At 43.7% G+C, this 72089-nt stretch overlaps 1 protein-coding gene across 1 annotated transcript; it reads left to right on the forward strand.

Annotated features, from left to right (window-relative positions):
- The first annotated feature begins 16721 nt into the window (after positions 1–16721).
- Positions 16722–48411, forward strand: rad1 (RAD1 homolog (S. pombe)). Its single transcript, XM_072280072.1, has 5 exons — positions 16722–16946; positions 29017–29125; positions 44331–44589; positions 48004–48102; positions 48195–48411. Exons 1-5 carry the CDS (start codon positions 16752–16754, stop codon positions 48376–48378), a joined length of 846 nt encoding a protein of 281 aa, XP_072136173.1. The 5' UTR covers positions 16722–16751; the 3' UTR covers positions 48379–48411.
- Positions 48412–72089: the final 23678 nt, after the last annotated feature.

Raw genomic sequence — 72089 nt, forward strand, 5'->3', positions numbered from 1 at the left:
CAAAAGGAAAAAGCTGGAAAGAAGTGACTAGATAAAAGAGAGAAACACAGAAACATAGAGAATAGGTGCAGTAGGCCATTCGGCCCTTCCAGCCTGCACCGCCATTCAGTATGATCATGGCTGATCATCCAACTCAGAACCCTGTACCAGCCTTCCCTCCATACCCCCTGATCCCCTTAGCCAGAAGGGCCATATCTAACTCCCTCTTAAATATAGCCAATGAACTGGCCCCAACTGTTTTCCTGTGGCAGAGAATTCCACAGATTCACCACTCTCTGTGTGAAGAAGTTTTTCCTCATCTCGGTCCTAAAAGGCTTCCCCTTTATCCTTAAACTGTGGCCCCTCATTCTGGACTTCCCCAACATCGGGAACAATCTTCCTGCATCTACCCGGTCCAATCCCTTTAGAATTTTATACGTTTCGATAAAATCCCCCCTCAATCTTCTAAATTCCAGTGAGTATAAGCCCAGTTCATCCAGTTTTTCATCATATGAAAGTCCTGCCATCCCAGGAATCAATCTGGTGAACCTTCTTTGTACTCCCTCTATGGCAAGGATGTCTTTCCTCAGATTAGGGGACCAAAACTGCACACAATACTCCAGGTGTGGTCTCACCAAGGCCTTGTACAACTGCAGTAGTACCTCCCTGCTCCTGTACTCGAATCCTCTCGCTATAAATGCCAGCATACCATTCGCCTTTTTCACCGCCTGCTGTACCTGCATGCCCACTTTCAATGACTGGTGTATAATGACACCCAGGTCTCGTTGCACCTCCCCTTTTCCTAATCGGCCACCATTCAGATAATAATCTGTTTTCCTGTTTTTGCCACCAAAGTGGATAACCTCACATTTATCCACATTCAATTGCATCTGCCATGAATTTGCCCACTCACCTAACCTATCCAAGTCACCCTGCATCCTCTTAGCATCCTCCTCACAGCTAACACTGCCGCCCAGCTTCGTGTCATCCGCAAACTTGGAGATGCTGCATTTAATTCCCTCATCTAAGTCATTAATATATATTCTAAACAACTGGGGTCCTAGCACTGAGCCCTGCGGTACCCCACTATTCACTGCCTGCCATTCTGAAAAGGTCCTGTTTATTCCCACTCTTTGCTTCCTGTCTGCCAATCAATTCTCTATCCACATCAACACCACACCCGCAATACAGTGTGCTTTAAGTTTGCACACTAATCTCCTGTGTGGGACCTTGTCAAAAGCCTTTTGAAAATCCAAATATACCACATCCACTGGTTCTCCCCTATCCACTCTACTAGTTACATACTCAAAAAATTCTGTAAGATTTGTCAGACACGATTTTCCTTTCACAAATCCATGCTGAATTTGTCCGATGATTTCACCGCTTTCCAAATGTGCTGTTATCACATCTTTGATAACTGACTCGAGCATTTTCCCCACCACCGATGTCAGGCTAACCAGTCTATAATTCCCCAGTTTCTCTCTCCCTCCTTTTTTAAAAAGTGGGGTTACATTAGCCACCCTCCAATCCTCAGGAACTAGTCCAGAATCTAAAGAGTTTTGAAAAATTATCACTAATGCATCCACTATTTCCTGGGCTACTTCCTTAAGCACTCTGGGATGCAGACCATCTGGACCTGGGGATTTATCTGCCTTTAATCCCTTCAATTTACCTAACACCACTTCCCTACTAACATGTATTTCACTCAGTTCCTCCATCTCACTGGACCCTCTGTCCCCTACTATTTCCGGAAGATTATTTATGTCCTCCTTAGTGAAGACAGGACCAAAGATGAAGGAAAAAGAGGGGATGAAGGGGTGGTGAGGCTAAGGAATGGGGGAAGGAATAGAGAAACAGGAAGGAAGGGAAGAGAGAGAAGGATGATAATAGTTCATAAAGCAGAATTTCTATTCATAAGTAGTTTTAGATATATTCTTTTGCTGATCTACCTGATTTAGGAAATAAAAACAGTGCCAATTAAACAGAGCTCGGTGAATTATCTTTTGTTCTAAATATATGGGTTACCTGACAGTGGGGAAAGTTGAAAGGATGTCCGGTAAGATGATGAATCCCAGTGCTATTAAAATACTGAATAAATCTAGAAGCTGATGTAGGTTGGGTAGGGAGCTAGTTCTTCCATCTATTGGTCTGAAAAGTAGGCTGTGTCCGGCCACTGACACCGAGCTCAATTCCACCACTGATCTCTGGCATTTACTTTTCTAAACTGTCCAACATGAAAAAGACCAAAACAAACAAATTTCTCAATAATGGTAAAACTTGGTCCAGTAATGTACAGAGCACACTAGTACACCACAACTCTACATCAACCCCCATGAGTGGCTTTGCAAATATTATCTCTGCCTTTAACGTGATTTTTTTGGTCCATGCACAGCTTGTCACTCAGTCCAGAATTTCTCATCTTCCAGTATTAGGTGGTCTGAAGACCATAAGACCTTAAGACATAAGGAGTAGAATTAGGCCATTTGGCCCATCGAGTCTGCTCTGCCATTCAATCATGGATGATCTTTTTTCTTTCTCCTCCTCAATCCCATTTCCCAGCCTTCTCCCCATTCAAAACAGAGATGCGGAGAAATTCCTTTAGCCGGAGGGTAGTGAATTTGTGGAATTTGTTGCCATGTGCAGCTGTGAAGGCCAGGTCATTGGATGTATTTAAGGTAAAGATTAATAGGTTCTTGACTGGACATGGTGTAATCTTTGATGGAGACTCTAGAGTTAGGGGTCAGACAAGGAGATTCTGTGGAATTAGGAAAGAAACGTGGATGGTAGTTTGCCTCCCAGGTGCCAGGGTCTGGGATGTCTCTGATCGCATCCACAATATCTTGAAGTGGGAAGGAGAACAGCCAGAGGCTGTGGCACATATTGGCACCAATGACATAGGTAGGAAAAGGGTTGAGGTCCTGAAAACAGACAACAGGAAGTTAGGAAGGAAGTTGAGAAGCAGGACCTCAAAGGTAGTAATCTCCGGATTACTGCCTGTGCCATGTGATAGTGAGTAAAGCAATAGAATGAGGTGGAGGATAAATGTGTGGCTGAGGGATTGGAGCAGGGGGCAGGGATTCAGATTTCTGGATCATTGGGACTTCTTTTGGGGCAGGTGTGACCTGTACAAAAAGGATGGGTTGCACTTGAATCCCAGGGGGGCCAATATCCTGGGGGAAGGTTTGCTCAGGCTATTGGGGAGAGTTTAAATTAGAATTGCTGGGGGGAAGGGGTGGAATCCTAACTGAAGTGATGGAGGAAAGGGAGGTTGGCTCACAAATAAGGAAAGCTTGGAGATAGTGCGAAAGGGAGGATAGGCAGGTGTCAGAGAAGAGACGCACTCAGACTGATGGTTTGGGATGTGTCTATTTTAATGTGAGGAGTATTATGAACAAAGCAGATGAGCTTAGAGCATGGATCAGCACTTGGAGCTATGATGTTTTGGCCATTACAGAGAACTGGATGGTGCAGGGGCAGGAAGGGCTACTTCTCGTGCCAGGCTTTAGATTTTTCAGAAAGGACAGGGAGGGAGGCAAAAGAGGTGGGGGCGTGGCATTGTTGATCGGGGATAGTGTCATGGCTACAGAAAAGGAGGAAGTCATGGAGGGGTTGTCTATGGAGTCTCTGTGGGTGGAAGTTAGGAATAGGAAGGGGTCAATAATTCTACTGGGTGTTTTTTTTTACAGACCACCAATAGTAACAAGGACATTGAGGATCAGATAGGGAGACAGATTCTGCAAAGGTGTAATAAAAATGAGGTTGTTCTGGTGGGAGATTTTAACTTCCCGATTATTGATTGGCATCTCCCTAGAGTGAGGGGTTTAGATTGGGTGGAGTTTGTTCGGTGTGTTCAGGAAGGTTTCTCGACACAATATGTAGATAAGCCTGCAAGAGGAGAGGCTGTACTTGATCTGGTATTGGGAAATGAACCTAGTCAGGTGTCAGGTCTCTCAGTAGGAGAGCATTTTGGAGATAGTGATCACAATTCTATCTCCTTTACCATAGCATTGGAGAGGGTTAGGAATAGACAAGTTAGGGAAACGTTTAATTGGAGTAAGGAATATGAGGCTATCAGGCAGGAACTTGGAAGCATAAATTGGAAACAGATGTTCTCGGGGGAAACATATGGAAGAAATATGGCAAATGTTTAGGGGATATTTGCGGGAAAGGATGGCAGGGTGCAGGAACAGTGGTGTACAAAGGTTGTAGTAAATCTAGTCAAGAAGAAAAGAAGAGCTTATGGAAGGTTCAGAAACCTAGGTAATGATCTAGAAGATCTAACAGGAAGGAGCTTAAGAAAGAAATTAGGAGAGCAAGAAGGAGCCATGAGAAGGCCTTAGCGAACAGGATTAAGGAAAAACCCAAGGCATTCTACAAGTATGTGAAGAGAAAGAGGATAAGACATGAGAGAATAGGACCAATAAAGTGTGACAGTGGAAAAGTGTGTATGGAACCAGAGGAGGGAGCAGAGGTACTTAATGAATACTCTGCTTCAGTATTCACTACAGTAAAGGATCTTGATGATTGTAGGGATGACTTGCAGCAGACTGAAAAGCTTGCGCATGTAGATATTAAGGAAGAGGATGTGCTGGAGCTTTTGGAAAGCATCAAGTTGAATAAATCACCAGGACCGGACGGGATGTTCCCCAGGCTACTGTGGGAAGCGAGGGAGGGGATTGTTGAGCCTCTGGCGGTGATCTTTGCATCATCAATGAGGACAGGAGTGGTTCTGACGGATTGGAGGGTTGCGGTTGTTGTTCCTTTATTCATGAAAGGGAGTAGAGATAGCCCAGGAAATTATAAACCAGTGAGTCTTACTTCAGTGGTTGGTAAGTTAATCGAGAAGATCCTGAGATGCAGGATTTATGAACATTTGGAAAGGCATAATATGAATAGGAATAGTCAGCATGTCTTTGTCAAAGGCAGGTCATGCCTTATGAGCCTGATTGAATTATTTGAGGATGTGACTATACTCATTGATGAAGGTGGAGCAGTTGATGTAGTGTATATGGATTTCAGCAAGGCATTGGATAAGGTACCTCAGGAAAAGCTTATTGAGAAAGTAAGGAGGAATGGGATCCAAGGGGATATTGCTTTGTGGATCCAGAACTTGTTTGCCCACAGAAGGCAAAGAGTGGTTGTAGATGGGTCATATTCTGCATAGAGGTCGGTGACCAGTGGTGTGCCTCAGAGATCTGTTCTGGAACCCCTGCTCTTCATGATTTTTATTAATGACCTGGATGAGGAAGTGGAGGGATGGGTTAGTAAATTTGCTGATGACACAAAGGTTGGGGGTGTCATGGATAGTGTGGAAGGCTGTCAGAGGTTACAGTGGGACATTGATAGGATGCAAAACTGGGCTGAAAAGTGACAGACGGAGTTTAACCCAGACAAGTGTGAGGTGGTTCATTTGGGTAGGTCAAATATGATGGCAGAATATAGTACTAATGGTAAGACTCTTGGCAGCATGGATGATGAGGGATCTTGGGGTTCTAGTCCATTGGACACTCAAAGCTGCTGCGCAGGTTGACTCTGTGGTTAAAGGCATACGGTGCATTGGCCTTCATCAATCATGGGATTGAGTTTAAGAGCCGAGAGGTAATGTTGCAGCTATATTGGACCCTGGTCAGACCCAACTTGGTGTATTGTGCTCAGTTCTGGTCACCTCACTACAGGAAGGATGTGGAAACCATAGAAAGGGTGCAGAGGAGATTTACCAGGATGTTGCCTGGATTGGGGAGCATGCCTCATGAGAATAGGTTGAGTGAACTCGGCCTTTTCTCCTTGGAGTGACAGAGGATGAGAGGTGACCTGAAAGAGGTGTGTAAGATGATGAGAAGCATTGATCTTTTGGATAGTCAGAGGCTTTCTCCCAGGGCAGAAATGGCTAGCACAAGAAGGTACAGTTTTAAGGTGCTTGGAATCATAGAAAATCTACAGCACAATACAGGCCCTTCGGCCCACAAAGTTGTGCCGAACATGTCCCTACCTTAGAAATTACTAGGGTTACCCATAGACCTCTATTTTTCTAAGCTCCATGTACCTATCCAGGAGTCTCTTAAAAGACCCTTTCGTAATCGCCTCCACCACCATTGCCAGCAGCCCATTCCACACACTCACCACTCTCTGAGTAAAAAACTTACCCCTGACATCTCCTCTGTACCTACTGCCCAGCACCTTAAACCTGTGTCCTGTGGCAGCTATTTCAGCCCTGGGAAAAAACCTCTGACTATCCACACGATTACTGCCTCTTATCAGCTTATACACCTCTATCAGGTCACCTCTCATCCTCCATCACTCCAAGGAGAAAAGGCCGAGTTCACTCAACCTATTCTCATAAGGCATTCTCCCCAATCCAGTAAATCTCCTCTGCATCCTTTCTATAGTTTCCACATCCTTCCTGTAGTGAGGCAACCAGAACTATTCACAGTACTCCAAGTGGGGTCTGACCAGGGTTCTATATAGCTGCAACATTACCTCTCGGCTCCTAAATTCAATTCCACGATTGATGAAGGCCAATACATCTCCATAAATCCTGCCTCTCAGGATCTTCTCCATCAACTTACCAACCACTGAAGTAAGATTCACTGGTCTATAGTTTCCTGGGCTATCTCTGCTCCCTTTCTTGAATAAGGGAACAACATCCGCAACCCTCCAATCCTCCGGAACCTCTCCCGTCCCCATTGATGATGCAAAGATCATCGTCAGAGGCTCAGCATTCTCCTCCCTCGCCTCCCACACTAGCCTGGGGTACATCTCATCCGGTCCCGGCGACTTATCCAACTTGATGCTTTGCAAAAGCTCCAGCACATCCTCTTTCTTAATATCTGCATGCTCAAGCTTTACAGTCTGCTGCAAGTCAGCACTACAATCACCAAGCTCCTTTTCCATAGTGAATACTGAAGTAAAGTATTCATTAAATACCTCTGCTATTTCCTCTGGTTCCATACACACTTTCCCGCTGTCACACTTGATAGGTCGTATTCTTTCACGTCTTATCCTCTAGCTCTTCACATACTTGTAGAATGCCTTGGGGTTTTCCTTAATTCTGCCCACCAAGGCCTTCTCATGGCCCGTTCTGGCTCTCCTAATTTCCTTCTTAAGCTCCTTCCTGTTACCCTTATAATCTTCTAGATCTCTAACATTACCTAGCTCTCTGAACCTTTCGTAAGCTTTTCTTTTCTTCTTGACTAGATTTACTACAGCCTTTGTACACTACGATTCCTGTACCCTACCATAACTTCCCTGTCTCATTACATTCCGTCTGGGTAGCCTCTAACCTGATGGCATGAACATAGATTTCTCAAACTTCTGGTAAAGCCACCACCCCCCCCCCCAACTCCACTTCGCAATTCCCTATCTCCTTTTCCCTCTCTGACCTTATCTCCTTGCCTGCCTACCAACTCCCCCTGGTGCTCCTTCCCCCTTTTCTTTCTTCCATTGCCTTCTGTCCTCTCTTATCAGACTCCCCTTTCTGTAGCCCTTTATCTCTTTCACCAATCAACTTCCCAGCTCTTTATTTCATCCCCTACCACTCCCAGTTTCACCTATCTTTGTTTCTCTCTCCACTCCCCTACCTTTTAAACCTACTCAGCATTTTTTTCTCCAGTCCTGCCGAAGGGTCTGGGCCAGAAATGTCGACTGACCATTTTTGTATAGATGCTGCCTGGCCTGCTGAGTTCCTCCAGCAATTTTTTGTGTGTGTTGCTTGGATATTCATTATTTGCTGATTTTCTCTTGTTTGGGCATGGATAGAGGCAGCGATTGGGAATAAAAGGGGCCTTTTCCGTTTGGCTGCCAGTGACTACTGGTATTCCTCAGGGGTCAGTATTGGGATTGCTATCTTTCACACTGTTTGTCAATGATTTGGATAGTGGAATTGATGGCTTTGTGGGAAAGTTTGTGGATGATATGAAGGTAAGGCGAGGGGTAGGTAGGGCTGAGGAAACAATGTGATTGCAGCAGGACTTAGACAAATTGGAAGAATGGGCAAAAAATTGGCAAGTGGAATACAATGTTGGGAAATGTATGCTAATGCATTTTGGTAAAAGGAACAATAGTGCAAACTATTATCTAAATGGGAGAATGTTCAAACATCAGAGGTGCAGAAGAATTAGGGGCCCTTACGGTAGAGTCTGTGGTAAAGAAGGGAAATGCAATATTGACATTTATTTCAAGGGGAAAAGAATAGAATATAAAAGAAAGGAGAGAATTCTTGGCCTTTATAAGACACTAGTCAGGCCACACTTGGGAGTATTGTCCGCAGTTTTGGGCCCCATATTTCAGAAAGGATGTGTTGTCATTGGAGAGAGTCCAGAAGAGGTTCAGGAGGATGATTCCATGAATGAAGGGGTTAACACAAGGAGTGTTTGGTAGCTTTGGGCCTGTACTCACTGGAATTTTAAAAGCTATAACCTGCTCACCAATTGTGAGTTGGAGAGCTGTGAGAGAGGAGGCAGCACACAGGTCTGGGAGTGAAATTTCAAAGAAAGCTTCGCAGGAACCAGGCTATAACCAGAGCACCAATCATGTGTTGGAGAACAGGGAAGGTTCATGCACAAAAGGGGGATACTGCCTAGCAGAGCAGTCGTTGACAGAGTGGTCTGAGTCAGAGTGGTAGGGCTTTGGCTCATTTGGGCTTCGGTGAGGTAAGTGAATAAATGGACTTCATTTTTTCAGGAATAGACAGCATGTCTGTAGGATTAGTACTTTGCTCTGGGTGTCAGACGTGGGAGTCCTGGGAACCTTCCAGTCTCCCAGCTGGCCACATCTGTTCCAGGTGCACCGAGATGCAGCTCCTCAGAGACCATGTCAGGGATCTGGAGCCGCAGCTTGATGACCTACAGCTTATTAGGGAAAGTGAGCAAAAGATAGATAAGAGCAACAGGGAGTTAGTCACCCTGAGACAAGTAGGTTACTGTCAAGGAAGGGAAGGAAAGAGCTCAGTTAGTAGAGAGCACCCCTGCGGCCATACCCCTCAGTAATCATTATCTCGTTTTGGATGCCGTTGAGGGAGATGACCTGACAGGGGATGACCACGGCGATCGGGTCTCTGAGCCTGGTTCCGTGGCGCAGAAGGCAGAGAAGAAGATGAGGAATGTGGTAGTCATAGGGGATTCCATAGTGAGGTGAACAGAAAGGAGCTTCTGTCAGCCTGATAGAGATACTTGCATGGTGTGTTGCCTCCCAGGTGCGAGGGTACGGGATGTCTTGAATCAGGTGCAGGGTATTCTGAAGGGAGAGGGTGAACAACCAAACGTCTTGCTACACATTGGTATCAATGACATAGGTAGAAAATGGGAAGATTAGATTAGATTATGAGGACACTCAGTCCTTGTTTATTGTCATTTAGAAGTGCATGCATTAAGAAATGATACAATGTTCCTTCAGAGTGATATCACAAAAAAAAGGACAAACCAAAGACTAACACTGACAAGACCACATAATTATAACATATCGTTACAGCAGTGCAAAGCAATACCATAATTTGATAACAAGCAGACCATGGGCATGGAAAAAAAAGTCTCAAAGTTCCGATCAACTCCCAATAGTCCCAATAGCAGGCGGCAAAAGGGAGAAACTCTCCCTGCAATAAACCTCCAGGCGCTGATAACTGCCAATGCATTCGAAGCACCCGACCACAGCTGACTCTGAGTCCGCCCGAAAACTTCGAGCCTCCGACCAGCCCTCCGACACCGAGCACCATCTCTGCTGAGTGCTTCGACCCCACCCCGGCCGCCGAGCAACAAGCAAAGCCAAGGACTCGGGGCCTTCTCCTCCGGAGATTCTGGATCACACAGTAGCAGCGGCAGCGAAGAAGGCATTTCAGAAGTTTCTCCAGATGTTCCTCCGTACTCTCACATCTATCTCCATCAAATCAGGATTGTGCATGGCACCCTACTTGACAGATAACAGACGTCATTTACCGGAGTGGCTGCTGCACGCTGCGTTGCGCTGCCATCTTCTCCTCCTCCTCCTATAGTCGTTCTTGAGGTCCTGAGACGGAATTCAAAGACTATGGGGACTTGCAGGTTGAGTCGGTGGTGAGGAAGGAAAATGCAATGTTAGCATTTATTTCAAGAGGACTAGAATATAAAAGCAAGGACGTAATATTAGAAACATAGAAAACCTACAGCACAATACAGGCCCTTCGGCCCTCAAAGTTGTGCCGAACATGTCCTTACCTTAGAAATTACTAGGCTTACACATAGCCATCTAATTTTCTAAGCTCCATGTACCTATCCAAAAGTCTCTTAAAAGACCCCATCGTATCCGCCTCCACCAACGTTGCCAGCAGCCCATCCCACACACTCACCACTCTCTGAGTAAAAAACTTACCCCTGACTTCTCTTCTGTACCTACTCCCCAGCACCTTAAACCTGTGTCCTCTTGTGGCAACCATTTGAGCCCTGGGAAAAAGCCTCTGACAATCCACACGATCAATGCCTCTCATCATCTAATACACCTCTATCAGGTCACTTTTCATCCTCCTTCGCTCCAAGGAGAAAAGGCAGAGTTCACTCAACCTGCTTTCATAAGGCATGTTCCCCAATCCAGGCAACATCCTTGTAAATCTCCTCTGTACCCTTTCTGTGCTTTCCACACTGTTCCTGTAGTGAGGCGACCAGAACTGAGCACAGTACTCCAAGTGGGGTCTGACCAGGGTCCTATATAGCTGCAACATTACCTCTCGGCCCCTAAACTCAATCCCACGATTAATGAAGGCCAATACACTGTGTGCCTTCTTAACCACAGAGTCAACCTGCGCAGCTGCTTTGAGCATCCTTTGGACTCAGACCCCAAGACCCCTCTGATCCTCCACACTGCCAAGAGTCTAATCATTAATGCTATATTCTGCCATCATTTATGACCTACCAAAATGAACCACTTCACACTTATCTGGGTTGAACTCCATCTGCCACTTCTCAGCCCAGTTTTGCATCCTATCAATGTCCCACTGTAACCTCTGACAGCCCTCCACACTATACACAACACCTCCAACCTTTGTGTCATCAGTAAACTTACTAACCCATCCCTCCACTTCCTCATCCAGATCATTTATAAAAATCACAAAGAGTGAGGGTCCCAGAACAGATCCCTGAGGCACACCACTGGTCACCGACCTCCATGCAGAATATGACTCGTCTACAACCACTCTTTGCCTTCTGTGGGCAAGCCAGTTCTGGATCCACAAAGCAAGGTCCCCTCGGATCCCATGCCTCCTTACTTTCTCAATAAGCCTTGCATGGGGTACCTTATCAAATGCCTTGCTGAAATTCATATACACTACATCTACTGCTCTACCTTTGTCAATGTGTTTCGTCACATCCTCAAAAAATTCAATCAGGCTCGTAAGGCACGACCTGCCCTTGACAAAGCCATGCTGACTATTCCTAATCGTATTATACCTCTCCAAATGTTCATAAATCCTGCCTCTCAGGATCTTCTCCATCAACTTACCAACCACTGAAGTAAGACTCACTGGCCTATAATTTCCTCGGCTAGCTCTACTCCGTTTCTTGAATAAAGGAACAAAATCTGCAACGCTCCAATCCTCCCAACCTTTCCCATCCCCACTGATGATACAAAGATCATCGCCAGAGGCTCAGCAATCTCCCTCACCTCCCACAGTAGCCTGGGGTACATCTCATCTGGTCCCAGCGACTTATCCAACTTGATGCTTTCCAAAAGCTCCAGCACATCCTCTTTCTTAATATCTACATGCTCAAGCATGTATTGAAACTTAATCACTGCAAAGGCCTCATTTGGAGTATTGTGAGTAGGTTTGGGTCCCTTATCTTTGAAAGGATGTGCTAAAACTGGAGAGGGTTCAAAGGAGGTTGACGAAATTGATTCCAGGATTGAATGGCTTGTCATATGAAGAGCGTTTGAGGGCTCTGGGCCTGCATTCATTAGAATTCAGAAGAATGAGGGGTGAACTTATTGAAACCTATTGAATGGTGAAATGCCTTGATAGAGTTGATGTGGAGAGGATGTTTTCCATGGTGGGATAGTCCAAGTACAGGGGACATAGCCTTGGAATAGAAGGGTGTCCATCTTGAATGGAGATGAGGAGGAATTGCTTAAACCATAGAGTGGTGAATCTGTAGAATTCTTTTCCATGGGCAGCTATGGAGGCCGTCTTTATATATATATCCGAGGCAGAGTTTGATAGATTCTTGATTGGTCAGGGCATGAAGAAATATGGGGAGAAGGCAGGAGATTGGGGCTGAGAGGAAAATTGGATCTGCCACGATGAAATGGTGGAGCAGACTCGATGGGCCAAATGGCCTAATTCTGATCCTCTATCTTATGTAGTCTGCATGGATTTTAATAAGTCCTCTGATAATATTCTGTCATGAGAAACATATAAAAGATTAAGACCTATGTATCTAAGTTGAAAAATTGGATCCAAAGTTGGTAATAAGAGGTAGAGGGTGATGGTGGAGGGCTTCAGTTTTCAATTTTAGCAAGCCTGTGACTAGTCATATACAAAGGCACTCTTACAGCTTGTGATAACCCTAATGAGGAGAGTAGTAGGATTCAGGGTGGTAAGGTGGGCAAGGCACTGACAGATGAAATTTAGTTCTGATAAAAGGACGAAATTTAAGAGTAAGATACATATAACGTACAGAAGGATCCTTTGGATTATTAAAGATCAGGGGGACCTTGGTGTATACCTCCAACATGACTAAGGCTTAACATTAGCCAGATCAAAGAATATGAGAGTAGGAATGTTGTGGTTAATGTACAGGATCATAGAAAGGTACGGCCAAACTCATTCATGTCGACTGTTTACACTAATCCCATTTGCCCACTTGGGCCTGTATCCCTCTGTATCTTTTCTATCCAGGTACATGTCCAATTGATTTTTAAATGATATAATTATATCTGCCTTCAACATCTCCTCTGGCAGCTCGTTCCAGATACTACAAACATTTGTGTGAAAACTTATCCTTCAGATCTCCTCTTACTTTCTTCCCTTCCACTTCGAGACTCATCTGCCCTGAAAAAAATTTTTTTTTTTTGAGGAATTCTGTGAGACCCACCCTCAATGCTCCCCCCTCTGTGAATACTACTGCTCCTTGATCATATTCTCACTCAGACTTACCACCATATCCATGTGTCCTTCCTTGGTACTTGTCTTCATCACCAGGTTAACCTCATCACCACTTGTCTAATGCGGCTTCCTGCTCCATTCCAGGCCTCTCAGTGCAACCAGATGAAAATTAACTGTTTATCTTCCTCCTCAAATACTGTCGGATGAGTTCCTCCATGTTCCACCAACATCTTCTTTTCTTTCCTCTATACAATGCCTCAGCCTATGAAAGCAAGTGTAGATCAGTTGGAAAGTTGTCTGGAGCTGTGGCAAATAAATTTTAATCCAGACGAGTGTGAAATAATGCACATCTGTAAGTCAAATTCTGTCACGACATAGGAAGGAAATGGCACGGCCTTAACAAACATTCCAAAATGCCTTCTTTACTATCCTTCACTTTGAGTGCATAATGGACTTTCACTTGAAAATCACTTAATGAATATCAACTGTAACGAAAACCAATTTCCCCCGGGATCAATAAAGTATGACTATGACTATGACTTTATTCAGCAAGGCTCCTGGGGTTCTAATCAGAAAAAAATACTCATCTATCAGTAAACAACAGGAATTCTGCAGATGCTGGAAATTCAAGCAACACACATCAAAGTTGCTGGTGAACGCAGCAGGCCGGGCAGCATCTCTAGGAAGAGGTGCAGTCGACGTTTCAGGCCGAGACCCTTCGTCAGGTCCCAGAACAGATCCTTGCGGGACACCACTAGTCACAATCCTCCAATCTGAATGTACTCCCTCCACCACCACCTTCTGCCTTCTGCAGGCAAGCCAATTCTGAATCCACCTGGCTAAACTTCCCTGGATCCCATGCCTTCTGACTTTCTGAATAAGCCTACTGTGTGGAACCTTGTCAAATGCCTTACTAAAATCCATATAGATCCCATCCACTGCACTACCCTCATATATATGCCTGGTCACCTCCTCAAAGAACTCTATCAGGCTTGTTAGACACGATCTGCCCTTCACAAAGCCATGCTGACTGTCCCTGATCAGACCATGATTCTCTAAATGCCCAGAGATCCCATCTCTAAGAATCTTTTCCAACAGCTTTCCCACCACAGACGTAAGGCTCACTGGTCTATAATTACCCCGACTATCCCTACTACCTTTTTTGAACAAGGGGACAACATTCGCCTCCCTCCAATCCTCCGGTACCATTCCCGTGGACAACGAGGACATAAAGATCCTAGCCAGAGGCTCAGCAATCTCTTCCCTCGCCTCGTGAAGCAGCCTGGGGAATATTCCGTCAGGCCCTGGGGACTTATCCATTTTAATGTATTTTAAAAACCCCAACACCTCCTCTCCCTTAATATCAACATGCTCCAGAACATCAACCTCACTCATATTGTCCTCACCATCAAGTTCCCTCTCAGTGGTGAATACCAAAGAGAAGTATTCATTGAGGACCTCGCTCACTTCCACAGCCTCCAGGCATATCTTGCCACCTTTATCGCTAATCGGTCCTACCTTCACTCCTGTCATCCTTTTTTTCTTCACATAATTGAAGAATGCCTTGGGGTTTTCCTTTACCCTACTCACCAAGGCCTTCTCATGCCTCCTTCTTGCTCTTCTCAGCCCCTTCTTAAGCTCCTTTCTTGCTTCCCTATATTCCTCAATAAACCCATCTGATCCTTGCTTCCTAAACCTCATGTATGCTGCCTTCTTCCACTTGACTAGATTTTCCACCTCACTTGTCACCCATGGTTCCTTCACCCTACCATTCTTTATCTTCCTCACCAGGACAAATTTATCCCTAACATCCTGCAAGTTAGTGAGAAACTTTCCCTCACTGCAGAGAAATCTGCTAGAGGGCATAGGGTAAAGGGTAAGAGATCTAGAGTGGAGTTGAGGAAGATTTTGCATCATGTGTGGTCTAATGTCAGTGTTGGACAAACAAACAGAGAGGATCCTTAGGGTTAGAGTGCTAGTAACTGAAATTAGTGAGATGGGGGATTGATGGTTAGCAAAGACATAGCCAGCTGAATGGCCTGTTCTTAACTCTACGATCTAAATAGGCATTGAAGAAGCTCTGATTGATATGGTATAGAAAGAACATGCAAAGCAAGAAGGATTAAAGGGTTTTAGTTATGAGGAGAGATTTTATGGGCCGTGTTTCTTTTCCCTGGAAGGAGGTGACCTAGCAGAACTACTTAAGATTATAAAGGACTGTAAAGGTGTATAGTTAAAATCCTTTTTCCAGAGAAAGGGAATCAAAACAAGAAAGCACAGGATTAAGGTGAGAGGAAGAGATATTTTAAAGAGAATCTGAGGGAAAAGTTTTTTTAAAACACAGTGTAGTTGATTTCCAGAACATGCTGTCAGAGGAGTTATAGAATACTACATTTAAGAGGCTTTTGGACAGGTACTTAAATAGGCAAGACATAAAAGAATACAGAAATAAAGCAGGCAAATAAGGTTAGGGTTAGTTAAGATAAACAAACAAGGTCAGCATAGATGGGTGAACCGAAGGGCCAGTTTCTTAACTGTTATTGACTCTATGATCTTAAGTGTTGCTGTCCCTTCCATGGTCTCTGTCTGCCTAGCTCCAACCCAACCAAAGGTAGTGACTTCCTCCATCACAGAAGGGGTGGTGAGGATGGTCAGTGACAGTGAGAGCAGGTAGTGTGTTGCTCCATCTCTGAAATGGTGGTGAGGATGGTCAGTAAGTTCCTCCATCACAGAGGGGACAGTGAAGACATTCAGTGAGTTTCTCCATCACTGATTTGGTGGTGAAGTCAGTCAATAAGGTCCTCCATCACTTAGGTGGTGGTGAAGATGATCAGTCAGTTCCTCCATCATTGAGGGGTCAGTGAGAGCGATCAGTGAGTTCCTCTGTCACCGAGAGGCCCGTGAAGACGGTCAATGAGTCCCGCGTCAGTGGGGGCATGGTGAAGTCAGTCGATGAGTTCTTCCATCACTCAGGTGGTAGTGAGGATCTTCAATAAGTTCCTCTGCCATTGAGGGGCTGGTGAGGGTGATCAGTGAGCTCCTCCATCAGTGGCGGCACGATGAAGACAGTCAGTGAGTTCCTCATCACTGAAGGGATGATGATGACAATCGGTGAGTACCCCCATCACCGAGGGGATGGTGAGGATGGTTGGTGAAATCCTCCATCACTGATTTGGAGGCGAGTATGGTCAGTGAGTTCCACCATAACTGAGGGGACAGTAGGACTGTAAGTTCCTCTATCACCAAGGGTCCGGTGAAGACAGTCTGTGAGTTCCACCATCACTAATTTGGCAGTGAGGTTAGTCAATAAGTTTCTCTGTCACTGAGGTGGTGGTGAAGACGGTCAGTGAATGCTTCCATCACTGAGGAGCCGGTGAGGACTATCAGTGAATACCTCGATCACAGAGAGGCCAGTGAAGATGGTCATTGAGTTCCTCCATCAACACGCACAAAATGCTGGTGGAACGCAGCAGGCCAGGCAGCATCTATAGGAAGAGGTACAGTCGACGTTTCGGGCCGGGACTCTTCGTCAGGACTAACTGAAAGAAGAGAGAGTAAGAGTTGTTATCACTGAATTGTCGGTGATGGATTCCCTATAGGTGTCCCCATATTATCTGTCCGGGCATTATAGGAACCTTTGATTTGTTGCCAGAGTTCCGGGGAAGGATTTGGCGTGCGGATTGGCGGGGAAGCTGGCTGGAGTGTGGATGCTATGCCGGAAGAGCAGGGGTTCCCGGCTGACGCCGACCAGTTTGTTTTAGTCGCCAGTTTGGACAACGCACGGAATCTGTCCAACCTTCTAAAAGCTATCCATTTCCGAGACCATGCCACCTTCTTCGCCTCAGCCAACGGTATCAGAGTGACAGCCGAGGCGGCCAAGAGTGTCCAAGGCAATGCATTCATCCAGGTATGGGGGTGGGCGTGAGACGCCAGTGACGGAAGTTGGGTGTGGAGAGTCGGGGACGAAGAGCTGTGAGGGTGAAATGTCAGGGTACGAAGGAGGAGTGAGTGTGAAATGGGGGTTGGAACGAGGGTAACGTTGGGTGGTGGAGCAACAGTGATGAGAGGTAGATCGAGGTTGAAGTTGGATGTGGTGAGCGAGGTTGAAACCGGGGGTGGGGAGTGAGGGTGCAGTCGGGGGACAGGGGGAAAGTCGGGAGTGGAGCGAGAGTGAAGTTGAAGGTGAAGGGTGTGGTCCAGCAGAAGAGGCAGCGAGGGTGAGGTAGGTGTCAAAGGAGGAGCCAGGTTGAATAGCTGGGGGATGAGAGAGTGAAAAATTGGGGGACAAAGGTGGAGTCAAGGTGAAGTCAGGGAAAGGTGAGTGAGGGTAAAGTCGTGGGCCAGGAGTGAATGTCAAGTCTGGGATGAATGCTTGAGCGAGGGTGCAGTAGGGGGTGTGGAGCGAGGGTAAATTCAAAGGGTGGAGCAACAGTGAAGTTGGGGTGGTGGTGGGTGGAGCGAGAGTGGGTGGGTGTGACGAAGGTGGAGCAAGGCTGGAGTCCAGGATGGCGAGGGAGTGGAGCGAGGGTAAAGCCAGGGTGAAGGGGGAGTACAGGTTCCAGAATTCAGAAGAATGAGAGGAGATAGAAACATACAAAATTATGAAAGAGATAGATAAGATATAGGCAGGAAAGTTGTTTCCAGGGCTAGGTGAGGCTAGAACTAGGGGATGTAGCCTCAAGCTTCAGGGGAGTAAATTCAGGACTGAGATGAGGAGGAACTGCTTTTCCCAAAGAGTGGTGAATCTGTGGAATTCTCTGCCCCATGAAGTAGTTAGTGGTGGCTACCTGAGTAAATATATTAAGACAAGATTGCATAGATTTTTGCATAGTTGAGGAATAAGGGTTCTGGGGAAAAGGCAGGTAGGTGGAGATGAGTCCATGGTCACATCAGCCATGATCTTATTGAATGGCAGAGCAGGGCTGACGGGCCAGATGGCCAACTTGCTTCTATTTCTTGTGTTCTTATGAGTAAGGATGAAGTAGTGGGGCTGGTGCGAGGGTGAAGTCTGGGATGAGAAGGGATTAAGCGTGGATTCCGGGGTGGGGAATGACGGTGAAGTCAGGGACGAACGGGGCTCAAGAGTGAAAAGTCGGGATGAGTGGGGGAGAGTGAGGGTGAAGTCGGGATTGAAGAGACGGGGACAAATTGAGGAGCAAGAGTTGGGGATGAAAAGGGAGCAATGATGAATTTAGGGACAAAGGGGCAACGAGGGTGAAAAGTCGAGGGAGAAGGGATGTGGATGAGGGTGTAATGTCGGGGTACGAGAGAGAGCAAGGGTGAACTTGGGGTGTTGAACAAGGGTAAAGTAGGGGGTGGAGTGACATTGAAGTCAGGGTGGGTGGAGCGAGAGTGAATGGAGGTGGGGGTTGAGCGAGGATGAAGTAGTGGGTTTGGTGTGAGGCTGAAGTTGGGGGAGGTGGACTGACAGTGAAGACGGACAAGGGGGGAGCAACAGTGAAGGGGACAAAGGAGGCTTGAGGGTGAAAAGTCAGGGCAAGGGGGAGCTAGGATGAAAAATGGAGGAAGTGGGGGACTAAGGGAAGGGCGAGAGTGTAAAGTCGGAGAAGGGATGTGAATGTGAAATGTCGGTGTATGAAGGAGGAGTGAGGGTGAAGTCGGGGTGGAGTGACAGTATTGTTGGGGAGGTGAAACGAGAGTGAGTTCCGAGGGGATGGGGAGCGAGATTGAAGTCAGGAGGGGTGGGGGCTGAGGTTGAAGTCGTGGAGTGGGAAGCAAAGAGAAAAGCCAGGAGCAGAGGAGAGTGAAGTCAGGGTGGGGAGCGAGGGTGGATTGAATGGGTGGAATTTATTTAAATCTTCCATCCAACCCACAACATGAGTCAGTAAAAATCTTTGCATTATGACTCCGCCGCAACATACAGACATGAATTTATAAGTTTAATAGCTTGTAGAAAGAAGCTGTCTTGTAGCCTTTTGGTCCTGGCTTTAATGCTGCAGTACTGTTTGCCAGACAGAAGCAGCTGAAGCAATTTATGGTCAGGGTGACTGGTGTCCCCGGTGATCTTCCAGGTGGTCTTTATGTACCTGCTGCTGTAAATGTCCTCAATGGAGGGAAGTTCACATCTACAGATGCACTGGGTTGTCCATGCCACTCTCTGCAGTTTCCGTACCAGGCAGTGATACAGCTAGTCAGTGCTGCCCCTGTAGAAGGTCTTGAAGATTTGGGGACTCATACCAGACTTCTTCAGTCCCCTGAGGTGGAAGAGACACTGTTGTGCTTTTTTTGCCATACAGCCGGTGTGTACAGTCCAGCTGAGATCTTTGGTGAAGTGTATACTGAGGAACTTGAAGCTACTCACTCTTTCAACTGCAGTCCCATTGATAGAAACATAGAAAACCTACATCACAACACAGGCCCTTCGGCCCATTCTGTGCTGAACATGTACTTACTTTAGAAATTGCCTAGGGTTACCCATAGCCCTCCATTTTTCTAAGCTCCATGTACCTATCCAGAAGTCTCTTAAAAGGCCCTATTGTATTCGCCTCCACCACCATCACCAGCAGCCCATCCCACGCACTCACCACTCTCTGCGTAAAAAAAAAAGTTACCCCGTCACCTCCTCTGTACCTGCTTCCAAGCTCCTTAAAGCTACAATATTGATCTGGATGAGCCTGCTCCATTCCTCCATGATCAGCTCTTTGGTTTTTTAGATATTGAGGGAGAGGTTGTTATCTTGGCACCACTGTGACAGGGTGTTAACCTGTTCTCTGTAGGTTGTCTTGTCACCACTAGATGTAAGGCCGATTGATGTTATGTCATCTGCAAATTTGATCAGATTGGAGCTATATATGGCAGCACAGTCATGGGTGTAAAGGGAGTAGAGGGGGGACCTCAGGATACAACCCTGGGGTGACACCTGTTTAGAGGGGTAGAGGTGAGGGAGCCCATCCTTACCACCTGTCAGCAATCGGATAGTAAGTCTAGGATCCAGCTGCACAAGGCAGGATGCAGGCCGAGGTCTCTGAGCTTCCTGTCAATTCTGGAGGGAATTGTGGTGTTTAATACTGAACTGTAGTTCAGGAACAACACTCTAACATATACATCCCTCTTCTGCAGGTGAGTGAGGACAGGGTGTAGTGCTGTGGCTATGGTATCATCAGCGGTAGACCTTTTCTGTCAGTAGGCGAATTGTAAGGGCCTAGGGTGGGTGTGTGCTGCAGATGTAGTCTTTAACCAGCCTTTCAAAGTATTTGCTTATAATTGAGGTGAGTGCGACAGGACGCCCATTGTTCAGCCATGTTACCTTGGTTTTCTTGGGTACAGGGACAATGATGGATTGAAGCAGGAGGGCAGTACACACTGGGTGAGGGAGAGATTAAAAATGGCTGTAAGCACTCCAACCAGCTGTTCCGCACGCAGTTTGAGGACCCATCCTGGGATGCTGTTTGGCTCTGCTGCCTTGTGGCTATTGACACATTGGAATGTTCTTCAGGATTCAGGGGTGGGGAGCAACAGTTAATTCAAGAACAAAGGGGGAGTGAAGGTGAAAAATCAGGAACAAAGCAATGTGAGGGTGAATTCAGGGGGGTGGAGTGAGGGTGAAGTCAGCGATGAGGTGAGAGTGAAGTTGGAGGGTAGAGTGAGGGTGTATTTGGTGTGTGGAGTGAGGATGAAGTCAGGGATGGTGCAAGTGAAGGTGAAGTCGGAGGGTGGAGCAAGGGTAAAGTTGGGGTGGGTGGAGAAAGAGTGAAGTCGGGGGTGTTGAGCAAGGATAAAGTAGTGGGTTGTGGAGTGAAGCTGGGGGTGGGGAGACAGGAATGAAGGGGGAATGAGAGTTAAGTCAGGTGGGTGGAGTGAGAGTGACTTTGGAAGGGGGAGGGTTGAGCTGAACCTACAAGGGAGCATGCTATCTTGGATCTGATTCTGTGAATGACAGGTAAAATTAGCAATCTTGTCGTTAGGGATCCTCTTGGAAAGAGTGATCACAGCATGATTGAATTTCTCATACAAATAGAGGGTGCAATAGTTCGATCTAAAACTAGTGTATCATGCTTAAACGAGGATGCAGCAGGATGAGGTAGGAGTTGGATCGGGTAGTCTGGGAACACAGACTGTATGATGGGACGGTTGAGGAACAGTGGAAGCCTTTCAAAGAGATTTTTCAAAGTGCTCAACAAAAGTACACAGGTGTCCCCCACTTTTCGAACATTCGCTTTACGAAACCTCACTGTTACAAAAGACCTACATTAGTTACCTGTTTTCGCTAACAGAAGGTGTTTTCACTGTTACGAAAAAGGCAGTGCGCGCCCCAAGCAGCCAAGCTCCTCCCCCGGAACTGCATTCTAGCCGGCATTGCTTAAATACGTGCCTTTGAGCATCCATTAGCAAGATGAGTTCTAAGGTATTAGAAAAGCCTGAAAGAGCTCATAAGGGTGTTACACTCAGCGTAAACTGGACATAATTAAGCATTTCGATCATGGTGAACGAAGTAAGGACAAAGTGAGTTTGGCTTGTGGAAGTTGGCGAAGATGATGTTGAAGAGGTTTTGGCATCCCATGACCAAGAACTGACAGATGAAGAGCTGTTACAATTGGAAGAGGAAAGGATAACAATCGAAACTGAATGCAGTAGTGGATGGACCGAAAGTGAAGTCGTCCAGGAACTGAACGTGAAGCAACTGCATGAGATTTTCGCTGCACTGATTGCAGAAAAGTACAACTTTAATTTTGAAAGGGTACATAGGCTTAGGGCATATTTGCAAGATGATTTGAGTGCTTACAAAGAACCATATGATAGAAAAATGCGCGAGGCTAAGCAGTCAAGCATACTGTCGTTTATCAAGCCTTCCACATCAGCCACAGCAGACGACGAACCTAGACCTTCGACATTGAGGCAGGCAGACATAGAAGATGACCTGCCTGCCCTGATGAAAACAGACGACGATGAGATGACACCCCAGTATCCCACCACCCCAACCCCCGGGCCGCAGACTGATATATTGCCGCGGAGAATGCAACGGTAGCTAGGGCGCACCCAGCACATCTTTAAGAAAAAAGCCGAAATAAACAAGCTAATTAATTAGGTGCCGATTGCATCACCTCTGATCTGGGCCGACATTTACATGCCAGGCGGCTCCTAATTAGTTAGCTTGTTTATTTCGGCTTTTTTCTTAAAGGTGTGCTGGGTGCATCCCGGCTACCGCTGCATTCTCCGCGGATCGGTATCGGTTCGCTGCCCGGAGGTTGGGGACCACTGCACCACCCCAACCTCCAGTGACTCAGCCTCACACACCATCATCAGTGTGCTCGGCGCTATCTTCTTGATTCCTGTAAGTGATACTACACTGTACATACATTATTTCTACTTTATATAGGCTATGTATTTTTATGTGTTATGTGGTATGATTTGGCAGCTTCATAGCTTAAAGGTTACTAGAGAGAGTGTTTCTGCCGAGAGCGCTTGCGTGAGATTTTCGCTATGGACAACAATGCGGCAATGATTGTAGAAAAGTATTCCTACTTTATATAGGCTGGGTATTTATCATATCATTCCTGCTTTTACTGTATGTTACTGTTATTTTAAGTTTTATATGTTATTTGGCATGATTTGCTTGGTTATTTTTTGGGTCTGCGAATGCTTACAAATTTTTCACATATAAATAAATGCTTCTTCACTTTACGACATTCCAGCTTACGAACCGTTTCATAGGAACGCTCTACCTTCAGATGGTGGGGGAAGCCTGTATTCCAGTTAAAAGCAAGGACAGGAAGGGTGGGGGGAGCCAGGCATGGATAACTAAGGAAATAAAGAAAGGCATCAGAAGACCATAAGACCATAAGATATAGGAGCAGAAGTAGGCCATTTGACCCATTGAGGCTGCTCTGCTGATCAATCATGGGCTGAACCAATTTTTCCAGTCTTCGCCACTCCCCTGCCTTCACCCCATACCCTTTGATGCCCCGGCTAATCAAGAACCTATCTATCTCTGCCTTAAATACACCCAGTGACTTGGCCTCCACAGCTGCTCATGGCAAAAAAATTGCACAGATTTACCACGCTCTGACTAAAGTAATTTCTCCGCACCTCAGTTCTAAATGGACGTCCTTCAATACTGAAGTTGTACCCTCTTGTCCTAGAATCCCTTACCATGGGAAATAACTTTGCCATATCTAATCTGTTCAAGCCTTTTGACATTTGGAATGTTTCTATCAGATCCCCCCTCATTCTCCTGAACTCCAGGGAATACAGGCCTAGAGCTGCCAGGCGTTCCTCATACGGTAACCCTTTCATTCCTAGAATCATTCTTGTGAATCTTCTCTGAACCCTCTCCAATGTCAGAATATCGTTTCTAAAATAAGGAGACCAAAACTGCACATAATACTCCAAGTGTGGTCTCACGAGTGCCTTATAGAGCCTCAACATCATATCCCTGCTCTTATATTCTATACCTTTAGAAATGAATGCCAACATTGCATTTGCCTTCTTCACAACCGACTCAACCTGGAGGTTAACCTTTAGGGTATCTTGCACAAGGACTCTCAAGTCCCTTTGCATCTTTGCATTTTGAATTCTCTCTCTATCTAAATAATAGTCTGCCCATTTATTTCTTCCACCAAAATGCATGACCATACCCTAATGAAATACATTGTATTTCATTTGCCACTTCTTTGCCCTTTCCCCGAAACTATCTAAGTCTCTCTGCAGGCTCTTTGTTTCCTCAATACTACCCGCTCCTCCACTTTGTATCATTGGCAAACTTAACCACAAATCTATTAATACCGTAGTCCAAATCATTGATATATATCGTAAAAAGCAGCGGTCCCAACACCGACTTTGTGGGACTCCACTGGTAACCAGCAGACAGCCAGAATAGGATCCCTTTATTCCCACTCTTCTGTTTTCTGCCCACCAGCCAATGCTCTACGCATGCTAGTAACTTCCCTGTAATTCCACGGGTTCTTATCTTGCTAAGCAGCCTCGTGTGGCACCTTGTCAAACGCCTTCTGAAAATCCAAGTACACCACATCTACTGCATCTCTTTTGTCTACCCTGCTTGTAATTTCCTCAAAGAATTGCAGTAGGTTTGTCAGGCAGGATTTTCCTTTGGCCTATCTTGTTATGTGCCTCTAGGTACTCCGTAGTCTCATCCTTAACAATCGATTCCAACAACTTCCCAACCACTGATATCAGGCTAACAGGTCTATAGTTTCCTTTCTGCTGCCTCCCACCCTTCTTAAATAGCAGAGTAACATTTGCAATTTTGCAGTCATCCAGTACAATGCTAGAATCTAGCGATTCTTGAAAGATCACCTTGAAAGATCTCCGCAAGCTCTCCAGCTACTTCCTTCAGAACCTGTGAGTGCATTCCATCAGGTCCACCCTCAGACCATTAAGCTTCCTGAGCACCTTCTCATCGTAATTTTCAGTGCACAAGCTTCACTTCCCTGACAGTCTTGAATGTAAAGTAGACGTCTTCCACTGTGAAGACTGATGCAGATGCAAAATACGCATTCAGTTCCTCTGCCATCTCTGCATTTCTCATTACAATATCTCCAACGTCATTTTGTATTGCTCCTATATCTACCCTCGACTCTTTTACCTTTTATATACTTAAAAAAACTTTTAGTACCTTCTTTGATATTAGTCGCCAGCTTCCTCTCATAATTCATCTTTTCCTTCCTAATGACCTGTTTAGTTTCCTTCTGCAAGTTTTTAAAAACTCCCCCAGTCCTCTATCTTCCCACTAGCTCTGGCTTCCTTGTATGGCCTCTTTTTTGCTTTTACTTTGTTTTTGACTTCACTTATCAGCCACGGTAGTGTCCTTCTTCCCTTTGAAAATTTCTTCTTATTTGGAATATATCTGTCTTGCACTTCCCTCATTTTTCGCAAGAACTCCAGCCATTGCTGCTCTGCTGTCCTTCCCGCAAATGTCCCTTTCCATTCAACTTCAGCCGTTCCCCTCTCATGCCACTATTCCACTGAAATACCTGTAAACTTAAAAAAGGTTGCCGGACCAATAATCACACCGCACAGTTATTACTTTAACCTCTTCACCAGTTTATTGTGCTCAGTTCAGCCGGCGAGAAAGACTTGGAACCAGTTATCAAAGAGAGACAGAGACACTCTCTCTCCTTGGAGGCTCAGACGAGCTTTCTGATTTTAAAACAGAAATGCTACAGTATATAGAATGAGCAGACAAAGAACGCTCAGTTACAATGGTATGTCAAGTCAGTTAGAGCGAAACCCAATTACTTTGATAAGAGAGTCCACTAAATCAGAGTTTAATTACAAATAGATATATTGTCCATCTTATACCAGCCATCTCTGTAGCTAGGCCCCGACTTAATTAGAGACAGATGTTCTTATCATTGAGCCTCTCCAAAGAAAAGACTTAAGTCAGTGGAGCAAAACAATAAAGCATGACCTATGTGAGCACTGAGTAATTCCAGCCCTCATGTCACCTTGAAGAGGCAGCTACAGGCTGTTAATCAGGCAAGCTTTTAATCTGAACAAACTGCGGGCCTATTCTTCAGCAAAAGCAACAGAATTTGTTCACTAACACACATAGGGTGGCACTGAAGTTTTTAACTCGTTATTTACAAGAGTCTAAGAATCATGTCTTACTTCCCCAATGTCCTTAAACTTCATCATTCCCTCCTTTTTATCATCACATGATAACTTTCAGAACAGATTGTCGCTTCTACAACATGATACAATACATGGCCACAAGCACCGTAGGGTACAGATAATAATCAAAGTTAATACAATCAGACTTCTGACATGCATAAACACCACTATCAATCAACACATTTCCCTTAATCCAAGAGAGTCCTTCTACTCAGTTCCTTCAGTAACACTTTTGCAGTCTGTTTGATGTATCCTCTGACAGTGCCCCTCCACAAACGCACTGGGTGGCTTATGGTACACGGGCCAGTGTTCCAATATGGCAGATTAATTCATTAAGGAGCATTGGTTCAGTAAGATCAGTTTCTTCTGAAATTAGAGGTTTATCTGCCAATACAACAACTTTTGCTACCACTGGATCTGTAGAACGTAGACGCATATATAGCCACAGTCTTTCAAGTCAAGGTTGTCAGAATCCTGTGTCACCAAGCTTAGAACTTGCTGCACCAGCTCGTGTCTCAGTTGTTTTTTTCTAATAGTTTCACAATAGCAGTCAAAAGTTGTAGTTGAAGACCTTTGTTTTGTGCTTAAGAATCTCAGAACTTTTCTGTACAATGAGGTTGATGTTCTGGAGGGCAACATTCTGGAGTTCTGGTTCTGCAGACATCAGCGTTACCAGTGGGGGAGCCAGTTTCTTCAGCAAAGTGCCATAGTAATCCCAGTCCTTTGAAAGCATTTCCATGAATTTCATTAGAACCTTTACAGCTGTTACGTACCCTGTAACTGGGTTGCCAAACCAGCAGAAATGGAACTCTCGTTGGAGTCTGTGATTACTAGGAACTAATAAAGTTTTATTAAAGAAATAAGTAATACAGTACACTAATCGCAAGGATATAAATGTAACAGGTTAGCAATGCTAATACACACATATACACAGAAATAGGGTAATAGGAATCAACCAAGCTCGATCGCAGTCTAGGGGTAAAATCAGTCTTAAGTGAAGCAGAGTTCAGTTTAGTGCAGTTCGAAGTAATCGCTGTCGTTGTACCGTTGGGGAGAGAGAGGGGGGGCAGGATGCAATTTGGTTCAGGCAGACCTTTGATGTCTTCTATCCCGCTGTGGTCACCGACTGTGACCTCTCCGTTCCGGATACGATCATTCTTCCGTGGTGAACCCAGCACCCAGGCAAGGGCGGACACACACACCAGGTTCCCACCGATCGTGCCTTTACACCCTGTGAGCCTATGGTCGGTTGCCGCGAACCGGACCTTTAAACTCCCACCACTTCTGGGGGCACACCGCGCTTTCCAGGGTCTCGTTGTCTCATGGTGTCCCATGCCTTAGCAAACCTGCTCTTTTTATCCCCCTGCTGGGGTATCATCTGTCCATCAAACTTCAAACAGTTCAGGTTCAAAGCAACCAGTCTGTCAATATTCTGAATTGTGTTTCTTTTCCGTTAATCCCTGTCTCTCCTCTTATTAGCATTTTGAATGTTTCTCCATTGTCTCTCTTATCTCTCTCATTAGCATCAATCGTCTGATAGTTTGGTTTGGCGTCACACAGCCAACGGGACAACAACTGAGTTGGCGTGAGATAAACATGGCATCACATGCTCACAGATGCTTTGAGCTTCTCGGTCATCCTTTGGGCTATAATTGGCCAAACAATCAAGGATAAATATCTGGCCCAATTCAGTACATTCATTTAAGGCTGTTAAAAGCTTGTTGATTGTCTGAAAATTGAGGTCTAACAAGTTGCTGTTTGGATGAGGTTCTGCAATCTCCAACAGAGCAGCCACAGCATTTGCAATGACCATTGGATTAGAGTCAGATATCAGATCCTTTAGAGTGTCCAGAAATTCCTGATCTTCTGCCAGCTGTGCATTGATGTCATGTAACGTGGCTTTACAGACAGCAGCAGCTTTTCATACATAAGGGTCTTCATCCTTTGGACATTTTTCGCGGGGTTCACACAAATACTCAGTAATTTTATGCACACGGATACAGCCTATTGTTCTCATGGCTAGTACTCTAATAAATGGATTGGGATCTTCACAGTCCTTAACAAAAGTGTTGACAGCCATAATTGCCATATCTGGTTGGCTCTTTGCATAGTTCATTAGATAGAGGTACATCAGCTTCTTCAACTCCAAATTGTCTGTCTGCATATAGTTTATGACATCAGGAAAGAGGGCACTGACATCTTTGCCACCGGTAATTGATGTAATCACTTTCTTCACTGCTTCTTTCTTTTTCTTCTGCTTGTCACTATTGAATTCTGCTTTGACTTTGAAGATTTCTCCTTTCTTGGTTGTTGTGAAATATTTAGAGTCAGTCATGGTGAGTGTGGTCCTTTCCACTGAAGTTCGAGTTTCCCTGGATCTCAATTCTTGATCAGGACAAAATCTCCAGGCTGACTTGTGGGGTAGTCACCTTTAGGCTGGGTTTAGTCTTCCCGATAGGCCTGCGGTACCTGTAAATGCAAGCTTTAGAAAGTGTTAGTTAATTTTCCCATCTTCTCCCCCAAGGTATGCATATCTAATTTTGCAGGTAAGCTCTCAGGGAGGAGCGGCAAACAGATGCGGTCTATTGTCCGAGCTTATCATTTCTGGAACTCCATAGCGAGGAATTATTTCTTTTAGCGGAGGAGAAACTGCTTTTCCCAAAGAGTGGTGAAGCTGTAGAATTCTCTGCCCAATGAAGCAACGGGAGCTATCTCAGTAAACATATTTAAGGCAAGGTTGGATAGACTTTTACATAGGAGAATTAAGGGTAGGGGAAAGGCAGATAGGTGGAGATGAGTCCATGGTTAGGTCAACCTTTATCTTACTTGAATGGTAGAGCAGGCTCGATGGGCCAGATGGCCTATTCTTGCTCCTACTATTTATGTTCTTATGTTCTTCTGTTTCATTAGTGGAAGAGTCTTGAAAAAGAGTCAAACAGCCATCATTTAAAATTGAGATATGTAGAAATATGTTCTTACAGTCGGTGGTGGAAGCTGGGTCATTAGAGGTATTTAAAGTGGAGTTAAATATTAAAGGATCAAGGAAAAGGAGATTAAGAGAAATGGCACAGAAGAGGAGGCCAGCATAAGTAGGCCATGATTATACTAAATACTGGGAGAAGCTTGAAGGGCTTTATAACCTACTCCAGCTTTGTTTGTGTCATTTGGACTTACGGAATCCCAGGAAATTTAGAGAAATCTTTCAGAGAATATAGGGAATTGTGGGAGATGCATGGATAAAAGAGTCCTGGGGATGGTGTGAGGAGGTGAGGTCACAGGAGGTAACTCACTACTCATCCATTCTTATTGCATCCCCTTCCCTCTTCCTACTCCAAGGAGATGCAATAATATTGCATTCTGATGTATATCTTGTATCTTTTTTTCAGGCCAGTGTCTTTCAGGAGTTTCGAATTGAAGAGGATTCTGTGATATTCCTCATAAATCTCACCGTTCTTTTAGATTGTCTTACAATATTCAGTGCAAGTTCCCTGCCAGGTAAATACTTTTTGACTCCTGCACATTTTCAACATGCAAATAAGGCTTTCAGCTCTTAGATTCTGACGTGCCATTTAATTGGATCATAGCTGAATTGGAAATCTCTTTCCATTTCCAGGCTTGGTTTTGTTCCCTTTATTAAAAAAGATATAAATCTAAAAAATGGGCTGAAAATGGCACTTGGCATTTTTTGCGGGCAAGTGTGAGGTGTTGCAGTTTGAGAGGACAAACCAGAGTAGAACTTGCATGATGAGCGGTAGGGATTGATGAGTGTGATAGAACGGAGGGATCTGGGAATACAGATCCATAATTCCTTGAAAGTGGTGTCACAGGGTTGTAAAGAAAGCTTTTGGCAGTGATAGATAGGAGCTTCAGGGAGGTAGCCACCCCAAAACTGCAGGAGACAAATGGGTGACTGTTAGGAGAGGGAAGGGAGAACGTCAGATAGTGGAGAGCATCCATGTGGTCGTCCCCCTCTGAAATAAGTACTCCATCTTGAGTATTGTTGGGGAGGACGACCTGGCTGGGAGAAGCAACAGCAGCTGAGCCTCTGGCATTAAAGCTGGCCCTGTGGCTCAGAAATATAGGGCACTGAAGAGAATAACAGCAGTAATAGGGGATTCTGCAATTAGGGGGACAGATAGGCCATCTGTGGACACAAAAAAGAAACACAGATGGTAGTTTGCCTCCCAGGTTCCTGGGTCTATTATGTTTCTGAACTCGTCCACAATATTCTGAAAAGAGAGGGTGAGCAGCCGGAAGTTGTGGTATGTATTACTTTATACTTTGTTTGCCAAACAGTTGATACTAGAACGTACAATCATCACAGCGATATTTGATTCTGCGCTTCCCACTCCCTGGAGTACAAATCGATAGTAAATATTAAAAATTTAAATTACAAATCATAAATAGAAAATAGAAAATGGAAAGTAAGGTAGTGCAAAAAAACCGAGAGGCAGGTCTGGATATTTGGAGGGTACGGCCCAGATCTGGGTCAGGATCCGTTCAGCAATCTTATCACAGATGGAAATAATCTGTTCCCAAATCTGGCCGTACGAGTCTTCAAGCTCCTGAGCCTTCTCCTGGAGGGAAGAAGAATGAAAAGTGTGTTGGCTGGGTGGGTCATGTCCTTGATTATCCTGACAGCACTGCTCCGACAGCGTGCGGTGTAAAGTGAGTCCAAGGACAGAAGATTGGTTTGTGTGATGTGCTGCACCGTGTTCACGATCTTCTGCAGCTTCTTCAGGTTTTGGACTGGACAACTTCCATATCAGGTTGTGATGCACCCTAGAAGAATGCTTTCTACGGTGCATCTATAAAAATTAGTGAGGGTTTTAGGGGACAGGCCAAATTTCTTTAGTTTTCTCAGGAAGTAAAGGTGCTAGTGGACCTTCTTGGCAGTGGACTCTGCTTGGTTGGACCAAGTCAGGTCATTTGTGATATTGACCCCGAGGAACTTAAAGCTTTTGACCTGTTCCACTTGAGCACCACCGATGTAAATTGGGTCATGTGGTCCGCTACTCCTTCTGAAGTCAACAACTAATTCCTTCGTCTTGCTGACGTTGAGGGATAGGTTATTGTCTTCGCACCATGCCACCAGGTTCTTAATTTCCTGTCTGTACTCAAACTCATCATTACCCGAGATACGGCCTACAACTGTTGTGTCATCAGCAAACTTATATATTGAGCTCGATGGAAATTTGGCTACACAACCATGGGTGTACAGTGAGTACAGCAGGGGGCTGAGTACACAGCCTTGTGGGGCACCGGTGCTCAGAGTGATTGTAGAGGAGAGCTTGTCCCCTATTTTTACAGCCTGGGTCCTGTCTGTGAGGAAGTTGAAGATCCAGCTGCAGATCTGAGTGCTAAGGCCCAGGTTCTGGAGCTTAGGAATCAGTTTATTTGGCATGATGATATTAAAGGCAGAGCTGTAGTCAATGAAAAGACAAATGGGTGACTGTTAGGAGAGGGAAGAGAGAATGTCAGATAGTGGAGAGCTTCCATGTGGTCATCCCCCTCTAAAATAAGTACTCCATCTTGAGTATTGTTGGGGAGGACAACCTACCTGGGAGAAGCAACAGGGGCTGAGCCTCTGGCATTAAAGCCAACGACATAAGTAGAAAAAGTTAGGAGGTCCTGAAAACAGAATACAGGGAGTTAGGAAGAAAGCTGACAAGCAGGACTTCAAGGATAGTAATCTCAGATTTACTGCCTGTGCTACATGACAGTGAGAATAGGAATAGAATGAGGTGACAGATAAATGCATGGCTGAAGAAGTGGAGCAGGAGGCTGCGATTCAGAATTCTGGAAAATTGGGACCTCCTGGGGCAGGTGGGACCTGTACAAAAGGGACAGATTGCACTTGAATCAGAGGGGGAACCAATATCCTTGTGGGCAGGTTTACTGGAGCTTTTGGAAGTGATTTAAACTAATATGGCGGGGGGATGGGAGCCAGTTTGATAGAGCTGAGAATGAGACAGCCAGTTTACAAGTAGATGATGAGTATAACATGAGTGTAAGGGAGGATAGGCCAATGATTGGGTACAAATGCAGACAAAGCAAAGAGTTAAATTGTACCACAGAGGCAAAATTCAAAGGGATGAAGAATGCAGGACTGAAGGTGCTGTACTTAAATGCAAGGAGGATTCGGAATAAGGTTGTCAAACACCGTGGCACAATTAGAGATTGGTTGGTATGAAGATGTGAGCATCACTGAGTCGTGGCTAACAGAAGGTCATAGTTGGGAGCTTAACATCAAAGAATATACTTTGAATGGACAGGCAGCTAGGCCTAGGTGGTGGTGTGGCTCTGTTGGTAAGAGATAGAATTACATCTTTAGAAAGAGGTTACATAGAGTGAATGTGGAGAGGATATTTCCTATGGTGGGAGTATCCAGAACTAGACCACAGCATCAAAATTGAGGAGTGACCTTAGAACAGAGGTGAGGAGGAATTGTTTTAGTCAGAGAGAGTGAATCTGCGGAATGTTTTGCCACATACTGCAGTGTAGGACATGTCCATTGGTGGATTAAGGGGAGGTTGATAGTTTCCTGATCAGGTAGGGTATCAAAGGATATGGCAAGAAGGCAGGTATATGGGGTTGAGTGGGATCCAGGATCAGCCATGATGGAATGGCGGAGCAGACTCGATGGGCTGAATGGCCTAATTCTACTCCTATGACTTTTGGTCTACCTATGAGAAAGATGTAAAACAATGAAAGAGTTGGGGGAAATTTAAAAGGATGTTGCCAGGACTTTTATCTGAGTTCTGTGGAAAGGTTGAAAGATTAGGACTTTATTCTTTAGAGCCTAGAACTTTGGGTGAAACTACAGCTTGAGGTCATGGGTTAAGTGTGAAAAGTGAAATGTTTAAGGGAACATGAAGGGGAATCTTTTTCACTCAAAGGGTGGTTAGAGTGTGGAAAGAACTGCCAGTAGAAATGGTAGAGGTGGGTTCAATTTCAACATTGAAGAGAAACTCTGATATATACATGGGAGGGTTATATGGTGAACACTGATGCAAAATAGGGTTTTTTAAACTAATTTGGCAGTGGTATGGGAACTGGAGTGATAGGGCTGAAGATGGGGCAGTTGATATACAAGTAGATGCCATGTGTAGTGAGACTGTGAGGAAGTGCAAGCAGAAGATAGGACAAAATTTCAGTCAGTGCGATGAGTTGAAGTGTAACAGCAGCAAAAGTTGAAAAAGAAGAATAAAACAGGGCTGAAGTTATTATATTTGAATGCATGCATTAAATGTGCACTTCTCTTCTTCCCAGGCACCTTAGGAAACGGCTTGTTAGCTCTTGCTGGCAGTCTTCCAACTCAGCATCAAGACCCACCCCCCCCTCCCCCCATTCCCTGTTCTCCGGCCTCATATGTCTAGGGTATACAGACTCTGGAACCGCCAAATCGGTGAGATTGGGATGTCCCTCCCACACAAGCCTAGTTTGTGGGAATTTTGTGTGATTTGTGGCCCTATTACAACTCATTGGCAAGAAATAACAGACTGCACACTGCATTTAGAACATAGAAAACCTACAGCACAATACAGGCCCTTCGGCCCACGATGCTGTGCTGAACATGTACTTCCTTTAGAAATTACCTCGGGTTACCCATAGTCCTTTATTTTTCTAAGCTCCATGTACCTATCCAGGAGCCTCTTGAAAGATCCTATTGTATCCACCTCCATCACAGTTGCCGGCAGCCAATTCCACACACTCACCACTCTCTGTGTAAAAACAACAACAACTTACCCCTGACTTCCCCTCTGTACCTACTCCAAGCACCTTAAAACTGTGCCCTCTTGTGTTAGCCATTTCAGCCCTGGGAAAAAGCCTCTGACACACAATCAATGTCTCTCATCATCTTATGCATCTCTATCAGTTCACCTCGCATCCTCTATCGCACCAAGGAGAAAAGACCAAGTTTACTCAACCTATTCTTGTAAGACATGCTCCCCAATCCAGGCAACGTCCTTGTAAATCTCCTCTGCACCCTTTCTATAGTTTCCACATCCTCCTTGTAGTGAGGTGACCAGAACTGAGTACAGTACTCCAGGTGGGGTCTGACCAGGGTTTTATACAGCACTTGAACTCAGTCCCACAATTGATGAAGGCCAATGCATCGTATGCCTTCTTAACCACGGTCTACCTGCGCAGCAGTTTTGAGTGTCCTATAGACACGGACCCCAAGATCTCTCTGATCCTCCACACTGCCAAGAGTCTTACCATTAATATTATATTCTACCATCATATTTGACGTACCAAAATGGACCACCTCACACCTATCTGGGTTGAACTCCATCTGCCACTTCTCAGCCCAGTTCTGCGTCCTATGGATGTCCCGTTGTAACCTCTGACAGCCCTCCACGCTACCCACAACACTTCCAACCTTTGTGTCATCAGCAAGTTTACTAACCCATCCCTCCACTTCCTCATCCAGGTTATTTATAAAAATCATGAAGAGAAGAGGTCCAAGAACAGATCTCTGAGGCACACCACTGGTCACTAACCTCCATGCAGAATATGAACTGTCTACAACCACTCTTTGCCTTCTGTGGGCAAGCCAATTCTGGATTCAAAATGAAAGGTCTCCTTGGATCTCATGCCTCCTTACTTTCTCAATAAGCCTTGCATGGGGTACCTTATCAAATGCCTTGCTGAAATCCATATACACTACATCTACTGCTCTACCTTCGTCAATGTGTTTAGTCACATCCTTATAAAAATTCAATCAGGCTCGCAAGGCAAGCAGTCAAATGTGCACAGGTTGGTGCTTAAATCTTCCAAAATTCTTATTCACCTACTCCTGTAGTTTGTTTCATCGAATCATGGTCCCCACTGGATTGAATCCTACGACCGGTTCTCTCCAGCGTCTTTTCTCTTCATCTCCCGCTGAAAAAAGAAAAGGGCTCACACCGGTGTCAGGCACAAAAAAAAGGTCTGCACCCCAGCCTTCTCTCCTGATTGGATAGCCCACATTCCTAAGCACCCATTATCTCTAACAATAACAATAATCCTAACACTACTTCTACAGAAAGACCAATGCATGAAATACCCTACAGCATTAGCGGTGAAACCTTTACCAGGTGTTACACTCTTTTCCTCCCCCCCCAAACCAATAATAGTCATGTCCTCATGACTTTGAAATAATTTGTCACCCCTTCATGAATAACACAAAGTTTCAAAGGAATTTTGTGATATCAGGACCTCCAATCCATGCGTAAATGGCATTGACACTTCCTTACCTGCCCCAGATACCAGGCCCTCGACCCCGTGTTACAAAGTGGATAGGCACAGCAACATAGGCCAGCCTATGTGGGGTTTTCCACACTCTTTGAGACCTCCTTACCCCATCATCTACTACTTCAGTTTCTGGCACTGCCTGATCTTTCCTGTCTACATGGAGAGACCTTACCCTGTCCATTACTCATGCCTTCTGACAACTCAGGTCCCCTTGTCACTTGGCTGAGCTTGGCTTTATGCCCAGTTACCTTAGAGCCCAGTCTCTTGTCATTGTCCAACCGCGAACCTACCTACAAAGTGCGAGTTCCCCCCATTTCAGACGCATCAGCATGAGGAAAGTTGATAATCTCTTCATCAATTAATGGAGAGTTTGCAAAAGGTAGCATATACCACACCCCTGTTTCCTCATCATGTGAGTCTGTGCCACATTCAGTGGTTAGGTCCTGTCCAGACCTTTCCGCTTCAGAGTCCTCTTACTAGGTGTAGGGCCCATGTCAGGCTCTGGGTCAACACGTACCTCATGTCCCAGAAGTAGAAGGTAGTTCTGATGGAGAATCTTGACAGGTCCATTCTTATCTTGTGGTTTCACCTGGAAAACTGGTACGTTTGGCATCTGACTCTCCACTACATAAGGTCTAGCTGCCCAATAGTCAGTCAACTTACCCTTCCCAGGTAGCCCCAACTTCTTTATGAGAACTCTCTCCAGGTAATTGGGAGAACCTAATCTTTTGATCATATCTCCTCGTATTTCCTTGATTTTGCTTGGTAGCAGAGACTTCAGCTAGTTCATAAGCCCTTTGCAGTTCCCTCCTCTTATCAGACACATACTTCAGATAAATCTTATGTGGAAAATCTTCCCCATCAGTCCCAAAACAGAAATCAACAGACAAATTGGCTTTGTGCCCAAACATCAGATAATATGATGAGTATCTGGTAGCCTCATTCTGTGTACAGTTGTAGCAGTGGACCTGATACCCAATAAGTTGTGTTCACTTGTTCTTCTTACTGATCTCTAAAGTTCCAAGCATGTCTAACAGTGTCTGGTTGCTCCTCTCAGGTTGGGGATCACTCTGGGGGTGATAAGGCATAGTCTTCGACTTCTCAACTCCAAGCATGCTCAGTAACTCATGTATGAGCCTACTCTCAAAATCCCTGATTGCTATGTATCCATCTGGGGCGGCCATAATGAATGAAATTCTTTTCCCATAATTCTTTGGCCAAGGTGGATCCTTTGTAGGGAGGCTTGCGCATATCTGGTGAGTGATCAATAATAATCAAGACATTCGCCGTGTTGCTGGGATCAGGCTGTATGAATAGGAAATCCATACACACCAGATTAAGTGGCCCTGCACTCTGCAAATTGGATAATGGAGTGGCCCTCATAGGCAACATCTTCCTCCGTATATGTAGAAAGCACGGCACAATACTCTTCAACCATGACTATGACTAAGTTGTAAAATGGATTCAGCAGTGGCTGGATGGGAGACGCCAGAGAGTAGTGGTGGATAACTGTGTGTCAGATTGGAGGCTGGTGTCTCGTGGTGTGCCTCAGGGATCTGTACTGGGTCCAATGTTGTTTGTCATATATGTTAATGATCTGGATGATGGGGTGGTAAATTGGATTAGTATGTATGCAGATGATGCTAAGATAGGTGGAGTTGTGGATAACGAAGTAGGTTTTCAAAGGTTGCAGAGAGATTTAGGACAGTTAGAAGAGTGGGCTGAAAGATGGCAGATGGAGTTTAATGCTGATTAAGGTGAGGTGCTACATTTTGGTAGGACGAACCAAAATAGGACATACATGGTAAATGGTAGGGCATTGAAGAATGCAGTAGAACAGAGGGATCTAGGAATAATGGTGCATAGTTCCCTGAAGGTGGAGTCTCATGTGAATAGGGTGGTGAAGAAAGCTTTTGGTATGCTGGCCTTTGTAAATCAGAGCATTGAGTATAGGCGTTGGGATGTAATGCTGAAGTTGTACAAGGTATTGGTAAAGCCAAATTTGGAGTATTGTGTACAGTTCTGGTCACTGAGTTATAGGAAAGATGTTAACAAAATTGGGAGAGTACAGAGAAGATTTACTAGAATGTTTCCTGGGTTTCATCTCCTAAGATGAGGGAAGAGAAGATGGCGACATGACGCAGCACGCGTGGCTTCTCCGGTGAAACGATATCGTATTTATTAACTAGGACGCCGTGCACAATCCTGATTTGATGGAGACGGACGTGAGAAGCACGGAGGAGCATCTGGAGAAACTTCTGAAATGCTCGGTTCGCTGCCGCTGCTACTGTGCGATCGAGAATCTCCGGAGGGAAGGCCCCAAATCCTCGGCTTTGCCTGCTGCTGGCGGCCGGGGCTGGGGTCGAAGCGCACGGCAGAGATGGTGCCCGGTGTCGGAGGCTCAAAGTTTTCGGAGGGACTCGGAGTCGGACTGTGGTTGGGTGCTTCCAGGATGCTGCATCGGCAAGTTTGCGGCGCTGGAAGCTCATGGCAGGGAGAGTTTTCTTCTTTCTGCCGTCTCTGTGAGATGTTGGAACTTTCGAGAGACTGAGACTTTTTTTATCGTTCCCATGGTCTGTTCTTCTATCAAATTATGGTATTGCTTGCACTGTTGTAACTATATGTTATAATTATGTAGTTTTTGTGAGTTTTTCAGTCTTGGCCTGTCTTGTGTTTCTGTGATATCACACTGGAGAAACATTGTATCATTTCTTAATGCATGCATTACTGAATGACAATAAAAGAGGACTGCGTGTCCTCATAATCTAATCTAATCTAATTTACAGAGAAAGGTTGAACAAGTTGGGTCTTTATTCTTTGGAGTGTAGAAGGTTGAGGGGGGACTTGATAGAGGTATTTAAAATTATGAGGGGATAGATGGAGTTGATGTGGGTAAGCTTTTTCCATTGAGAGTGGGGGAGATTCAAACAAGAGGACATGAGTTGAGAGTTAAAGGGCAAAAGTTTAGGGGTAACATGAGGGGGAACTTCTTTACTCGGAGAGTGGTAGCTGTGTGGAACGAGCTTCCAGCAGAAGTGGTTGAGGCAGGTTCGATGTTGTCATTTAAAGTTAAATTGGATAGCTATATGGACAGAAAAGGAATGGAGGGTTATGGGCTGAGTGCAGGTCGGTGGGACTAGGTGAGAGTAAGAGTTCGGCACGGACTAGAAGGGGCGAGATGGCCTGTTTCCATGCTGTAATTGTTATGTGATTATATGGTTTATAAAAGGCCCCTTTTATTCCCACTGGCTGCCTCCTGCCTGTCAGCCATTATGCTATCCTTGCAGCATCTTTCCTGTAACGCCACAGGATTTTATCTCGTTAAGCAGCCTCATGTCTGGCACCTTATCCTTCTGAAAATCAAAGTAAATAACATCTTCTGCCTCTTCTTTATCCACCCTGCTTGTTACTTCCTTGAAGAACTCGTTAGGCAAGATTTCCTTTTACAGAAACCATGCTGACATTGACTTATTTTATTGTTAGTTTCCAAGTACCCTGCAACCTCATCCTTAATAATAGACTCCAACACTTCTGAACCACTGAGGTTAGGCTAAATGGCCTATAATTTCCTTTATTTTGCCTTCCTCCCTTCTTAAAGAATGGAGTGACACTTGCAATCCACCAGTCATCTGGGACCATGTCAGAGTCAAGTGAATCTTAAAACACTATGACCAATACATTTGTTATCTCTACAGCAACCTCTCTCAGGGCTCCAGGAATGTAGTTCATCTGGTCCAGGTGATCTATCCACCTTAAGACTTTTGAATTTGCCTAGCACTGTTTCCTTTGTATTAGCGTTAGGATTAAGTTGAAGACAAATGCAAAATACTCATTAAGTTCATCTGTCATTTCTTTGTTCCCCATTATTACCCCATCAGCATCATTTTCCAGTGGCCTAATATTAACTCTCACCTTTAGATATTTGGAAAAATCTTATGGTATCCTGCTTTATGTTATTGGATAGTTTGCCCTCATAGTTCATCTTTTCCCTACTTAAAGCTGTTTTTTTAGTTGTCTTTCGTTGGTGTTACGTACCCCGTAACTGGGTTGTCAAATCAGCAGAAGTGGGTCGCTCAGTTGGAGTCTGGATTACTAGAACTAAGGAAGTTTTATTAAAGAAACAAGCAACATAGTAATCGAAAGGATAATAAATGCAACAGTTCAGCAATGATAAACACACATGTGCACAGAATTAGGATAACAGGATCAATCAAGCTCTATCGTTGTCTAGGGGTAAATGACCAATTTCAAAGTGACACAAAAGTCCAGTTCGATTTAGTTCAGTTCGCAGTAATCGTTGCCATGGCGATGGACAACGTGGGGGGAGGGAGAGAGAGAACGACTAATCATTCAGAAACGGCTTCCACTCACAGACCGGCGATATTGCTCACAAGCAGCTTTCGGGCGGGTCCTTTGTGATGTCACCTGAGGTCACCGACTGTGACCCCTCCTCCAGATGCGGTCGATCCTCTGCAGTGAACCCGGCACCCAAGCGAGGGTGGACACACACCGGGTTCCCGCTGATCGTACCTTTCCACCCTGTGCGTTTAAGGTCCGGTACTTCCCACCGACTCGTGAGAAGCGCACCGCTTCCAGGGTCTCGTTACCTCGGGTGTCGTTTGTGTCCTGCCTTAGCGGACCTGTCCCTTTTTATCCCCCTGCTGGGGTATCGCCTGTCCATCACTTCAAACAGTTCAGGGTTCAAAGGGGGAGCCGCTCTAGACAGCTCTCTCTCCCGTCCCTTCATTACACATCTCCAGATGCTGCTTCATTGTTCCTTATCTGTCCTTCCTGAGGACAGGTGACAGACCAACTGCTGATGCCACTGATGCTAGCCCAGGCCAGCAAACATCTTAATTTATGTGTATTCTCGTCACATTGGATTTTAAAAGCTTCCCAAGCATCATCAGGGAGGATTGGAGGGTTGCGGATGTTGTTCCCTCATTCACGAAAAGGAGTAGAGATAGCCCAGGAAATTATAGGCCATGATCAACTTGATCATAGACAAGGATAGATCTGGTCCTAGGGTTGAGGTTCTGAACTGGAAGAAGGCCAAATTTGAAGAAATGAGAAAGGATCTAAAAAGCGTGGATTGGGACAGGTTGTTCTCTGGCAAAGATGTGATCGGTAGGTGAGAAGCCTTCAAAGGAGAAATTTTGAGAGTGCAGAGTTTGTATGTTCCTGTCAGGATTAAAGGCAAAGTGAATAGGAATAAGGAACCTTGGTTCTCAAGGGATATTGCAACTCTGCTAAAGAAGAAGGGGGAGTTGTATGACATGTATAGGAAACAGGGAGTAAATCAGGTGCTTGAGGAGTATAAGAAGTGCAAGAAAATACTTAAGAAAGAAATCAGGAGGGCTAAAAGAAGACATGAGGTTGCCTTGGCAGTCAAAGTGAAGGATAATCCAAAGAGCTTTTACAGGTATATTAAGAGCAAAAGGATTGTAAGGGATAAAATTGGTCCTCTTGAAGATCAGAGTGGTCGGCTGTGTGCGGAACCAAAGGAAGTGGGGGAGATCTTAAATGGGTTTTCTGCGTCTGTATTTACTAAGGAAACTGGCATGAAGTCTATGGAGTTAAGGGAAACAAGTAGTGAGATCATGGAAACTGTATAGATTGAAAAGGAGGAGGTGCTTGCTGTCTTGAGGAAAATTGAAGTGGATAAATCCCCGGGACCTGACAGGGTGTTCCCTTGGACCTGAAGGAGACCAGTGTTGAAATTGCGGGGGCTCTGGCAGAAATATTTAAAATGTCACTGTCTACGGGTGAAGTGCCGGAGGATTGGAGAGTGGCTCATGTTGTTCCGTTGTTTAAAAAAGGATCGAAAAGTAATCCGGGAAATTATAGGCCGGTAAGTTTAACGTCGATAGTAGGTAAGTTATTGGAGGGAGTACTAAGAGACAGAATCTACAAGCATTTGGATAGACAGAGACTTATTAGGGAGAGTCAACATGGCTTTGTGCGTGGTAGGTCATGTTTGAGGTTACCAGGAAAGTGGATGAAGGGAAGGCAGTGGATATTGTCTACATGGACTTCAGTAAGGCCTTTGACAAGGTCCCGCATGGGAGGTTAGTTAGGAAAATTCAGTCGCTAGGTATACATGGAGAGGTGGTAAATTGGATTAGACATTAGCTCAATGGTAGAAGCCAAAGAGTGGTAGTAGAGAATTGCTTCTCCGGGTGGAGGTCTGTGACTAGTGGTGTGCCACAGGGATCAGTGCTGGGTCCATTGTTATTTGTCATCTATATCAATGATCTGGATGATAATGTGGTAAATTGGATCAGCAAATTTGCTGATGATACAAAGATGGGAAGTGTAGTAGACAATGAGGAAGGTTTTCAGAGCCTGCAGAGGGACTTGGACCAGCTGGAAAAATGGGCTGAAAAATGGCAGATGGAGTTTAATACAGACAAGTGTGAGGTATTGCACGTTTGAAGGACAAACCAAGGTAGAACATACAGGGTTAATGCTAAGGCATTGAGGAGTGCAGTAGAACAGAGGGATCTGGGAATACAGATACAAAATTCCCTAAAAGTGTCGTCACAGGTAGACAGGGTCGTAAAGAGAGCTTTTGGTACACTGGCCTTTATTAATCAAAGTATTGAGTATAAGAGCTGGAATGTTATGATGAGGTTGTATAAGGCATTGGTGAGGCCGAAACTGGAGTATTGTGTTCAGTTTTGGTCACCAAATTACAGGAAGGATATAAATAAGGTTGAAAGAGTGCAGAGAAGGTTTACAAGGATGTTGCCAGGACTTGAGAAACTCCGTTACAGAGAAAGGTTGAATAGGTTAGGACTTTATTCCCTGGAGCGTAGAAGAATGAGGGGAGATTTGATAGAGGTTTATAAAATTATGATGGGTATAGATAGAGTGAATGCAAGCAGGCTTTTTCCACTGAGGCAAGGGGAGAAAAAAACCAGAGGACATGGGTTAAGGGTGAGGGGGGAAGAGTTTAAAGGGAACATTGGGGGGGGGCTTCTTCACACAGAGAGTGGTGGGAGTATGGAATGAGCTGCCAGATGAGGTGGTAAATGCGGGTTCTTTTTTAACATTTAAGAATAAATTGGACAGATACATGGGTAGGAGGTGTATGGAGGGGTATGGTCCGTGTGCAGGTCAGTTGGACTAGGCAGAAAATGGTTCGGCACAGCCAAGAAGGGCCAAAAGGCCTGTTTCTGTGCTGTAGTTTTTCTGTGGTTTCTAGTGAGTCTTCCTTCAGTGGTTGGTAAGTTGATGGAGAAGATCCTGAGAGGCATAATATGATTAGGAATAGTCAGCATGGCTTTGTGAAACGCAGGTCGTGCCTTATGAGCCTGATTGAATTTTTTTGAGGATGTGACTAAACACATTGATGAAGGTACAGCAGTAGATGCAGTGTATATGGATTTCAGCAAGGCATTTGACTAGGTACCCCATGCAAGGCTTATTGAGAAAGTAAGGAGGCATGGGATCCAAGGGGATCTTGCTTTGTGGATCCAGAATTGGCTTGCCCACAGAAGGCAAAGTGTGGTTGTAGACAAGTCATATTCTGCATGGAGGTCGGTGACCAGTGGTGTGCCTCAGCGATCTGTTCTGCGACCCCTACTCTGTGATTTTTATAAATGACCTGGATGAGGAAGTGGAGGGATGGGTTAGTAAATTTGCTGATGATACAAAGGTTGGAGGTGTTGTGGATAGTGTGGAGGGCTGTCAGAGGTTACAGTGGGACATTGATAGGATGCAAAACTGGGCTGAGAAGTGACAGATGGAGTTCAACCCAGATTAGTGTGAGGTGGTTCATTTTGGTAGGTCCAATATAATATTAATGGTAATACTCTTGGCAGTGTGGAGGATCAGTGGGCTCTTGGGGTCCGTGTCTATAGGGCACTCAAAGCTGCTGCGCAGTTTGACTCTGATTAAGAAAACATAGGAGCGAAGAGGTAATATTGCAGCTGTATAGGACCCTGGTCAGACCCTACTTGGAGTACTGTGCTCAGTTCTGGTCGCCTCACTACAGGAAGGATATGGAAACCATAGGAAGGGTGCAGGAGAGATTTACAAGGATGTTGCCTGGATTGGGGAGCACACCTTATGAAAATACGTTGAGTGAACTTGGTCTTTTCTCCTTGGAGCGACAGAGGATGAGAGGTGACCTGATAGAGGTGTATAAGATGATGAGAAGCATTGATCGTGTGGATAGTCAGAGGCTTTTTCCCAGGGCTGAAATGGCTAGCATGAGAGGGCATAGTTTTAAGGTGCTTGGAAGTAGGTACAGAGGAGATGTCAGGGGTAAGTTATTTTGCGCAAGGAGGTGAGTGCGTGGAATGGGCTGCGGACGGCGGTAGTGGAGGTGGAAACGATAGGTTCTTTTAAGAGACTCCTGGACAGGTACATGATGCGTAGAAAAATAGAGGGCTCTGTGTAACCTAAGTAATTTCTAAGGTCAGGACACGTTCGGCGCAGATTTGGGGACCGAAGGGCCTGTACTGTGCTGTAGCATTTCTTTGTTTCTATAATATAGCTATAGAACTTATTGGGATTTTCCTTAAACTTATCTGCCAGATCTATCTCATTCTTTCATCATTTTCCTGATTTCCCTCTGAAAACTATTCTTGATCTTTCTATCGTGAAAGGAATTCACTTGTCCCCAACCTCTTAAACCCAAGGTATGCTTAAAGGTTTCTGAAGAGGTATACCTGTTAGTGAAGGGGATGTCCATAGAGGTACGACACTGACCAATCCGGTTCTGGTTCCTTGACACAAAAAGCTGAACGAAGGTGTGCTTCCCACTGTTGGCATCACCATGGAGACCATGGCACTGCAACTGTCAGGTTCCTGAACCAACATGGATAGCTTCACTCACTACCATTTTGAACTGATTCTACAATCTATCGACTCACTTTCAATAGTTCTTTGCAAGTTATGTTCTCCCTATGTTTTTATTTACACAATTTGTTGTCTTTTGAACGTTGGTTGCTTGTCAGTCATGTATAATTACTTTTTTTTAATAAATTCTATTGTATTTCTTTATTTTTCATGAAGTTTTTTATTGTAAAATGAATCTTGAAATAGTATATGGTAACATGCGTATACGCACTTTGACAATAAATTTGTCTTTGGCTTCCCACATATTGTACAAGGAGATTCCATTGCCCTATCATACTGTCTACACTAAATGAAGTACTAACAATGAATAACAAAATAAAGCCATACCTGTTCCCACCACCAAAACCTCAAGTCAAAGCCTCAAAATCTCACAATGGAAGCTTACCTTCCTTTTATTGGCTAAAGTGCCTTCAATTAGCCACTTAATGGGGCTTCCCTTTTTAAAGATCTGTTTTCACTCTCAGCACCTGGACCACTTACTCAGTGTCTTCTGGCTCCTACACTGACCACTCCAGTTGACCCTACCTTTTTATTGTTGAATTGATTTGTTATCAATGTTGCAATTGACTGATTTAATTTTCCTTCTTTGTAGGAGTGACCACAGCCCTGAGAATGTGTTACCGTGGATATGGCTATCCGCTCACATTGTTCTTGGAAGAGAGTGGTGTGGTAACTGTTTGTAAGATTCAGACTCAAGAACCAGAGGAAACTCTTGATTTTGATTTTTGCAACACAAATGTCATAAATAAAATTATTTTACAATCAGAGAGCCTGCGGGAGGCATTTACAGAACTTGATATGAGCTGTGAAGTGCTGCAGATTACAATGTCACCAGAGAAACCCTATTTCAGGTACTGGGTTTTTTGTAATTAGAATAAAAGCATCTTTTTTTCTTACAATGCATCTTCAACTTTGACAATATGTGGACGAGGTGTTCACTAGAAAGTTTTCTAGATTTCTCCCACTCCATGTATTCTCCCTGTCTTGTATACATACACCTTTCTAGTCATCATTATTCTGTCAGAACTGTATTAGTGCCATTACCTCATCCTGGATGTGGGTGTGTACTGATTGATAGTCAATGATATTCATGTGCCATTTAGTCAGTCTTGTAAAGTTTTTCACTCTAGAATAAACCATAAAGACGAGGCAACTATTAAACAATATGATAAATTTCCTAGTTTGTTCCTCATCAGCAGCAATAATTAGGAGAGCTGCCATTGACAGTATCATCAAGCAATAATTATTCCTGACTGCGCAGTTGGGTTTGTTATAATCAGTCAACACCAGAACTTAATCAAATTCAAATTTAATTATCATTTGACCATACACAAATACATTTAAACATTCCTCTGGGGTCAAGGTGCCAAACAAGTTGTACACAGCAGAAAGCACATATAGCACAATAATTTCTGGAAGTGGGCTCTGTGTTATGACGTGGTGGGCATCACTGAGTTGTGGCTGAAAGAAGGCCATAGTTGGGAGCTTAACATCAAATATACTTTGTATTGAAAGGACAGGCAGGAAGGCATAGGCTCTTTAGGTAAGAGATGGAATTGCATCTTTAGAAAGAGGTGACATAGGGTCAGAAGATGTTGAATCTTTATGGGTGAAGTTAAGAAACTGCAAGGGAAAAAAAAACATGGAATTCATATATAGGCCTCCAAAATAGTAGGCAAGATGTGGGATTGAGATTGCAAAGGGAGCTGGAAAAGACATGTAAAAAGGGTAATGTCACAATTGTGATGGGGGACTTCAATATGCAAGGAGATTGGGAACATTAGGTTGGTGTTGAATCACAAGAGAGGGAATTTGTTGAATGCCTACAAGATGGCTTTTTAGAGCAGCTTGTGCTTGAGCCTACCAGGGGAAAAGCTATCTTAGATGGGGTGTTGTGTAATAACCCAGATCTTATTAGGGTGCTTAACATAAAGGAACCCTTAGGAGACAGTGATCATAATATGACAAATTCATACTGCAATTTGAGAGGATGAAGCATTAGCCACATATATCAGTACTGCAATAGAATAAAGGGAATTACAGAAGCATGCCCAGGTGGCTTGGAGGAGGATAATGGTGGGGATGATGGCAAAGCAGAGGTGGCTGAAGTTTCTGGGAATAGTTTACAAGGCGCAAGATAGATATGTCTGATGAACGAAGAAGTTCTCAAATGGCAGGGGTAGGCAACCATGATTTACAAGAGAAGTTAAGGACTGCATAAAAGCCAAAGAAAGGGTATATAAGGTAACAAAAGTGATTAGGAAGTTGGATGATTGGGAAGCTTTTAAAATCCAACAAAAGACAACTAAAAAAAGCTATACAAAGGGAAAAGATGAAACATGAGGGCAAACTATCCAATAATATAAAGCAGGATACTCAGAAGTTTTTTTCAGTTATATAGAGGGTTAAAGGGAGGTGATCTTGGACCACTGGAAAATGATGTTGGTTAGGTAATAATGGGAGATAAACTTAATGAATACTTTGCATCAGTCTTCACTGGGGAAGACCTTATGAGCCAGAGGTCTGTGAGTGCCAGGGAGCAGGAGTGAGTGCCATTGCTATTATAAAAGGAAGAGTGCTAGGCAAACGTAAAGGCCTTAAAGTGAATAAGTCACCTGGGCCAAATGGGCTACATCCCAGAGACCTGACAGAGTTTGCTGAAGAGAATACATTGGTCATGATCTTCAAGAATCACTTGATTCTGGCATGGTCCCGGAGGACTGGAAAATTACAAGTGTAAGGAAGGCAGAAGGAAGGAAATTATAGACCAGTTAGCCTAACCTCAGTGTTTGGGAAAGTGCTGGACTATATTATTAAGGATGAGGTTTCGGGGTACTTGGGAGACTACTGATAAAATAACTCTAATGTCACCATGGTTTCTGTAAAGGGAAATCTTCCCTGAGAAATCTGTTAAGAGTTTGTCAAGGAAGTAACCAGCAGGGTGTCAAAAGAGGCAGTGGATGTCATTTACCTGGGATCTTTAAAAGGCATTTTGTTAAGGGGCTACATGAGGCTGCTTAACAAGTTAACATCCTATGGCGATATTGGAAAGAAACTGGAATGGATAGAGGAATGGTTGACAGGCAGGAGGCAGCGAGTGGAAATTAAAGGGGCTCCCAGTGACTAGCAGTGTTCCTCAGGGGTCAGTATTGGGACCGCTGCTTTTCACATTGTTTGTCAATGACTTGGATAATGGAATTGATGGCTTTGAGGCAAAGTTTGTGGATGATACAAAGTTAAGTGGAGGGGTAGTTGTTGCAGAGGAAGCAATGCGATTGCAGCTGGACTTAGACAAATTGGAAGAATGTATAAAAAAAAGAGGCAAATGGAATACATTGTTGGGAAATATATGATAATGCATTTTGGTAAAAGGAGCAATAGGGCAGACTATTATCTAAATAGGAGAAGGTGCAGAAGGACTTAAGATTCCTCATGCTAGACTCCCAAAAGGTTAATTTACAAGTGGAGTCTGTGGTAGAGAAGGCAAGTGCAATGTTTGCAATTGTTTCAAGGGTAATAGAATATAAAAGCTAGGAGATAATGCTGAGGCTTTATAGGACACTAATCAGGCCGCAGTTGGAGTATTGTCGACCATTTTGGACCCCATCTTTCAGAAAGGATGTTGTCATTGGAGAGCATCCAGAGGAGGTTCACGATGATGATTCCAGGAATAAAGGGATTAACATATGAGGGGCGTTTGGCAGCTTTGGGTCTGTACTCACTATAACCTAGAAGAGTGAGGAGAGATCTCTGAAACCTACCAAATGTTGAAAGGAGTAGATAAGGTGGATGTTTCCTGTGATGGGGGTATCCAGAACCAGAGGGCACAACCTCAAAATTGAGGGGTGATCTTTTAGAACAGTGTTAAGGAAGAATTTTTTTAGCCAAAGAGTAGTGAATCTGGAATGCTCTGCCACACACTGCAGTGGAGGCCAAGTCTATGGTATTATTTAAAGCAAAGGTTGTTAGTTTCCTGATTGGTCAGGGCATCAAATTATATGGCAAGAAGGCAGATGTATGGGTTTGAGTGGAATCCAGGATTAGCTTGATGGAATGGCAGAGCAGACTTGATGAGCTGAATGGCCTAAATCTGTTCCTATGTCTTATGGTCACCACTTTACTGCATTAAACCCATTGACTCCAATTCCCTTAATAACCCTTTCTTCACTAATCTGTTTGGTCACAGTTTCATGTTAGTTTCCAATTCCTGTCCACCCTTTCTGCTCTTCTTTGTTATCTAATGGTTAGTGGCATTTCTGTTTCAGATTATCTACTTTTGGTGATGCTGGAAGCACACACTGTGATTATCCAAAAGACTCTGATATGATTGAGGCATTCCATTGTAACCAGACCCAGTGCAACAGGTAAGATGGCACATTCATTGATCTCTTAATACTGTGGTTGCCATTAAGTAAAATTGGGTGATTCAAAAGTAATCTTTTTCTCTTCTGATCAGGTACAAAATATCTCTACTAAAGCCATCTACTAAAGCATTGGCTCTCTCCTCTAAAGTTTCACTCCGCACAGATAACCGGGGATTTCTCTCGTTACAATACATGATCCGCAATGAAGATGGGCAGATCTGCTTTGTTGAGTATTATTGTTGTCCTGATGAAGAGATGGGAGACGTAGACTCATAATTAAGATTTTAATAAAACCAAGTTTTTACAGAGGTTTTTGAATTGATTCTATACAAGTTTGGGAGGAATTTGACATTAATTACATTCATATTTTGAACTACTTTCAGTCGAAGCAAGCAGCTGAGAAGAAGGGAGTGAAGAAATCGGGTACAAAAAGTCTTTTATTTTTAAACACTGCTTGGGGAGAAGGGTCTGCACTGCGCAGGCGCGTGACATAGCGCGCCAAGGTTTAAAGACAGACCACCATATACAGCAGGCAGCGGAGTGAGAGGGAGCAGAGTGGGACGGCTTTGGTTCAACAGGCTTCAGCAAGAACAGGCAGTGGTTAGGGTAGGTTCCGGTAAGTTTTTTTTTGTCCAGTTTGTTTAGAGTAGACAGAATGCCAGGCAGGATGTTGGAATGCTCCTCTTGCAGGATGTGGGAAGTCAGGGAGCCCTCTGGTGTCCCTGACAATGACACCTGCAAGAAGTGCATCCAGCTGCAGCTCCTAACAAACTGCGTTAGGGAACTGGAGCAGGAGCTGGATGACCTGCGGATCATTCGGGAGAATGAGGAGATTATAGATAGTAGCTACAGGGAGATAGTTACGCCAAAGGAGCAGAGCACAGGAAATTGGGTCACTGTCAGGCGAGGGAAGGGGAAAGGGCAGGCAGAGCAGGGTTCCCCTGTGGTCATTCCCCTCAACAACAAGTATACCACATTGGATACTGTTGGGGGGGGGATGACTTACCTGGGACAAGCTGCAGTAGCTGGATCTCTGGCACTGAGTCTGGCTCTGCAGTGCAGAAGGGAGAGGGGGGAAAGAGGAGAGCAGTATTGATAGGGGACTCGATAGTTAAAGGTACAGATAGGAGGTTCTGTGGTCATGACAGAGAATCCAGGAAGGTTTGTTGCCTTCCAGGTGCCAGGGTCAAGGATGTGTCTGATCACTTGCATGACATTCTGAAGTGGGAGGGTGATCAGCCAGATGTCGTGGTGCACATTGGTACCAATGACATAGCAAGGAAGAGTGAGGAGGTCCTGGAGAGTGAGTATAGAGAGCTTGGTAGGAAGTTGAAAAGCAGGACCTCGAGTGGTAATCACAGGATTGCTACCTGTGCTACGTGCCAGTGAGGGTAAGAATAGGATGCTCTGGAGGATGAACAAGTGGCTGAGAAACTGGTGTAGGGGGCAGGGTTTCAGATTTCAAGATCATTGGGACCTCTTCTGGGGTCGGTGGGACCTGTACAAGAGAAACAGGTTACACTTGAATTACAAGGGGACCAATATCCTTTCAGGGGGGTTTGTTAGTGCTATTGGGGAGGCTTTAAACTAGATTTGCAGGGGGATGGGAACCAGAGTGCCAGAGCTGACAGTGGGGCTGGGGTGAAAATAAATGATGTTAAAAGTTCAAGCAAAGCCACAACTGGAAGGGTTGTGAGTGGTGGTAAAAATCTTCTGAGGTGTATATATTTCAATGCTAGGAGTATTGTGGGGAAGGCAGACGAACTGAGAGCGTGGATTGACACGTGGAATTATGACGTTATAGCAATTAGTGAAATTTGGCTACAGGAGGGGCAGGACTGGCAGCTTAATATTCCAGGGTTCCGATGTTTCAGATGTGATCGAGGCAGAGGAATGAAAGGTGGGGGAGTAGCTTTGCATGTCAGGGAAAAGGTTACAGCAGTGTTCAGGCAGGACAGATTAGAGGGCTTGTCTACTGAGCCCTTATGGGTGGAGCTGAGAAACAGGAAAGGTATGGCCACATTAGTGGGATTGTATTATAGTCCACCCAATAGTCAGCGAGAATTGGAGGAGCAAATCTGCAGAGAGATAGCAGGCAACCACGGGAAACATAGAGTTGTGGTGGTAGGGGATTTTAATTTTCCACATACTGATTAGGACTCCCATACTGTTAGGGGTCTAGGTGGGTTAGAGTTTGTAAAATGTGTTCAGGAAAGTTTTCTAAATCAATATATAGAGGTACCAACTAGAGGGGATGCAATATTAGATCTCCTGTTAGGAAGCGAGTTAGGACAAGTGACGGAGGTGTGTGTAGGGGAGCACTTTGGTTCCAGTGATCATAACGCCATTAGTTTTAACTTGATCATGGATAAAGATAGATCTGGTCCTAGGGTTGAGGTTCTAAACTGGAAGAAGGCCACATTTGAAGAAATGAAAAAGGATCTAAAAAGCGTGGATTGGGACATGGTTGTTCTCTGGCAAGGATGTGATCGGTAAGTGGGAAGCCTTCAAAGGAGAAATTTTGAGAGTGCAGAGCTTTTATGTTCCTGTCAGGATTAAAGGCAAAGTGAGTAAGAATAAGGAACCTTGGTTCTCAAGGGATATTGCAACTCTGATAAAGAAGAAGAGAGAGTTGTATGACATGTACAGGAAACAAGGAGTAAGTAAGGTGCTTGAGTATAAAAAGTGCAAGAAAATACTTAAAAAAGAAATCAGGAGGGCTAAAAGAAGATATGAGGTTGCCTTGGCAGTCAAAGTGAAGGATAATCCAAAGAGCTTTTACAGGTATATTAAGTGTAAGGGATAAAATTGGTCCTCTTGAAGATGAGAGTGGTCTGCTTTGTGTGGAACCAAAAGAAATGGGGGAGATCTTAAATGTTTTTTTTTGCGTCTGTATTTACTAAGGAAACTGGCATGAAGTCTATGGAATTAAGAGAAACAAGTAGTGAGATCATGGAAACTGTACAGATTGAAAAGGAGGAGGTGCTTGCTATCTTGAGGCATATTAAAGTGGATAAATCCCCAGGACCTGACAGGGTATTCCCTCGGACCTTGAAGGAGACTAGTGTTAAAATTGCAGGGGCCCTGGCAGAAATATTTAAAATGTCACTGTCTACAGGTGAAGTGCCGGAGGATTGGAGAGTGGCTCATGTTGTTCCGTTGTTTAAAAAAGGATCGAACAGTAATCCAGGAAATTATAGGCCAGTGAGTTTGACGTCAGTAGTGGGTAAGTTATTGGAGGGAGTACTAAGAGACAGAGTCTACAAGCATTTGGATAGTCAGGGACTTATTAGAGAGAGTCAACATGGCTTTGTGTGTGGTAGGTCATGTTTGACAAATCTATTGGAGTTTTTCGAGGAGGTTACCAGGAAAGTGGATGAAGGGAAGGCAGTGGATGTTGTCTACATGGACTTCAGTGAGGCCTTTGACGAGGTCCCACATGGAGGTTAGTTAGGAAAATTCAGTTGCTAGGTATACCTGGAGGGGTGGTAAATTGGATTAGACATTGGCTCAATGGAAGCAGCCAAAGAGTGGTAGTAGAGGATTGCTTCTCCGAGTGGAGGCCTGTGACTAGTGGTGTGCCACAGGGATCAGTGCTGGGTCCATTGTTATTTGTCATCTATATCAATGATCTGGATGATAATGTGGTAAATTGGATCAGCAAGTTTGCTGATGATATAAAGATTGGAGGTGTAGTGGACAATGAGGAAGGTTTTCAAAGCTTGCAGAGGAATTTGGACCAGCTGGAAAAATGGGCTGAAAAATGTCAGATGGAGTTTAATACAGACAAGTGTGAGGTATTGCACTTTGGAAAGACAAACCAAGGTAGAACATACAGGGTAAATGGTAAGGCACTGAGGAGTACAGTAGAACAGAGGGATCTGGGAATACAGATTCAAAATTCCTTAAAAGTGGTGTCACAGGGAGATAGGGTCGTAAAGAGAGCTTTTGGTACATTGGCCTTTATTAATCAAAGTATTGAGTATAAGAGCTGGAATATTATGATGAGGTTGTATAAGGCATTGGTGAGGCCGAATCTGGAGTATTGTGTTCAGTTTTGGTCACCAAATTACAGGAAGGATACTAAGGTTGAAAGAGTGCAGAGAAGGTTTACAAGGATGTTGCCGGGACTTGAGAAACTCAGTTACAGAGAAAGGTTGAATAGGTTAGGACTTTATTCCCTGGAGCATAGAAGAATGAGGGGAGATTTGATAGAGGTATATAAAATTATGATGGGTATAGATAGAGTGAATGCAAGCAGGCTTTTTCCACTGAGGCAAGGGGAGAAAAAAAACAGAGGACATGGGTTAAGGGTGAAGGGGGAAAAATTTAAAGGGGACATGGGGGGGGGCTTCTTCACACAGAGAGTGGTGGGAGTGTGGAATGAGCTGCCAGACAACGATGGTAAATGCGGGTTCTTTTTTAACATTTAAGAATAAATTGGGCAGATACATGGATGGGAGGTGAATGAGGGGATATGGTCAGTGTGCAGATCAGTGGGACTAGGCAGAAAATGGTTCAGTACAGCGAAGAAGGGCCAACAGGCCTGTTTCTGTGCTGTAGTTTTTCTATGGTTTTTACTTACAATCTGTTCCATCCTATACCAATATTGCACATGAAAATCAAGCAGTAATCCAGTTGTCCATATCTGTGGCATATCTCTGGTAAGGCTTTTCAATTATTCATTCCCAAGCAATACCTTTTAAACCACTGGCAAAAATGTAAAAAAAAAACTCAGTGGGTCAAACAGCATCTATGGAGGAAAGAAATGACACCAGTTCCTCTGCGCCCTCCAGCCCTAACAAAGGTGTTGCTTGACCTGCAGGGTTTCTCCAGCAGGTTGCTCGTAGCTTCATGTTCCGGCATCTGCAGTCTCATCGATTCAAGATCATCATGTGGAGTGAGTTAGACAGCATGGAAATAGGTCCTTCAGTACAACTTGTCCAAAGCAGCTCACCATTTTTAATGCTCTATCTCCCTTTTGTTTCTTTGGGTGAAATTATCTTTAAAAAGACTACATTAAATATTGTCTAGCAGAATGTTTACAATGGATCAGTCCTTCACTCTAATGTAATGTTCGATAGAGTGGATTCGGGTCAATTAGGACACATCCAGACTACTATATTTTGGCTCCATTAAATGGCTGCCCCAATTAGCCAGAGTTTCCTCGGGTTCCTGTACCACCACCTTAATGGTAGTAATGAGAAGAGGGCATGTCCTAGATGGTGAGGTTTCTTAATGATGAATGCCACCTTCTTGAGGCATTGCCTATTGAAGATGTCTTCAATGCTCTAGAGGCTAGTGCCCATGAATGAGCTGGCTTTCTTAGATAAAGGACCCAAAACTGCTCACAATAACTCCCAAGTAAGGCCTCAACATTACACCCTTGGTCTTATGATTATGAGGACATGCAGTTCTCTTTTACTGTCATTTACTAATGCATGCATTAAGAAATGATACAATGTTCCTACGGTGTGATATCACAGAAACACAAGACAGACCAAGACTGAAAAACTAACAAAAGCCACGTAATTATAACATATAGTTACAATGGTGCAAGCAATACCGTAACTTGATGAAGAACAGGCCATGGGCATGGTAAAAAAAAGTTCAAAGTCTCTCGAAAGTCTCATGATCTCATGCAGTCGGGAGAAGGAAGAAAACTCTCCCTGCCATGCTTCCAGCGCCGCAAAATTGCAGATGCAGCATCCTGGAAGCACCCGACCACAGTCTGACTCTGAGTCTTCCGAAAACTTCAAGCCTCCGACACCGAGCACTATCTCTGCCGAGCGCTTCGACCCTAGCCCCGGCCGCCAGCAACAGGCAAAGCTGAGGATTTAAGGCCTACTCTCCGGAGATTCTTGATCACACAGTAGCAGCAGCAGCGAACCGGGCATTTCAGAAATTTCTCCAGATGTTCCTCCATGCTTCTCATGTCTGTCTCCATCAAACTAAAATTGTGCGTGGCCCCCTATTTTAACAAATATGATATAATTTCACTGGAGAGGTTGTGCGCGCTGTGTCGCACCGCCATCTTCTCCTTCCGCCTCTCTATATTCTAGTCCTCTCAAAATGAATGTTAACTTTACATTTGCCTTCTTCACCAATGACTCAACACAAATTAATCTTTAGGGAATCCTGCACAAGGACAACCAAAATCCTTTGTACCTCATATTTTTTTAATTTTCTCTCCACTTAGAGAATAGTCTACCCTTTTATTTATTCTACCAAAGTGATGACCATATATTTCCTGTCAGTCTGTTCCATCTGCCACTTCTTTGTCCATTCTCAATTTGTCTTTCTGCAGCCTCTCTCCTTCTCAAAACGACCTGTCCCTCCACCTATCCTCACATCGTCTGCAATCTTGGGCACAAAGCCATCAATTTTGTCATTCAAATCATTGACATATAACAAAAAAAAAGAGCCAGTTTCAACATAGACCCCTATGGAACACCACTAGTCACCAGCAACCAACCTGAATTGCCACTCTTGTCTCCTGCCAATATGCCAATGCACTATCCATTATATAACCATATAACAATTACAGCACGGAAACAGGCCATCTGGACCCTTCTAGTCTGTGCCGAACTCTTACTCTCACCTAGTCCCACCGACCTGCACTCAGCCCATAATCCTCCATTCCTTTCCTGTCCATATATCTATCCAATTTAACTTCAAATGACAACATTGAACCTGCCTCAACCACTTCTGCTGGAAGCTCGTTCCACACAGCTACCACTCTCTGAGTAAAGAAGTTGCCCCTCATGTTACCCCTAAACTTTTGCCCTTTAACTCTCAACTCATGTCCTCTTGTTTGAATCTCCCCCACTCTCAATGGAAAAAGCCTATCCACGTCAACTCTATCTATCCCCCTCATAATGTTAAATACCTCTATCAAGTCCCTCCTCAACCTTCTACACTCCAAAGAATGAAGATCTAACTCGTTCAACCTTTCTCTGGATAAAACCCAGGCAACATTTTAGTAAATCTTCTCTGTACTCTCTCAATTTTATTGACATCTTTCCTATAATTCGGTGACCAGAACTGTACACAGTACTCCAAATTTGGCTTTACCAATGCATTATACAATTTCAACATTACATCCCAACTCCTATACTCAATGTTCTGATTGATAAAGGCCAGCATACCAAAAGCTTTCTTCACCACCCTATCCACATGAGATCCCACCTTCAGGGAACTATGCACCATTATTCCTAGATCCCTCTGTTCCATTGCATTCTTCAATGCCCTACCATTTACCATGATTAGTCCTACCAAGATGTAGCACTTCACATTTATCAGCATCAAACTCCACCTGCCATCTTTCAGCCCACTCTTCTAACTGGCCTAAATCTCTCTGCAAGCTTTGACAACCTACTTCATTATCCACAACTCCACCTATCTTAGTATCATCGGCATACTTACTTGTCCAATTTACAACCCCATCATCCAGATCATTAATATATATGACAAACAACATTGGACCCAGTACAGATCCCTGAGGCACACCACTAGACACCGTCCTCCAATCTGACACACAATTATCCACCACTACACTCTGGCGTCTCCCATCCAACCACGCTGAATCCATTTTACTACTTCGATATTAATGCCTAACGATTGAACCTACCTAACTAACCTTCTGTATGGAACCTTGTCAAAGGCCTTACTGAAGTCCATAGAGACAACATCCATGTCAACTTTCCTGGTAACCTCATCAAAAAATTCCATAAGATTTGTCAAACATGACCTTACACGCACATTCTAGTATCTTTCTTGTAATACTATGGGCTTATTATTGACCAGCCTTATAAGTGGCACCCTATCAAAGGCCTTCTGAAAATCCAAGTACACAGCATCCACCGATTCTCCTTTGTCTATCCTGCTTCTTATTTAGAAAACCCTTTCGGGCCGAACATGTACTTATTTTACAAATTATAAATACAGCCCTTTCGGGCCGAACATGTACTTATTTTACAAATTACCAAGGGTTACCCATGGCCCTCAATTTTTCTGAACCCCATGTACCTATCCAGGAGCCTCTTAAAAAACCCTATTGTATCTGCCTCCACCACAGTTGCCGGCAGCCCATTCCATGCACTCACCACTCTCTGTGTAAAAAACTTACTCCTAACATCCCCTCTGTAACTACCTCCAAGCACCTTAAAACTGTGTCCTCTCGTGTTAGCCATTTCAGCCCTGGGAAAAAGCCTCTGACTACCTGCACGATCAATTCTTCTCATCATCTTATACATCTCTATCAGGTCACTTCTCATCCTCTGTCACTCCAAGGAGAAAAGGCCAAGTACACTCAATCTATTCTCATAAGGCACGCTCCCCAATTCAGGTAATTCCTTGTAAATCTCTTCGGCGCCCTTTCTATAGTTTCCACATCCTTCCTGTAGTGAGGTGACCAGAACTGAGCAAGTTGGGTCAGACAGCTGTAACATTACTTCTCAGCTTTTGAATTCAGTCCCACGGTTGAAGGCTAATGCTCCATATGCCTTCTTAACCACAGTCAACCTGCGCAGCAGCTTTGAGTGTCCTATGGACAACCCAAGATCCCTCTGATCCTCCACATTGCCAACAGTCTTACCATTAATCCTATATTGTGCCATCATATTTGACCTACCAAAATGAACCACCTCACACTTATCTGGGTTGAACTCCATCTGTCACTTCTCAACCCAATTTTGCATCCTATCAATGTCCTGCTGTAACCTCTGACAGCCCTCCACACTATCCACAACACCCCCAACCTTTGTGTCATCAGCAAATTTACTAACCCATCCAGCCACTTCCTCATCCAGGACATTTATAAAAATCATGAAGAGAAGGAGGCACACCACTGGTTACCAACCTCCATGCAGAATATGACCCGTCTACAACCACTCTGCCTTCTGTGGGCAAGCCAGTTCTGGATCCACAAAGCAACATCCTCTGAGATCCCATGCCTCCTTAAGTTTTGAATGGGTTACCTTATCAAATGCCTTGCTGAAATCCATATACACTACATCTACTGTTCTACCTTCATCAATGTGTTGAGCTACATCCTCAAAAAATTCAGTCAGGCTTGTAAGGCACGACCTGCCTTTGACAAAGCTATGCTGACTATTCCTAATCATATTATGCCTCTCCAAATATTCATTGTCATATGGGGACATTGGGAGTAGACCCAAATGCAAGATACAGACACTGAAGTACTAGGAACAGGACAAGGCTTATCAAGAAAGTAAGGGGAGTCAGGAAGAAACGACGCTGGATGTAGACACAGGCCCTGGATGAGACAAAGTCACCGGGCCTGGGCTAGGACTAAGACTAAGAAAGTGGGACCAGGACAAGGAATTTGGAACTAGGAGCCTGGGCTAGGACTCCAAGCCAAAGACTGGACAGGGACCCGGAACCTGGGTCTTGACTCAGGCTCGGACCCCGGATCTAGGCTCAGACAAGACATGGCTACAGGACTGGATGTGGAACTCCTGCACAGGACGAGGCACATGGACAGGATGAGAACACAAAGCCTTGAATTGGACAGGAAGAACTGGACGAGAGACTTCTGCACAGGACGAGGGAACTCCAGCACCGGGCTGGACGAGGAACTCCAGCACAGGACGTGTCTCTTGGACTAGGTTTGGATCGGTTCTTGGACTCGGCTTGATTGGGCTCTTGGGTACAGAGTCGGGACCCTCCTAGGACGCAGGGCCGGGACCCTTTCTTTGACGCAGGGTCGGGATGACTGCCGAGGATACTGCCGAAGAAACTGTCAGAGATGCTGATGGGGAGGGGAAGGGAACAGTCCAGCCAACAATCCCTGGTTTGCAGAGGTATTTATGTGCTGGACCTAAATGAGAATCAGGTGCCTCAATTAAGGCACCCAACAGAACAAGGGAGAAAACAAGAAAACCCAGAACAAGGATCAATTGACCGGACCGTGAACTGGAATGCGGATTTCAGGGACCAGACCATGACAGTTCATAAATCCTGCCTCAGAATCAGGTTTATTATCACCGGCATGTGACGTGAAATTGGTTAATTTTTTTTGGATCGGGACTACAGAGCATTGTGGGAGCTGAATTCTGAAGGAAGGCAGTTTTTTTAAAAACCTCTTCGAGTGCAAGAAGAACGAGACTGCACAGGCGCATGATGTCAACAGGACCGCGTGGAGAGTTTAAAAAGGAGACCACCCTATACGGCAGGCAGCTGTCGGAGCGGGCAGTGGAGTGAGTGGGAGCAGAGTGTAGGGCTTTGGCTTCAACGGGCTTCGGCGGTAAACGGGAAGAGGCGAGAACGAATGGCCAACTCTTTTTTTTTCTTCTCCCCCCCCACCCCTTTCGCGAATTGGCCCGGACAGACAGGAACAGCAGGGCTCTCACAGCTAACGGTACGAGCTAACGGTTTAAAAAGTTCATCTGTTTGGCGAGGTAAGTGGGTGAGTAGACTTATTTTTCCTGTTTCATTCCTGTAGAATTAGATAGCATGCCTGCAGGGTTAGTGCTTTGTTTAGGGTGTCAGATGTGGGAATCCTGGGAGACCTCCAGCCTCCCTGATGGCCACATCTGCGCCAGGTGCACTGAGATGCAGCTCCTCATAGACCGTGTTAGGGATCTGGAGCTGCAGCTTGATGACCTACTGCTTATCAGGGAAAGTGAAGAGGTGACAGACAGGAGCTACAGGGAGGTAGTCATTCCTAGGCTACAGGGGTCAGAAAACTGGGTCACTGTCAAGAGAGGGAAGGGAAATGCCCGGATAGTGGAGAGCACACCTGTGGCTGTCCCCCTCAGCAACAAATATCTTGTTCTAGATGCTGTTGAGGGGGATGACCTGACGGGGGACGCCCACGGTGACTGGGTCTCTGGCACTCAGCCTGGCGCTGTTGTGTAGGAGAGAAGGAGGGAGAAGAGAAATGTGGTAGTCGTAGGGGATTCCATAGTCAGGGGAACGGACAGGAGATTCTGTGAGCCTGATAGAGATACCCGCATGGTGTGTTGCCTCCCAGGTGCCAGGGTATGGGATGTCTTGGACTGGGTCCTGAATATTCTAAAGGGGGAGGGTGAGCAGCCAGTTGTCTTGGTACATGTTGGTACCAAGGACATAGATAGGACAAAGGAGGAGGTCCTGAAGAGAGATTTCCAGGAGTTAGGAAGGAAGCTGAGAAGCAGGACCTCCAGGGTAGTAATCTCGGGATTGCTACCTGTGCCACGTGCTAGCGAGGGCAAGAATAGTAGGATCAGGCAGATGAATGCGTGGCTGAGAGACTGGTGTAGGGGGCAGGGCTTCAGATTCTTGGATAATTGGGATCTCTTCTGGGGGAAGTATGACCTGTTCAAAATGGACAGGTTACACCTGAACCCGAAGGGGACCAATATCCTGGTGGGAAAGTTTAATAGAGCTGCTAGGGAGGGTTTAAACTAATTTGGCAGCGGGATGGGAACCGGAATGACAGAGCGGAGGAAGGGGAAAACAGAAATAAATCTAAGATAGTGAGCAGTAAAGATGTCAGGAAGGACAGGCAGGTGATGGGGCAAATCTGTAGCCATTGGGATGAGTTGCAGTGCAATAAAGTTGCAGTGAAGTCAAAGCGAAAGGTATCAAATACTGGTCTTAAGGTGTTGTACTTAAATGCACGCAGCATAAGGAATAAGGTGGATGATCTTGTCGTACAGCTACAGATTGGCAGGTATGATATAGTGGCCATCACTGAGACCTGGCTAAAGGATGCATGTCTCTGGGAGCTGAACGTCCAAGGATACACAGTGTATCAGAAGGATAGGAAGGTAGGCAGAGGGGGAGGCGTGGCTTTATTGGTAAGAAATGATATTAAATCATTAGAAAGAGGTGATATAGGATCAGAAGGTGCAGAATCTTTATGAAGCAAAAATCAGTGGGAAGACAGAGGATTGGTAAGTTTTTAAAACCTTACAAAAGGAAACCAAGAAGGTCATTAAGAGGGAAAAGATTAACTATGAAAGGAAGCTAGCAAATAGTATCAAAGAGGATACTAAAAGCTTTTTCAAGTATATAAAGAGTAAAAGATAGGTGAGAGTAGATATAGGACCGATAAAAAATGATGCTGGAGAAATTGTAATGGGAGATGAGGAGATGGCAGAGGAACTGAACGAGAATTTTGCATCAGTCTTCACTGAGGAAGACATCAGCAGTATACGGGACACTCAAGGATGGCAGGGAAGAGAAGTGTGCACAGTCACAATTAGGACAGAGAAAGTACTCAGGAAGCTGAATAGTCTAAAGGTAGATAAATCTCCTGGACCAGATGGAATGCACCTGCGTGTTCTGAAGGAAGTAGTGGTGGAGATTGCGGAGGCATTAGCGATGATCTTTCAAAAGTCGATAGATTCTGGCATGGTTCCGGGGGACTGGAAGATTGCAAATGTCACTCTGCTATTTAAGAAGGGGGCAAGGAAGCAAAAAGGAAATTATAGACCTGTTAGCTTGACATCGGTGGTTGGGAAGTTGTTGGAGTCGATTGTCAAGGATGAGGTTACGGAGTACCTGGAGGCATATGACAAGATAGGCAGAACTCAGCATGGATTCCTTAAAGGAAAATCCTGCCTGACAAACCTATTACAATTTTTTGAGGAAATTACCAGCAAGCAAGACAAGGGAGATGTAGTGGATGTTGTATATTTGGATTTTCAGAAGGCCTTTGACAAGGTACCACACATGACGCTACTTAACAAGATAAGAGCCCATGGAATTACGGGAAAGTTACATACGTGGATAGAGCGTTGGCTGATTGGCAGGAAGCAGAGAGTGGGAATAAAGGAATCCTATTCTGGTTGGCTGCCGGTTACCAGTGGTGTTCCACAGGGGTCCGTGTTGGGGCCGCTTCAACGATTTGGATTGTGGAATAGATAGCTTTGTGACTAAGTTTGCTGATGATACGAAGATAGGTGGAGGGGCTGGTAGTGCTGAGGAAACGGAGGGTCTGCAGAGAGACTTGGATAGATTGGAAGAATGGGCAGAGAAGTGGCAAATGAAGTGCAATGTTGGAAAGTGTATGGTTATGCACTTTGGCAGAAAAAATAAATGAGCAGACTATTATTTAAACGGGAAAGAATTCAAAGTTCTGAGATGCAACGGGACTTGGGAGTCCTCGTACAGGATACTCTTAAAGTTAACCTCCAGGTTGAGTCAGTAGTGAAGAAGGCAAATGCAATGTTGGCGTTCATTTCTAGAGGAGTAGAGTATAGGAGCAGGGATGTGATGTTGAGGCTCTATAAGGTGCTGGTGAGACCTCACTTGGAGTACTGTGGGCAGTTTTGGTCTCCTTATTTGAGAAAGGATGTGCTGACGTTGGAGAGGGTACAGAGAAGATTCACTAGAATGATTCCAGGAATGAGAGGGTTAACATATGAGGAACGTTTGTCCGCTCTTGGACTGTATTCCTTGGAGTTTAGAAGAATGAGGGGAGACCTCATAGAAACATTTCGAATGTTGAAAGGCATGGACAGAGTGGATGTGGCAAAGTTGTTTCCCATGAAAGGGGAGTCTAGTACGAGAGGGCATGACTTAAGGATTGAAGGGCGCCCATGCAGAACAGAAATGCGAAGAAATTTTTTTAGTCAGAGGGTGGTGAATCTATGGAATTTGTTGCCACGGGCAGCAATGGAGGCCAAGTCATTGGGTGTATTTAAGGCAGAGATTGATAGGTATCTGAGTAGCCAGGGCATCAAAGGTTATGGTGAGAAGGCGGGGTAATGGGACTAAATGGGAGAATGGATCAGCTCATGATAAAATGGCGGAGCAGACTCGATGGGCCGAATGGCCGACTTCTGCTCCTTTGTCTTATGGTCTTACTTAGCAGCAGCAGTTCATTGCAGTACATAATCTAGCAGAGAGAGAGAAAAAAAGGAATAAATAAAATAAAACAAGTAAAACAAGTAAATTAATTACGTATGTTGAACAGAAATACTGTCTATTAAAAAAAGTGATGTAGTGTCCAAAACTTCGATGTCCATTTAGGAATCGGATGGCAGAGGGGAAGAAGCTGTTCCTGAGTCACTGAGTGTGTGCCTTCAGGCTTCTGTATCTCCTACACCTGATGGTAACAGTGAGAAAAGGGCATGCCCTGGGCGCTGGAGGTCTTTAATAATGGACGCTACCTTTCTGAGATACCGTTCCCTAAAAATGTCCTGAGTACTTTGTAGGCTACTGTCCAAGATGGAGATGACTAGATTTACAACTTTCTGCAGCTTCTTTCGGGTCCTGTTCAGTAGCCCTTCCATACCAGACAGTGATGCAGCCTGTCAGAATGCTCTACGGCACACCTATAGAAGTTTTTGAGTGTATCTGTTGACATGCCAAATCTCTTCAAACTCTTAATAAAGCATAGCCACTGTCTTGCCTTCTTTATGCCTACATCACTATGTTGGGACCAGGTTAGATCCTCAGAGTTCTTGACACCCAAGAACTTGAAGCTGCTCACTCTCTCCATTTCTGATCCCTCTGTGAGGATTAGTATGTGTTCCCTCGTCTTACCTTTCCTGAAGTCCATAATCAGCTCTTTGGTCTTACTGACGTTGAGTGCCAGGTTGTTGCTGCGGCACCATTCCACTAGTTGGCATATCTCACTCCTGTACACCCCCTCATCACCACCTGAGATTCTACCAACAATTGTTATATCGTCAGCAAATTTGTAGATGGTATTTGAGCTACACCTAGCCACACAGTCCTGTGTATATAGAGAATAGAGCAGTGGGCTAAGCACACACCTCTGAGGTGCACCAGTGTTGATCATCAGCGAAGAGGATATGTTATCAGCAATCCGCACAGACTGTAGTATTTCAGTTAGGAAATCGAAGATCTAATTACAGAGGGAGGTACAGAGGCCCAGGTTCTGCAATTCTCAATCAGGATTGTGGGAATGATGGTATTAAATGCTGAGCTATAGTTGATGAACTGCATCCTGACGTAGGTGTTTGTGTTGTCTAAGTGGTCTAAAGCCGCGTGGAGAGCCATTGAGATTGTGCCTGCCATTGACCTATTGTGACTATAGGCAATTTACAATGGGTCCAGGTCCTTGCTGAGGCAGGAGATCAGTCTAGTCATAACCAGCCTCTCAAAGAATTTCACCAGTGTGTCGATGTGAGTGCTACCGGGGGATAGACGGTAGCTTTGTTATTCTTATTAGGCACTGGTATAATTGTTCCCTTTTTGAAGCAAGTGGGAACTTCTGCCCATAGCAGTGAGAGTTTGAAAATGTCCTTGAATACTCCCACTAGTTGGTTGGCATTGGTTTTGAGAGCCTTACCAGGTACTCCAATGGGACCTTCTACCTTGCGAGGGTCCACTCTCTTTAAAGACAGTCTAACATTGGCCTCTGAGACAGAGATCAGTCATCAGGTGCAGCAGGGATCTTCACAGCTGTAGTTGTGTTCTCCCTTTCAAAGCGTGCATAGAAGGCTTTTAGTTCATCTGATAGTGAAACATCGCTGCCATTCATACTATTGGGGTTTGCTTTGTAGGACGTAATGACTTGCAGTCCTTGCCAGAGTTGCCGTGCATCTGTTATCGTGTCCAACCTCTCAGGAAGGTCTCCATTAACTTACCAACCACTAAAGTAAGACTCTACTGGTCTATAATTTCCTGGGCTATCTCTACCCCTTTTCTTGAATAATGGATCAACATTCGTAACCCTCCAATCTTCTGGAACCTCTGCCGTCTCCATTGATGATACAAACATCATTCCCAGAGGCTCAGCAATCTCCTCCCTTGCCTCCCACTGTAGCCTGGGGTGTATCTCATCCGATCCCGGTGACTTATCCAACTTGATGCTTTCCAAAATCTCCAACACGTCCTCTTTCTTAATGTCTATATGCTCAAGCTTGTCAGCCTGCTGTTATTCATCCCTACAATCACTAAGGTCCTTTTCCAAAGTGAATACTGAAGCAAGGTATTCATTAAGTACCTTCGATATCTCCTCCGGTTCCATACACACTTTTCCACTGTCACACTTAATTGGTTCTATTCGCTCACATCTTATCCTCATGCTCTTCACATACTTGGAGAATGCCTTTTTGACTTTTCCTTAGTCCTGCTTGCAAAGGCCTTCTCATGGCCCCTTCTGGCTCTCCTAATTTTGTTCTTAAGCTCCTTCCTGCTAGTCTTACAATTCTCTAGAACTTGAGCATATTCTCTAGAAAAGTTGAGATCTTAGAGAAGAATCTAGCTTCGACTACTAAACAGCTCCAACAACTTAAATCTGAAGTTATTGATCTTGAGAATCAATCGAGAAGACAAAATTTACGTTTAATTGGCTTACCCGAGGACGTTGAGGTTGGAGATCCTGCAATATTTTTTGCTCAACTTTTAAAGGATTCGTTCGGTTCAGTTTTTCCCAACGATCCTCCATTACTCGACCGCGCCCATCGTATACCGTGGATAAGGTCGGCAGCGGCTGTTTCCAAACCCAGACCAGTTATTCTTCGTTTCCATTATGTTAATGTTAAAGAACAACTTCTCCAGATCGCTCGTCGACAAGGGATGATCAAGTATCACCAGCATTCCTTCAGGATAGTTCAAGACTACAGTCCTGAAGTGATGAAGGAACGACTGACTTTTAAACCTTTAATGTCGGAATGCTATCAAAAAAATCTCAAACTGGCACTATTGTACCCTGCACAACTCAGAATCTCTCTTCCGGATGGAAATCGTCGTGTCTTCCACTCTACAACTGCCGCTCGGAGCTTTTTGGATGGTAATTTCCCATCTGATACAGACACCCTCTCTTAATCTGTGTCGGGTGCTTCCAGCACCAATTTTTTTTCTCTCTGGTGTTTTTCTTCAAAATAAACCTTCTACTACTGTGCGATGAAGGTTTTTTATAAGTCTAAGATTTTTGTTCTTTGTTTATTACTATAGTGATTATTCTATAACATATAGAATATTTATCTCCTGTGAATAACATCATTTTCCGTTAGTTAACCTTTTGTTTTAACTTTTCCTTTTTCGTTATTACTAATGATCCGATCCGACGGTCATTTGTAGTTATATGTTTCCTATTTTTGGTTTTCGCATAATTAAAATGGCGACTTGTCTTTCTTTTTGTATAATCTCCTTTGTTTTTTTTTCGGGACGCCATGCTCTTATGCTTCTTCTTCCCATAATCCATTTTTCTTCTTTTGGAAGCGATTTTTTATTTACTCGCTTATAATTAACTAATTATATGTACTGATACTGTTTTTTTTATTTTATATATTTTAGTAATTTTTACTATGTAGACTAACTTACTATACTGTTTATTTTTCACATATTTTAGTCTTCGGGAGGTCACTTATTTAACATATATTTTTGGAGTTGCCCCCTGCAGAAATGGGGTTAAAGTTAGTATTAGTGCTTTTTTCAGCCTTCCCTGGCTTAGTTCGGGGTTCTACTTGGGGTTGGGGGAGAGGGTTGTCTTTTTCTTTTCTAATTTTTTCTATTGGGCTGATTCAGAACTACAAAGATGTCCGCAATGTCGAGATTTCCGGTTCCTCTCTAATCATGTATTCCTCTTCCGATTTCATGAGCTCACATTATGATTAACCCCTTACTTACCAAAGGGTTAATTTTTAGTTATGGCTCATACTATTAATTTTGTCTCTTGGAATACAAATGGTTTAAACCATCCAATAAAACGGAAAAAGATCTTCAAAGTGTTCCAAAGACTGAATGCTCATATTATTTTTGCACAAGAGACTTATGTAAGGAAAGAGGACAATCAACGCTTCTTTAAGTTTTGGAAAGAAGAACAATACCATTCAAATGCTCAAGCCAAAATTAAAGGCGTTTCAATTTTTATTGATCCCTCAATTACATTTATTCATCAAGACATTATTTCAGATCCTAATGGCAGATTTCTGTTAATTACTGGGGTACTTTTTAATAAAAAGGTCGCTATGGTTAATGTTTACGCTCCAAATGTGGATTATCCTGAATTCTTTAAACACTTACTCACTTCCTTTCCTAATTTAAACGAGTATATGTTGATAATGGGCGGTGATTTTAATTTATGTTTGAATCCCATGTTGGACAGATCCATAGGTAGTCCGGCTTTACCGAATAAGTCGGCTACTATTATTAACTCTTTTATGTTGGATTCTGGGATTTCAGAAATTTGGAGATTTCTACATCCAAATGATAAGGAATTCTCCTTTTTTTCACATGTACATCGTTCTTTTTCCCGAATTGATTATTTCCTGATTGACTCTCGTTTGATTCCATATGTAGTTGATTGTAATTATGACATTATTGCTATTTCAGATCATGCTCCAATGAAACTTTCCATCAAGTTAATGGATACCTTTTGTACTAGCAGACAATGGCGATTTAACCCTATTTTGCTTCAAGATCAGGACTTTGTCAAATTTATAAAGGAGCAGATTGATTTCTTCTTTTCAACTAATACTACGGAAGAAGTTTCCAACGGAACTGTTTGGGACGCCTTTAAAGCTTATTTCCGTGGTCAGATTATTTCCTATTCGGCTGGTTTGAAAAGACGTATTAACAATGAAATACTTCTGTTGGTTGATAAAATTAAAGAAGTCGATAAAAAATATGCTATTTCTCCCAGTAAGGAGCTGTACAAACAGAGAGTTGAACTCCAATTGGAACATAGCTTATTATTAACATCCTCGATCGAAAATCAATTAATGAGAACCAGAAGTGATTTTTATATTCATAGCGATAAATCAGGTAAATTACTGGCTAACCAATTGAAATTTGATTCGGTTAAACGTCAAATTACTAAGATTCGCAAACAGGATGATACTTTCACAGTTGATCATGTTGGGATAAACCAAGCCTTTCAAGAATTTTATACCTCTTTATATCACTCTGATTTTCCTCATGATTCTAATTTCATGCATGATTTTTTAAGTAAATTGAGTTTTCCGAAACTATCACCTGAAGATTGCCTATCATTAGAAACTTCCATTTCAGAGGAAGAAATAATAACTGCAATCTCATCATTGAATTCCAGTAAAGCACCCGGTCCCGATGGGTTTACAGTGGAATTTTTAAAATTTTTTTCCTCCATTCTTTCTTCTAAGTTGTCTAGAATATTCAAGGAAGCAATCAGTTTAGGTAAATTACCACAATCGTTTTATGAAGCCTCTATTTCCTTAATTCTTAAAAAGAATAAAGATCCTACTGATTGTGCATCATACAGACTGATATCTCTTCTGAATGTAGACTCTAAAATTTTTTCAAAAATTCTAGCAACTAGACTGGAGAAGGTGTTACCTCAAATTATTTCCATGGATCAAACCGGATTTATTAAAAATCGCTATTCATCTTTTAATATTAGGAGGTTAATGAATATTGTTTACACCCCCTCATTTACTACCCCGGAATGTATTATCTCATTAGATGCTGAGAAAGCCTTTGACAGAGTTGAATGGCCTTATTTATTTAATGTTCTTGCAAAATTTAATTTTAATTTGACATTTATATCTTGGATTAAATTGTTATATTACTCCCCGGTAGCCTCGGTTTGTACAAATAATTATAGATCTCCTTTTTTTCGTCTTTTTCGTGGTACTAGGCAAGGTTGCCCTCTTAGTCCTTTACTATTTAATATTGCTCTTGAACCTTTAGCAATTGCTATTCGTGACTCGCCAACTATTGTTGGTATTACCCGTGGAAATGAAATACATAAATTATCATTATATGCAGATGATTTGTTGTTATACATCTCTAACCCGGAGAAGTCAATTCCTGCTATCCTAGATCTGTTAGCTCAATTTAGTAACTTCTCTGGTTACAAATTGAATCTTAGTAAGAGTGAATTATTCCCTTTAAATAAGCATGTACCTATTTATGGACGTTTACCATTTAAATTGGTTACTGATTCATTTATATACTTAGGGATAACAATTACGAAAAAATATAAAGATTTATTTAAAGCTAATTTTTTACCTTTAATTGATCAGATTAATCTTTTATTTACCAAATGGTCCCCAATCTCTTTGTCTTTGATTGGTCGGATTAATGCTATTAAGATGATCATTTTGCCCAAATTTTTGTATATATTCCAATCGGTTCCAATTTTTATCCCAAAATCTTTTTTTGATAATGTAAATTCAAAAATTTCCTCGTATATTTGGCAGAATAAAAATCCTAGGTTAGGTAAAAGGTATCTACAGAAATCTAAAAGAGAGGGGGGGCTCGCCCTCCTGAATTTTAGATTCTATTATTGGGCAATTAATATTCGATATTTAAAATTTTGGTTACAAGATTTGGACGCATCTTTAAACCCTCATTAGGTAAATCTTGAATCTAATTCATTACAAGGGTTTTCCTTGGGTTCGGTTTTAGGAACTTTACTTCCTTTTACTTCTTTTAAATCATATAAACAAATGAACAACCCAATAGTTAAGCATACTTTACGTATATGGTTTCAATTTCAAAGATTTTTTGGGTTTAATCAATTTATTCTAGCAAGTCCCATTATATCAAATTTTCTTTTTCAACCTTCCACGATGGATCAAGCTTACTTTGATTGGAAAACCAAAGGTATAATATCTTTCGCGATTTATTCTTGGATAACTGTTTTATGTCTTTTGATCAACTCTCTAATAAATATAACTTACCCAGATCTCACTTTTTTAGATATCTACAGATTAGAAACTTTTTAATTACTGTCTCTCCTAATTTTCCACACCCATATCCAATGGACACTTTGGAAAAAATCTTAGAATTAAATCTCTCTCAGAAAAGTGTAGTAGCAATTATATATAATATAATTATGAATCTATGTCCTGATGCTTCTAATAAAATTAAAGCTGACTGGGAAAGAGAACTTGAGATTAATATACCGACTGAAAAATGGGAAAAAATTCTTCAGTTGGTGAATTCATCCTCTGTATGTGCTAAGCATAGGTTGATACAGTTTAAAGTAGTGCACAGGGCTCATATGTCCAAAGATAAACTATCTCGTTATTACTCTTATATTAATCCAATATGTGACAGATGCCATTCCGAGATAGCTTCTTTAACCCACATGTTTTGGTCATGTCCCTTGTTGGAGAAATATTGGAAAGATATTTTTGATATTATTTCAACGGTCCTAAATATAGACTTACAACCTCATCCAATTACTGCTATCTTTGGACTACCAATGATAGACTTAAATAATTTAACCTCTTCATCACGAAGGATGATTGCATTTCTTACTTTAATAGCTAGAAGGTCCATTTTGTTGAATTGGAAAGAGATCAACCCTCCGACTGTATTTCATTGGTTTTCACAAACTATTTGAATTTGGAGAAAATTAGAAGTGCAGTTTATGACCCTTCCATTAAGTTTGAAAAAACTTGGAGGCCATTCATTCAGCATTTTCATTTGATGTAATTTGATCATTTCCAAACTTGTTTTATCTCTCTGTACTGTTGTTGGAGGGGATTGGAGTCGTCGACGCTGAGGTTTTCTTCTTTTCCATTTTTAAGTTGTTAGTTTTGCCCAAGTCTTTTAGTTTAGTTGATCAATTTTGTTTTTCTTTGGGGATGGGTTTTTTTTTTTCTTTTTCATGTTTTTTTTCCAGTTTTTTTTTTTTTGCTTTGTATTATCCGTGGTTAGTTCTACATGTTTGGGAGCTTTGTTAATTTCCACTACTTGGTTTTGCAATTACTTTTTTTAAGTGTAACAATATATCTCCTACTATTTGTATTATGGCTATGTTTTGTCTCTGTATTTTGAAATTAATAAAAAGATTGAAAAAGAAAGAAAGAACTCTATCATTACCTAGTTTTTCAAACCCTTCATAAGCTTTTCTTTTCTTCTTGACTAGATTTTCAACAACCTTTGTAGACCACGGTTCCTGCACCATCCTTTCCCTGTCTCATTGGAACCATAAGACCATAAGATAAGGGAGCGGAAGTCAGCAATTCGGCCCATCGAGTCTGCTCCGCCATTTTATCATGAGTTGATCTATTCTCCCATTTAGTCCCATTCCCCCGCCTTCTCACCATAACCTTTGATGCCCTGGCTACTCAGATACCTATCAATCTCTGCCTTAAATACACCCAATGACTTGGCCTCCACTGCTGCCCATGGCAACAAATTCCATAGATTCACCACCCTCTGACTAAAAAAATTTCTTCGCATTTCTGTTTTGAATGGGCACGCTTCAATCCTTAAGTCATGCCCTCTCGTACTAGACTCCCCCATCATGGGAAACAACTTTGCCACATCCACTCTGTCCATGCCTTTCAACATTCGAAATGTTTCTATGAGGTTTCCCCTCATTCTTCTAAACTCCAAGGAATACAGTCCAAGAGCGGACAAACATTCCTCATATGTTAACCCTCTCATTCCTGGAATCATTCTAGTGAATCTTCTCTGTACCCTCTCCAACGTCAGCACATCCTTTCTTAAACAAGGAGACCAAAACTGCCCACAGTACTCCAAGTGAGGTCTCACCAGTGCCTAGTAGAGCCTCAACATTACATCCCTGCTCCTATATTCTATTCCTCTAGAAATGAATGCCAACATTGCATTCGCCTTCTTCACCACCGACTCAACCTGGAGGTTATCCTTAAGGGTATCCTGTACGAGGACTCCCAAGTCCTGTTGCATCTCAGAACTTTGAATTCTTTCCCCATTATAATAATAATGACCCCGTTTATTTCTTCTGCCAAAGTGCATAACTATGCACTTTCCAACATTGTATTTCATTTGCCACTTCTTTGCCCATTCTTCCAATCTATCCAAGTCCCTCTGCAGACTCTCCATTTCCTCACCACTACCAGCCCCTCCACCTATCTTCGTATTGTCAGCAAACTTAGCCACAAAGCCATCTATTCAATAATCAGAAACATTGATATACAATGTAAAAAGATGAGGCCCCAACATGGACCCCTGCGGAAAACCACTGGCAACTGGCAGCCAACCAGAATAGGATCCTTTTATTCCCACTCTCTGTTTCCTGTCAATCAGCCAATGCTCTATCCACGTATGTAACTTTCCCGTAATTCCATAGGCTCTTATCTTGTTAAGTAGCCTCATGTGTGGCACCTTGTCAAAGGCCTTCTGAAAATCCAAATATACAACATCCACTGCATCTCCCTTGTCTAGCCTACTGGTAATTTCCTCAAAAAATTGTAATAGGTTTGTCAGGCAGGATTTTCCTTTAAGGAATCCATGCTGAGTTCTGCCTATCTTGTCATATGCCTCCAGGTACTCCGTAACCTCATCCTTGACAATCGACTCCAACAACTTCCCAACCACCGATGTCAAGCTAACAGGTCTATAATTTCCTTTTTGCTTCCTTGCCCCCTTCTTAAATAGCGGAGTGACATTTGCAATCTTCCAGTCCTCCGGAACCATACCAGAATCTATCGACTTTTGAAAGATCATCGCTAATGCCTCCGCAATCTCCATAGCTACTTCCTTCAGAACATGAGGGTGCATTCCATCTGGTCCAGGAGATTTATCTAACTTTAGACTATTCAGCTTCCTGAGTACATTCTCTGTTCTAATTGTGACTGCGCACACTTCTCTTCCTTGCCACCCTTGAGTGGCCGGTATACTACTAATGTCTTCTTCTGTGAAGACTGATGCAAAATACTCGTTTTCCTTATCTGCCATTACAATTTCTCCAGCATCAGTTCTATCGGTCCTATATCTACCCTCACCTGTCTTTTACTCTTTATATACTTCAAAAAGCTTTTAGTATCCTCTTTGATAATATTTGCTAGCTTCCTTTCAAAGTTCATCTTTTCCCTCTTAATGACCTTCTTAGTTTCCTTTTGTAAGCTTTTAAAAACTTCCCAATCCTCTGTCTTCCCACTAATTTTTGCTTCCTTGTATGCCTTCTCCTTTGCTTTAACTTTGGCTTTGACTTCTCTTGTCAACCACGGTTGCATCCTTTTCCCATTCGAAAATTTCTTCTTTTTTGGAATATACGTGTCTTGTACCTTCCTCACTTCTCACATAAACTCCAGCCACTGCTGCTCTGCCGTCTTACCCGCCAGTGTCCCTTTCCAATC

The sequence above is a fragment of the Mobula birostris genome, chromosome 15, assembly GCF_030028105.1.
Source record: "Mobula birostris isolate sMobBir1 chromosome 15, sMobBir1.hap1, whole genome shotgun sequence".
Taxonomy (NCBI): Eukaryota; Metazoa; Chordata; class Chondrichthyes; order Myliobatiformes; family Myliobatidae; genus Mobula; species Mobula birostris.

Excerpts from the sequence above, each read along its gene's own strand:
- rad1 (XM_072280072.1), top strand. The coding sequence starts at position 16,752 with ATGCCGGAAGAGCAGGGGTTCCCGGCTGACGCCGACCAGTTTGTTTTA. Across the intron at positions 16,947-29,016 it reads AAGGCAATGCATTCATCCAG|GCCAGTGTCTTTCAGGAGTT; the intron begins GTATGGGGGTGG and ends TCTTTTTTTCAG. Across the intron at positions 29,126-44,330 it reads CAGTGCAAGTTCCCTGCCAG|GAGTGACCACAGCCCTGAGA; the intron begins GTAAATACTTTT and ends CCTTCTTTGTAG.